General features: G+C 39.6%; 7 protein-coding genes across 7 annotated transcripts; 2 read left to right on the top strand and 5 right to left on the bottom strand.

Moving 5' to 3' along the window:
• Positions 1-39761: 39761 nt before the first annotated feature.
• K441DRAFT_674328 (uncharacterized protein) lies at positions 39762-40433 on the top strand (the record flags this gene model as incomplete). Its single annotated transcript, XM_067650744.1, has 3 exons — positions 39762-39872; positions 39973-39975; positions 40038-40433. The coding sequence occupies 3 exons, from the start codon at positions 39762-39764 to the stop codon at positions 40431-40433; spliced, it is 510 nt and encodes a 169-aa protein (XP_067508288.1).
• A 671-nt stretch (positions 40434-41104) lies between these two features.
• On the bottom strand, positions 41105-42395 carry K441DRAFT_674327 (KR-domain-containing protein; the record flags this gene model as incomplete). Its single annotated transcript, XM_067650743.1, has 4 exons — positions 41105-41287; positions 41338-41579; positions 41690-41779; positions 42029-42395. The coding sequence occupies 4 exons, from the start codon at positions 42393-42395 to the stop codon at positions 41105-41107; spliced, it is 882 nt and encodes a 293-aa protein (XP_067508287.1).
• Positions 42396-45301: 2906 nt separating this feature from the next.
• K441DRAFT_674326 (uncharacterized protein) lies at positions 45302-46160 on the bottom strand (the record flags this gene model as incomplete). The annotated part of the gene is made up of 2 exons (XM_067650742.1): positions 45302-45816; positions 45908-46160. The coding sequence occupies 2 exons, from the start codon at positions 46158-46160 to the stop codon at positions 45302-45304; spliced, it is 768 nt and encodes a 255-aa protein (XP_067508286.1).
• Positions 46161-47310: 1150 nt separating this feature from the next.
• On the bottom strand, positions 47311-49845 carry K441DRAFT_674325 (thiolase-like protein; the record flags this gene model as incomplete). The annotated part of the gene is made up of 8 exons (XM_067650741.1): positions 47311-47612; positions 47783-48355; positions 48581-48639; positions 48714-48776; positions 48907-49020; positions 49077-49371; positions 49476-49541; positions 49755-49845. 8 exons carry the CDS (start codon positions 49843-49845, stop codon positions 47311-47313), a joined length of 1563 nt encoding a protein of 520 aa, XP_067508285.1.
• A 1151-nt stretch (positions 49846-50996) lies between these two features.
• Positions 50997-52319, bottom strand: K441DRAFT_474052 (cystathionine gamma-synthase (O-succinylhomoserine (thiol)-lyase); the record flags this gene model as incomplete). Its single annotated transcript, XM_067641872.1, has 1 exon — positions 50997-52319. A coding segment is annotated over one exon (1323 nt), but the record flags the coding sequence as incomplete, so codon positions are not given.
• A 666-nt stretch (positions 52320-52985) lies between these two features.
• K441DRAFT_654144 (cyclophilin 1 short isoform) lies at positions 52986-53993 on the bottom strand. Its single transcript, XM_067647645.1, has 4 exons — positions 53804-53993; positions 53477-53646; positions 53296-53402; positions 52986-53232 (listed from the first exon to the last, which is right to left on the bottom strand). Exons 1-4 carry the CDS (start codon positions 53895-53897, stop codon positions 53040-53042), a joined length of 564 nt encoding a protein of 187 aa, XP_067508283.1. The 5' UTR covers positions 53898-53993; the 3' UTR covers positions 52986-53039.
• A 733-nt stretch (positions 53994-54726) lies between these two features.
• K441DRAFT_543303 (ENTH-domain-containing protein) lies at positions 54727-56484 on the top strand (the record flags this gene model as incomplete). Its single annotated transcript, XM_067642731.1, has 5 exons — positions 54727-54808; positions 54866-54928; positions 54985-55033; positions 55087-55168; positions 55216-56484. The coding sequence occupies 5 exons, from the start codon at positions 54727-54729 to the stop codon at positions 56482-56484; spliced, it is 1545 nt and encodes a 514-aa protein (XP_067508282.1).
• Positions 56485-72089: the final 15605 nt, after the last annotated feature.

Raw genomic sequence — 72089 nt, 5'->3', positions numbered from 1 at the left:
CCTTAGAAAATTTAACGGAATTCTTGTCTTATATATACTGAATTATAATTTGACCTAAGTTTCTAATTGGTTAAAAATTTGTCTGGTTACCTAACGAGGAATATACTACCCCATTAATTCGCGACCGAGCGACCTTAATACTTATACTTGCGATGCACCCCCTAGTATTACCTATATAAAGTTTCTATTGCGATAGATTTATAAAGCTTGCAAAGCGCTTTAAAATAACACTATTTTCGTCTATATACCTTAAGGCTAAGTAATATTATACTAATGTAAAGTTTTGGAGCTCTAGGGTATACGGAGCTCTATATAGAGCTCTGCAAAAGCTCTATATAAAGCTCTAAAAACTCTATATAATACTCCGTAAAAGCTCTATATAAAGCTCTACTTAAAGCCTATCTAGAGCTCTAAAGCTCTATTAATATACAGCACTAATACTAGGAAATCTTATCTCTATAAATAGCTCTATAACGGCTCTATAACGGCTCTATAATAGCTTTATAACGGCTCTACTATTGCCTATATAGTCGCACTACAATCGTTTATATGGACGGCTCTGTATTATCTCTATGACGGCTCTATATCGTCTCTACCGACGGCCCTATATTATCTCTATAATAGCTCTATATCGTCTCTATAACGGCTTTATATTGTCTCTACAATCGGCCCTATAAATAGCTCCGTATTGTCTCTATAAACGACCCTATAAACGGCTCTATAACGACTTTATATCGTCTCTATAAACGGCCCTATATCGTCTCTACAAATAACTATAAACGGCTCTATAATAGCCCTATAACGGCTTTATAACAGCTCTATAAACGGCTCTACTATGGCCTATATAGTCGCCCATATAATTGTCTATATAAATAGCTCTATATTGTCTAACGAACGGCTCTTTATTATTTAACGAACGGCTTTACAAATGACCCTATAAACGGCTCTATAACGGCTTTATATCGTCTCTGTAACGGCTCTACTATTACCTATATAGTTACTTATATAATTGTCTGTATAAACGGCTCTATATTGTCTCTATAAACGGCCCTATAAATAGCTCTATATTATCTCTATAAATACCTTATAAATAGCTTTACTATCGCTAATATAATTGCCTATGTAATTGTCCGTATAAACGGCTCTCTAATAGCCCGGGGGGAGCTATATATGGAGCTCTGTTTAGAAACTGTTATATATATATATAACTACCGCGTATATAACTACTGCGTACGCAACCCTTATTACTACTACTACTCTACCACTACTCTATAGATCTTCCCCTTAACCGCTTATTTTATAACCGTTATTATTATATTAAGTCTATTTTTAAATACCTCTTTAATTCTAATGGTCTCCATATTACTATATATATTTACTACTAGTATAGGCGGAAGGAAAGAAAGGAGAAGAAGTAGGCCTAATAGCCTCCGTAGTAGCCTCCGTAGTAGTCCCTATAATAGCCTTTATAGTCTCCGCAATAGCCTTTATAATAATCTCTATAATAGCCTCCGTAATAGCCGCAGTAGTCTTTATAGTAGCCTCCGTAATAGTCTCTATATTATTACTCTAGTTATAACTAGCGGCGCTAACTATTCTAATTTAGTTAGTTTAAAACTTATAAGATCTGCTATATAAATAAGAAAGCTTTATACTAAAGGTTTAAGTAAATGCTATAAAATTAGCACCGGCCTTTATTATAGGAGTTAGTATAAATATATTTATAGTAATAGATATAGTAGGCTGGCGAAGAGGAGGTTTATACTACTGTATAAATATTTAAGGGCTAAACACCGCTTAATTAGTTTAAACGGCGGTTATTAACTATTAATAATTACCTTTAGGATATTAAGCTATAGGAGCAGCTATAATAAAAGGAGTAGTATAAATAGTATAAGTAATAATAGGTGCAATAACAGGTATAGCGGTGGCAGCTTTATTAGTAGTAGGTATAAGTACTAGTAGGTATAGGCTATATAGTAGGTGTAGAGGCAGAAATAGTAGTAATAAGAGTAAGAGTAGGGGAAGGGGGAGGAGTAGTAGGATATTAACTACTAGGATAATAGTGGCTAGGATAGTTGCTTATAGTTTAAGTATTAGCTAGAGTATTAGCGGGGGTAGAAAACGGGGCAGTAAGAGTAATGCTAGGATTAGCGGTAGCGGCGGTAGCAGCGGTGGCAGCAGTGGCGGTAGTGGCGGTAGTAGTAGCAGTGGCAGTAGTGGCAGTAGTAGTAGTGGCAGCAGTAGTAGTAGTGGTAGCAGTAGCAGTACTAGCAGCAGTAGGGTAGTAGCAGGGTAGTAGTAGGGCAGACTAAGTTTATAAAGCTAAAAGCCCGCCGTAGGCGCGAGAATTCCGTTAAAAATTTTGTTAAATTTACCTAAGGAACCAAATTGCTGGCTATAAGTTAGTAATTTAGAAATTTTCCTTAGAAAATTTAACGGAATTTTTAATAGAATTCTTGTCTATAGTACTAAAATAATTTTTTTTCTTAGTTAATATTTGTTAGGTTACCTAATATAAGGGATATACTTAGGGACGTGCTTACCCTATTAAAATCGTAACCTTACTACCTTATAACCTTACGACCTTAAATCCTACCCCTTACTACTTAAATACTACCCCCTATTTACCGCCTAAATGCCTTCTAACCGCCTATTTTATACTACCTATAAGTAGTATTACTCTTCCGCTAACTTTGTAATAAACTATTATAGGCTTTTATATAAGACCTATAACTTTTATAGGGTTAATTCTTTGTTTACTCTTTTTAAACTTACTACCTTTTTAACTCTATATATATAGGAGAAAAGAAGTAGATAGTCCTAATAACCTTTAGCAAACCTTCCGCAGCCTATAAACTAAACTATAGCCGCTACTACCTCCGCCACTACTTCTCCCCTTATACCGCCTATATTAATTTAGCCGTAACCACCCGTATTAATCTAGCTATAACTACTAGTATTAATCTAGTCGCGACTTACTACTATCTACCCTATTGTGGAGTAGCTAGATTATAGTCTTATTACTATCCGCCCTATTACGGAGCAGCTAGATTTTAGTTTTATAGACATTACTTATAACTTTTACGCCGCCCTATATTAGATAGATAAACATATTAGTATATTAAAGCCTAGTAATTTATGCTTTAAAGCCTACTATAAGCATAGTAATATAAACCTCCCTCTATTCTAGCCTCCGCTAAACTATCTACGCAACCTTTTAAAGTCCCGTAATACTTTTACTAGGTAGTTTAGGGAGTGGCTCCGCCTATATAATATAGTATTAGCTTTTACATCCGTAAACTATACCGTTACTAACCGTAGTATAGCCCGTAGTGGCCTAAATTGCTTCTAGATATATAGTAAGCTTTACTATCTATAAGGCCCGCTAGAGGCTACTACTAACGTTACTCTATAGTATATGTAGCTATACTTTTATAACCCTAGTTATACCATAGATATCTAGCTATAGGTTAATCTTAACGCCTAGCTAGATGCGGCTATCTTATAGTACCTTACTACTATACTATCTAAGGTATAGAACCCTTTTATTGCCCTTTATTAAACTATAAGGGAATAGCTTTAGGCTTAGCCTATAATAACCCTATTGTGGATTATCTTAAACCTATAAATACGGCTTATCTTAGAGGCTAGTGCTAATTGGCGCTATAAGAACCTCCTAATAAGCAATAAGGTAGCTATTATTATACTAAACAAGTATAGTAATGCTGGCTTTTACGATATTGTGCTTACGGAGCGTTATATACCTAATAAACCCCCATAATATAGCTGTATTAGCTTAGCGTACGCCATATATATACTGCTCCACTACGTACTACTCTAGCTACTTAACTCTAATTAAGTCCGCTAGCGAGACCGTTTAACGTAGTAGGCGTACTTTTAGTTCTACCTACACATCTATAGCAACTCTAGGTTAGTCCCTTTTGCCTACTACTGGCTATTTTAGTAGTATATTATAGATATATAGGCGCTATATAATTAGAATAAGTTTAACTAGATTTACTTTTACTAAACTAACCTTTATATAAAGCTATATAACGGTGTTATAGATACTCTTACCCGCGCTAATCTAGACCCTAAATTATTAGGCCGCTATATAGTCCTTCTATTAAGCTTTCTTAGCGAAGCTCGATTTATTGGGTAGTGCTTTTAGGATTTAATAGCTATTATTCACAAGTACGGCCATTTAAGCCTATTTATTACGTTTATTACTAACCCTAGATAGGACGAAATTACCTATAAGCTACTACCTGGCTAGACCGCTATAAATAGGCCCGATTTAGTTATATACGCCTTCTACCTAAAGCTAAACTACTTTATATATAACCTAAAACGGGTATAAATCTTCGGCTAGTTCCGCGGCTGCGTTTAGACTATTAAGTATTAAAAATAGAGCCTGCCCTATCTATACCTACTACTCTTTCTATATCCGTATAACTGTAATAGGCTACTAAACCTAGCTGTTATTAACCGTTTTATATCCGCTAAGCTTTTATAGCTAAAGGACAATCCTACTAGTTATCTTACTAAGATTGTAAAGTTAATAATAGTTTATAGCCCTTGCGGCTCCTAGAATCCGCAAGCTTCCTATATAGTTATATTAAGGCTAGGCCTTCTACTAACCTACTTAAAGCAGTACCTTAAGCCTTTTAACTTTACTACCGTTATATATATAGATGGCTATCCAGAATACCACCGTTGTAATAATATATAGTTATAGTCTGTCCGCTTATTAGGGCCTATTAAAGTTATATTTAAAATAGATAACCGCTAGGTTATTTTATACTGCCTATATCTAACCGTAAAGTATTATATATATATAAATATTAAGGTCTACGCCTCCGTAAAGTCCGTTAAGTATATTTATAAGTATATATATAAGGGGAACGACCGCACTACTTTACAGCTTATAGACGGCGATAAGGTAAGCTAGTATTTATAGGGCCGTTATATCAGCCTGTCTAAGGCTATTTAGCGGCTATTTAAGTTTCCCGTTTATAAGGAGTACCCCCCTATAATCTAGCTTGCGGTATACCTTCTAGGCAAGTAACCCGTATACTTTTAGCCTAATTAGTCCGCTAATAAAATCTAGTAGCGCCTTAAGCTCTCTTACTTTATACTAATAGCCTTCTTTAAGTATAATACGGAGTATAAGGATAGCCATAATCGCCTATATTAAGACTTCCCTAATGTAACGGGACTAGCCCAGTTATAGTAGGAATGTCTCGGTGAAACACTCGATAGATGAATTCTGACGCTTTGACCAAAATCTGTCAGATTAATTAAATTACCGAAGTCTATTGATAACCGCGTGCGTATATGCGCACGCATTAACCACTAAGCCCCTAACTATTTAATTATATAATTCTCTTGTTATTCCTTTCTCTTCTTTACGTAACGTCTTGTTCTTAGCAAGAGCTATATACCCTTAGATTTAGATAGAATTTATATTATTCCTTTAAATCTTCCCCAAAGTCTCTCCGCGCCCTTATACTATGTTACGTTAATACTAATACCCTTAAAATGGCAAACGAACTTAAATCCGCCATATTAACTATTATAGCCCTAATTAGGGAATAAATGACTATAATGTAACAGTCCTTTATAGATGCCTTAGCCCAGCAACAAACTATACTAGAAGCTTAGTATTAGCAATCGATTAAGGCAATATGTAAAGAACTCTATAACGCTAAAGTACTCGCGCTAGAGACCCTAATAGCAATACCTATAAATGAAATTGAAATAACTATATGCAAACCTAACCCATTAAATACAAACCCTAAACTAGTAATGGTAGCTTAACCCATACCTGTAACGAACCTAGTACCTATTATAAAATCCAAAAAGCTCCCTAACCCTCCAATGTTTAATAGAAATTAAAATAACCTATATCCCTTTATAACTAAGCTCCGTCTTAAACTTTTAATAAACTATAACTAATACCCTACTAAAGCTAGCAAGATTAGCTATAGAATATCCCGTTTAAGCAAAAACGCTGCATAAACTATAGACCCATTCTTCTGTAACGGCACCTTCGTTAATTTTTAAATCTTTATCTCTCTACTAGAATAAACGTACAATAACGCTAGCCGCGAACATATAGCTATTACCAAACTTAAAAACCTATAATAACGGAACTGAGACTTTACTAGCTTCTTTTTAAAAATTTTAGGCCTTATTAGTGAACTAGATTGGAATAAAGCCGCTAAAGTTACTACTCTCCGCCAAGCTATTTCGGATAAAATTAGAGTATAGTTAGTAGGTAGAGAACTACCAAAGGACTTACCTAAATTTACTATAATATATTAATGAATTAATAAGGACCTTTAATATAATAAACAAACTTATTCCCTAAAGCCAACTATACCTTACGTTTAAAACTCTACGAAACCAATATATACCCTAAAGCGCGATCTGTCTTTAAGACCTAAAAGCCTTATATATAACCCTATGAACCTTAACGCCACTTAATCCTATGCACCCTTAGGAATTAATAAATAAAAAATATAAGCCGCAAATAGAGAATGTTTCGGATGTAGAAAAAAAGGGATATATTTAAAGGGATTACCAAACTTACCCTTTTAAAAAAAGTCCGCCGTAGCTCCTCTCGGTCCTTAAGTCGCACTTATTTTATAAATTACACTTATTCTATAAATTATACTTAGATGTTATAAAGCGTCTTACCTTTAGTTAATTTGGAAAACGAATTGTCCTAGGGCCAAGTTGCGCCTTAGGATAAGAAGTGGAAGAGTATAAGTATTTAGGCTCTTCTAGCGCTAATATATAATATAACTCCCTTAATATACTTGGCAAAATTTAAATACTTAAAAAATGGAAGGAAGTATAAATCCTTATAGATAGCGGAGCCACTAGTATAGGCTTTATCGATATAAACTACGCGAAAACTTAACGCTTAAATTTAAAGAAACTTAATAAGCCCTAAGGCTTACGAGGCTTTAATAGTAAGCCTTTAATACACGGCGAACTAACGCACTACGCTCTAGTAAAGATGTAGATAGGCGAATACCTTAAATATATTTCCTTATTTATAACACCCTTAAAGCATTATAAGGTAATACTTAGATATAGATAGCTAAAACAACACAACCCTTTAATTAGCTAGGTTAAAGAAATACTAAAATTCCGTATAACCTACTACTAAAGTTATTGCTTAAAATACTACTTGCCCTATAAATATATATACAACTATTTAAATTTAATATAATATAAATTACCCTTACCACGAACCTTAAACTAATACGGTAAAGTTATAACTGCTAATTGCGGGAAAGAATGCAAAGATAATATATTAAAACCTCTTAAAATTTGTATAATATAAGCCGCACCCTTTTATTTATTAGCAAGAAAACGAGACTATAAGATCTTTACTATAACACTAGAAGATATTAAGAAGGCATTAAAACCGAAGTAATACATTAACCCCCGACTTCTTATACCTAAAGAACATTACGATCTAATTAATACGTTTAAGAAACAATTTATAATCTAACTACCCCCGCATTAAGACGAGCATAATTTTAAGATAGAACTTAAACCTAGTATAACGCCAAAGTTCGGCCTGTTATACGGTATATCGCGAGAAGAGCTACTCGTAATGCAATAATACCTTAAAGAGCACCTAAAGAAAGGATTTATTCGCCCTAGTTAATTGCTATTTATCTTACCTATACTATTCGTTAAGAAACCTAAAGGAGGCTTAAGATTCTATGTTAATTATTAAGCCCTAAATACAATTATGATTTAAAACCGATATCTAATTCCTCTGCTTTAAGAAATACTTAACTGCTTAGTAAAAGCACGATACTTTACAAAGCTTAACGTGGTCGCTGCCTTTAATTAAATCCGTGTTTGCGAAGGAGATAAGAAGTATATGGCTTTCCGTATACAATAAGGACTTTTTAAATACCTAGTAATGCTATTTGGCGTAAAGAACGGTCCTAGTACGTTTTAGTAATACGTTAATAATACGCTTCGCAAATTCCTTAATATATTTGTTACTGCGTATATTAATAATATCTTAATCTATTTATCTTTGCTTTCTAAGCATTAGAAGCACGTTTAAATAGTCCTTAAACGCCTATAAGACGCGGGCTTATAATGCAACATTAAGAAATACAGATTCTATACATCTAAAGTTATGTACTTAGGCCTAATTATATCCCGCAACGGAATTAAAATAGACCCTAAGAAAATCGCTGTGATTATAAACTGGGAAAGTCCTAGTAGTATATAAAATATCTAAGGATTTCTAGGATTTACAAATTTCTACTATTAATTTATTAATTACTTCTTAAAAATTGTTTAGCTATTAGTAAACTTAATAAGGAAGAACGTAAGATTTAAATAGACTACTAAATGCGAATAAGCTTTTAACGACCTAAAATATCGTTTTATAACTGCTTTAGTCCTTACCTACTTTAATCCGGACCTTAAATGCATTATTAAATTAGACTTATCTAATTATATACTAGAAGGAGTGTTATTATAGTATAATAAGAACGGCGAGCTGCGCTTAGTAGCCTTTCTCTCTAGGAAACTTACCCCTACTAAATTAAACTATAAGATATATAATAAGGAACTGCTTATAATTATTAGATGCTTTAAATAATGGCGCCTAGAACTTAAAGGATTGTTATTCCTAATACGCATATTAACGGACCATAAAAACCTATAGTACTTTATAACTATAAAGCAATTAATATAACGCTAAATTTGTTAGGCCGAATACCTTTTATAATTTAACTTTAAGATTATATACTGACCTAGCAAACTTAATTAGAAGCCTAACTTATTAATATAATAATTATAGAACTTACCTATAAACGCCTCTAACGAATAGATTATAAATTAATTATAAATTCTACTGCCCCCTAAACGCTTTAAGAAACTACGCCCTATATTCCTAGACGCGGAGCTTAATAGAAATAAATTGGAAATTAATAAGTGGGATATAGAAATTAATAAATTAATAGAGCACGAATATAAGAACAACCCCTAGATAGTAAATATAATAAAAGCAATTTAAATAAGAAAACGGCAATATAAGGATATTACACTCGCTAAATGCGAAATCCGTAATAATCGGTTATACTATTAATAGAAGATAGTAGTCCTAAACTCTAAACCCTTATAATTTAAGATACTTAAATTCGTACACAATTCCCTAGTAGTAGGGTATCCTAGCTATATAAAGACCTATAAGATTATCCAACGAGTATATTACTAGCCTATAATATACAACTATATATAAAAATACGTTTAAGTATACAGAATGTACGTATGTAGAAAAACCTCTTATATAAAGAAGTAAGGAGTACTTTAACTATTACTAATTCTAATGCAAAGATAGTAAGATATCTTAATTAACTTCGTAGTTAACCTACCTAACAGTAATAGGTTCATAAATGTTATAGTAGTTATTAACCATCTTATGAAAATACAATATATAATTCCTATAGACTTAATTAATACAATATTAGTAGCTAAATGTTTTATTAAGCACGTCTTTAAGCTACACAGACTTCCTAATTTAATAATATCCGACTGTAGAAGCTAGTTCGTTTTAGACTTCTAGCAAGCCCTATATAAATGATTAAGTATATAAATACGACTCTTAACTATATTTTATCTAGAAATAGATAGTTAAACTAAAATTGCGAACGTGATTATAAAACAATACCTATAAATATACTGCTCCTACCTACAAGATAACTAGGAAAAATGGCTACCGTTAGCTAAGTTTACTATAAATAATATAAGAAACAAATTAATAGGCGTAACGCCGTTTTACGCAACCTATAAATAAGACCCTTAACTTAGATTTAAACTATAACCTAAAATTAATATAACAGGACCTATAATTAAGAGGATTTAACTAATTAACGCGTATAACTTTGCTAATTAAATAAAGTAGTTAACGGAACTATTATAAAGTAAATTAGCGTACGCTTAAATAGTATAGGAATAGTATATAAATAAAGGACGAGCTCCCACGTAGAACTTTAAGGAAGGTAATATAGTTTACCTAAATATATAAAACCTAAAGACTTAACAACCTTTAAAGAAACTAGACTAGAAGTTTGCGGGCCTATACTAAGTTAAGAAGAAACTAAGCCCGTACGCTTATAAACTTAAACTACTAACTAAAATAAAAATACATCTAATGTTTTACGTAAACCTGCTATAACCCTTAAAGGGTAAACCTATAACTCGCGAAGTACTACTACTATCTCCTATAATTGTTAACAACGGTAACAGTTCTTACTTTATTAACTTAATTAACAATATATAATAGAAGACATAATCTAAATAATTTAAACTTCTCGTTAAATGGGAAGGATATAAAATATAAACTTAGGAAACCTATAACTAGATTAAGACCGATACGCCTTCCCTAGTAAAAGAATTCCATAAGGACTATCCTTTGCGGCCTACTCTAGCTAAATAGACGCGATATAAAAGCAAATAATTGCCACCTAATATAAATATATAAAACATAATAGCAAGAAGCTCGAAATTAAAAAAGACTTAAAATTAAAAAAGTTTTAAAATACGTTATAATATTTATAATACGATTATATAACACGCGAGATGTTAAGGAACTTTAACCGGCGGTTAAAATTGTCTAATTAGTTAAATCTACCTTGCTAAAACCTACTGCAAAGATATTAGTTTTATTTACCGCCTTAACTAAGCTAATAGCGATTTTCTATCCCGGGGATAGAAAATCCTAATTAGTCTATTCAATGATAAAATTGGTAAAACCCTATACCGCTACCTAACGCGAAAATATAATACGCGATAAGTTATAAGTATAAGTTTTAACTAAAATTAAATTATTTGGACCTTCGGCTAAAAGGGGGGGTACTATAACGGGACTAGCCTAGTTATAGTAGGAATGTCTCGGTGAAATACTTGATAGATAAATTCCGACGCTTTAACCAAAATCTATTAGATTAATTGAATTACTAAAGTCCGTTGATAACCGCGTGCGTATATGCGCACGCATCGACCACTAAGCCCCTAACTATTTAATTATATAATTCTCTTGTTATTCCTTTCTCTTCTTTACGTAATGTCTTGTTCTTAGCGAGAGCTATATACCCTTAGATTTAGATAGAATTTATATCATTCCTTTAAATCTTCCCTAAAGTCTCTCCGCGCCCTTATATCTAAGCAGTATACCTTTCTTTTAAAGTAACGGGAGTGGCGTTTATGCTAGCGAGGCTTTATAATAGGCTATATATATTACTATAGTCCTGTTATAGGCGAGAGGTTTTACTTATAGCTACTACTAACGTCTATTCCTAGCCCTACCTCCTTTAAGAACCTCTATACTATTACTAGTATAATTTATCTAACCTTCTAGGCCGCCTACGTCGCCCTAGTGCTACTAGAGGATAATTATAAGTGGATTAATTACTTAATAGAGGCCGCCGTTTTTACTATTAGCGCCTAGCTACACTCCTTATTTATAACTACTTTAATTTACGGCCCTATTATAGAGCTAGTTACTTTATAGAACTATTTTAAATAGTCTCTCTATAATAACCTACCTCGCTTTCTAGCCCACTAACCTAATACTCCTTCTACTACCGCCGAGGACAATAACGCCTATTTTAATTACAGCCTATACCTTATCTATTAGATACTTATAGATTACTAAAAAACGCTTATAGACTATAGCCTACCCTAGTTTTAGCACTAGTAGGGTGTTATTACGGAGGGAAGTAACCTACTTTTTATAGCGGAGCTACTGCAATATAACCCTATAGAGGAAGGACGCTAGTTTACTAAGCTACGCTAGCAGCTAAATACAGATTAAGTAGCGTGCTTTAATACTATCGTTGCCGCTATAAATACCAATCTATAGATAGCCCACTTCTTTCTCTAGAGCCTTATAAATACTAGTAAAACGTTTCTCTATCACTACCTCTACTACTACTACTGCTTATGTAGTAAGATTGTTCTTTATATAGCTTCTTCTAGTATTACGGCTCTTTTACTACCCGGCGGCCGTACTACCTACTCCTATTTTTAAATACCTATTAATTTATATAAAGAGTCTACTTATAATATCTTTAAAGGCTTAGATCTAGCTAAGCTTCTATACTATACCTCTTTACTTATTTAGAATAAGGTGCTAATATAGTACCGTTACTGCTTTAAAGCCGTATACTATATACTTACGGACGTCCGTTTTAACAACTCTATTTTTAATAAACTCCCTACTATTCTAGGTGGTAACTTTACTTAGATACTACCTATTATATATTAGGGGGGCTAATTTGGCGTAGTTACGACCCGGGTTAATACGAGGTTAGGGCTACCCCTACTAATAACGCGCCCAAACCCTACACGAGGTCGCGCAGCAATTACCCCTAAGTACTTTCGCATGCAATTTTAGGCGAAAAGGTACATAATTTATATTAGATCGGTACTTCTGGACGGTCGCGTAATATTACTCTAAATTTACAATACCTAAACGGGCTCTATTCCTATATTAAGGCGTCTTAGTTACTATAGTACAGTCCTATATTAAGACGTCTCGGTCACTATAGTATAGTCCTATATTAAGGCGTCTTAGTTAATATAGTGCAGTTATATATTAAGGCGTTTTGGTTACTATAGTACAGTTCTATATTAAGGCGTCTTAGTTACTGCAGTATAGTCATATATTAAGGCGTCTTAGTTACTGCAGTGTAGTCCTATATTAAGACGTCTCGGTTACTAGTATAGTCCTATATTAAGGCGTCTTGGTTACTATAGTAAAATAGGTATTATCTACTACTTAAGAGAGAGCCTCCCTTACCCTAGATATTCTTATAAAGCCAATCTAAAGAATGCCGGTCTTGTAGCTGTTCTAGCTAGTTAATAGCCTATCTCTTATCTCTTACCGTACCGTCTTCTACGCGCCGTCTTATATCCTTAATAATCCTACGGCAATGGCTATAGAATATAGCCTCGCCGTTAACCCGCTAGTGTGCCCCCCAGTAATAATTAAGAGCTTTAATTAACGGCCTACCTACTAGCCCTAAAGTCCACTTAATCCAGAGCTGGAAGACTAAATTACCGCCTTAAAGCATTTTATATTTCCTTAGCAGCGCCTATAGGTTAAGGATAAATAGGAGAGATAGTTAAGTATTAGCTTATATCTACGCCAGTAGGGGCAATATAGATATAGTAGACGGCTAAGCGGGCGGTGCGGATATTATAGACGGCTAAGCGGACGGTGCGGATATTATAGACGGCTAAGCGGATAGTGCGGATATTATAGACGGCGGCTAAGTAGGTAGTATGGATATTGTAAACGGCCGAGTAGGCGGCGCGGATATAGTAAACGTTATAGTAGACAGCGTAGGCTTACCTAAAGGTAGATGTATAGACTCTATAGGCCTTATCTAAATACTTAACTTCTCTTACTAGATCTATATAGGTATAAATAATACTAATAACCTTTTTATTTTACTAAGGCGTTCTAAAATTGTCTATACACGTAATTAAACCCCCTTTACCTTAGAGATCGCGGCCTTATATTTTAGCTTAGCTACGGCCTTATAGGTAGGCTAGTATTTCTGTATTATTAGCTTATCTAGCGTAACTATATTAGCTAGCGAGCTTTTTACTAGCGCGATAAACCTCTAGTACTCCTCGCAGCTAAAAAGGGGGTCCTTCTATAGGGGGTAGAGCGGGAACTACTTATATAGGATTACTAAGTCCTATAATAGGATTACCCTAAGCGTATAGAGGAGGTGTAGAAATCCTAAGCCTATAAAGTTAAGCCGTATAACCTTATTATCGGCCCTACCTAGGTAGTAGGCCTCTATGCGTTTTAGCTAGATATTAGTCTTAGGCCATATCTTTAAATAGAGGGCCTCCTCTGGCACCTCCTATATATAGGGAAGAAAGTAGCCCTTTCCTTTCTTTAGGAAGCTGGCGATCGACCGTATAAACGTATAGGGTAGGTAGCTAAGGTAGGCTCCTATTATCGCGTCCATATTTTAGCGTCCGGCCTATCTAATTTAGGTCTCCTTAACGCCACTAAGCTTGGTATATTGGACGCTCTATTTATAGGCGCTATAGGTCTTCTCCTTTAAATAAATTCCTATTCCCTAAAATATCTTTTTATTCTATTTAAACTATATATAATAGCTTAGCGGCCGTTACGGTACTTTAATACTACTAGGGAAGATGTATAGGTTATAGTAGTTCTCTAGCTACTAAAAGAATGGGAAGCTCTTAGCGCCGTCTTTACCTTAGTGGTTAAAGAAGTAGAAGGCTACTATAGAAAAGGGGTAAAGGATAGGGTTAGTGTTCCGCATACAGCCTATATACTTAACCTTACCATACTAATTCTACTTCCCTTATATTATTAATATAATTATATACAGCGCTAACTTATCTAGTTTAGGCCCTTTGTTCTCTAGTTTAATAAAGATAAAGTTAGTAAGTTAAACGTCTCGTCTACTTTTACTATAGGTAATAGTAGTATGGCCTAAGGAACGGGTTAGAAAATAGTAGCTATATAGACTAGATAGGGTATATATAAACCTAATAAATGCTTAGCTGTAGTTTAAAGGTAAGACTTAACTAAACCTAGCATCTTAGAGCCCGTCTCCCAGCACTAAGTAATCGCCTTTTTAAGCCCTTTAACGTTATAGCTGCTAGTAATTATAAATAGGCCTTAATTAATAAAGTTAACGCGTTAAATCCGGTCCTTATTACGGTAGACGCTATCTAGTACTACTAAGAGCTTTGCCCCCTATAGCGGCTGTAAGGTCTTACCTTCTAACTACTATATATAAAGCTTAGTAATAGTAGAGACGTAGCTATTTATAACTAAGTATTAGACTATTTCGTTAAATAGGGCGTCTAAGGCCTCCTTATCCTATATCTCCCCTTCCTCCTTTATAGCTTCCTCCCCTATACCTACGGCTGCCCCTATAGCTACCTCTACGGCTACCTTCCCCCCTAGCTGCCCTACCCGCTTAACTATCTTTTACCTCTTCTTTACCCATTTACTATCTTTCTATATCTCTTTCCGTTTTAACTTCCGTTTTTAATAGCCAGCAGCCTATAATTCTTAGTTAACAACTTACTACTCTAAAAATAGGTAAAGCTTATCTTCTATTACCTAGGCGCCGTCTATATTAGTAGTAGTTCTTTAATTAACGTCTGATACGGATCCTATCTTGGCCTACGCAGACTACTCCGTTATAGGGGGGAAAACTTGTAATTTACATGAAGAAAACCCTGCAGTTGGGGGAGGAAAAACCCTATGAGCAGCCTTAGTAGGATGAAAAACCCCGATTTGCTATATTTGCACGTAGCAGCGGCCCTACGGGCCTACTGCACGTCCTCCTCCTTAGATGTTTTGAACTCCTTGGGAACCACTGCTTTCTTCTCTAGCTTATTAAAGCTAGGGTTTACTACGTCCCAGCTAGGCCTTGCTAATCGATTGCTGTGTCTTATTGTCTCTTTGTGTCCCATATCTTGCCCATCCCCTATATACTATCTCTTATGTAGACCACTGCTATATACGCCTTGCCTCCCCCCCCCTAGAGCCATCAAAGGCGTAAGGGGGATTTATCCATTCTAACCACCGTAATACTAATAAGCGAGCGGGATATTATATTATTTGGGTATCTTTTATGCCTAGGCCCCAGCTAGGCCCTCTCTAAGGGTCACCACTCCATTAAAAGGAGATAGGGAAAACCGTGGGTCGCAATCCAAGCTGCTAGGTAGTATTTGGTAGTTGAAAACGGCGAGTAACTGCATACTCCGCGGGCGACTGCCCTAGGGGTTAGGAGGGGCCGTATATTTGCTTATTCGTTCGTTTGCTCATACGCTCATTCGTCCATCAATATGAGGTTATTAATGCTTTCCATTGGGGGCTAGGGGATGCTTTTAAAAGCTGTTTATCCACGTTGGATTATATAGGTGCTTAGTAGGAGAACTAGTGGCTGTATTGTGAAGGGGTACCGTTAGTAGTGGTTTTCGAGATCTCACCATCNCATGTGAAAACTTTTCACTACGCCCTACGACGTATACAACTACCAGGTCCTACTTGCACGCGCTATACAACGTCTTTGCGTTGGCTCTAGGTCTGAACTTCGAAGACCTAGGTTCGTAGCCGTCACCACGTATAGGTGCAGAATCCGTTTTCGACGGCCGCGCCGTCTATATTACCTTTTAGTCTTATATACTAGTCTTCCTACTCTTTCTACTTTAGCTCGTACGCCCTTATAGTATTCTTTAAGCGCTAAGCCTTATAAATATCATATAGCCGTGCTATCTAGGCCTTAAATTCGCTCTAGAGGCTATAGGGGGAGAAGGCTAGGGGGGCTTCCGTTAACCATAAAGTGGACTATAGGGTAAGGAGATTCTTAAAAGACTCTATATCCGTAAGAGGTAAGGGGGAAACGCGTAAGTGTAGCGTGGGTAAATAAAGCCACCAAATGCATAAATATTAAAGGAGAAGAAGGAGAAGAGGGCTTTATATTATATAATTATAATTATAGTAGGCCTTTCTATATAAAATCAGAAGCCCTATATAAGCTAGCGCGGGCATAAGGATAGAAGAGGGTTGGAAAATAAATTATTAAAGCGACGGTGAGGTTGAAGGCGCGCTAAGGCCCTTTATACTAACCCAGTACTAACCTAGGCCTTAAAAACGCGTCTAAAAAGTAGGGGCCACTACTAAAGGGGGGGGGTAATATTTGGATAATATATCGCGGACCTTAGGGGGTTATGCGTAACCTAAGGTTATACTAAGCCTAACCCGGACCTCTAATACCTATTATCCTATAGGGGAACCGCATTGCTATTATAGGTGCCTACTTATAGCGGTTATTCCTTTAGCCTACCTTCTATATACTATCCCTATGGTTAAATATATATATCCGCTAAGGCGAGGTTAATTAATAGTTTATAGCTTAGGTATAGAGCTTATCCTATAATACGTCCCTATTTAGTAGCGTTACTCTTTTACTTAGTATAGGCTAGTTCCGGTTTTAGAAACCCTTCTATAGGTATATATACCCTCTATAACTACTTATACGGGTATATACTTGTAAGGCAGTATTGCCAGGGTGTACGGTAGGGAGCAGGCAAGCCGAGCATGAGTCACATAGGGAGTCGATGGAAGAGGACGATATGGTAATGAGGGTAGGCAATAGCCTGAGTACAGAGACGAACCGATGGGGGAGGAAGGAGGCTGCAAGCCCGAGGAGCTTATAAGGGGTGGCCAAGGCCTAGCCGAAGGCTAGCCTTGGCAGCCCCTGAGAGCTCCCGGGATGTAGCCGAGTAAGGGACCAAAAGTACCCTTACAATACTACTCTTAATACCTTCTGTAATCGCGCTATCCTAACTATATATAATAATACTATAGCTAAGATTAATAAGGCTATTCTTACGCGGCTCCACAGCTCCCTAAGTACCTTTTATTCTATAGATACTATAAAGTAAAGTAAAGAAAAAGATAATAGCAACGTTATACTACCGCTACTAGAGCTTCTGTAAACACTTAATCCTAATAGCTTACCTCCATTAAAGCTTTCCCTTAAGGTAGGCGCGCCTGTAATTCTTTTACGGAATATTTACCTTAAGGAGGGCTTTTATAACGGCACCTATATAGTTATTACGCGCCTAGGCCGGCGCTATATTAAGATTTAGATCCTTAGCGGTACTTTTTATAGGCAGCTATAGCTAATCCCTTATATTAAGCTTACCTCTACGGAGGAAGAACTACCGTTTATTATTAGTAGAAGGTAGTTTTTAATTCGGCTATACTTTACTATAACCGTAAACAAGTTATAAGGGCAGTCTTTTAACTTTATTGGGGTTAATTTATATATACCAGTCTTTATATATAGGCAGCTATATATTACACTATTAAGAGTAACGGATATAGGTAGGCTTTCGCTATTACTATAGTAGGGAGGCAATACTACTACTACTAATATTATATATCCGGAGGTGTTACTAGCCATTATAGGCTAAGACGTGGGGGGATAGTATAGCAGTAGGGTAGTAGTAGGGTAGTAGGGTAGTAGTAGGGTAGTAGTAGGGTAGTAGTAGGGTAGTAGTGGGGTAGTAGTAAGGTAGTAGTAGGGTTATAGTAGGACAGACTAAGTTTAGAAAGCTAAAAGCCCGCTATAGTATTTATCTAAAGGTTTTACTTTTATAATAAGGTATATTATTTTATTATATAACTACTTCTATAACTACCCTATAGGGCCAGTAAAACTTTTATAAATGCCCTATAGGGCCTAGTAAACCCCCCCTCCCTTACCCCCTCCCTTTTTTTTACTCCCCCTCTCTACTTTTTATCCTCCTCCGCCTTCTCCTTATACAGAACCGCTAAGTTATAGTATAGTTCCGTAATCTACCGGAGCTACGCGGAGCGGGAATAGACGTAGGCGGGTAGGGCCTTTTCCTCTTCCTCTTCCTTCTTCTCCCTCTCCCCTTCCCCCTCTTTCTTCCCCTCCTCCTCCTCCTTATTGTTATTGTTATTATTATTAATAATAGTAGTAGCGGGAGGCGCTAAGGCGCTGGAGGAAGGGCCGCCGCGGTAGACTAGTAGGGTAGTGGCGGTAGTAGCGGTGGCTGTAATTATCTCTATTAGTTATACTTTTATTATTTATATTACTAACTTATAGGCTTAAAAGGAGTAGCGCACCCCTTCGCTACTATAATAGTAGTTAGTATAGCTATCGCGTAGCTAGCCTATAACTAGTACACACTCTATAAATAGGCTACCGCCCTATATATACGACGTATAAACCTATAAGGCTACTATACCCCAGCTTTACGCTAGGGCGGCCTCTATATTTAGGGCCTTAGCCTTTAGGCGGACCCTCTAGTAAACACTAGGAGCTCTACCTAGGCTAGAAACCTACTATAAAGATATACCCTAAATACGGGGTAGGGGATATAGCGCCCGCATTATAGCTATGTTAGCGGCGGCGGCTTTAGCAGCGGCGGCGAGCGTAGTAGGTAGGGGATTTTAAAGAAAAAGGGCAGGGAGGGTAGCGGGCGGCTAATTAATTGCCGTAAAGCTAGCCGGGCTAAGTACTGCAAGAGTAGCACTAGTAGTAGCGGCGGCAGCGGCTAAGGTAGTAGGGAGGGAGGAGGCAGCAGGGAGGGGCCTAGTAGTAGTAGTAGCCGCAGCAGCTATTTATAGGTTAGTATATTCCCACAGTTCTCTTTATAGTACTAATACTTACTAATACGCTTATTTACTAGGACTAAAGTCCTATATAAAGGCGGCGCAGCCCTATATAGGGGGGGTATAGAGGAGTAACAGCGGCCGGGTGCGGATATAGCAGCAGTAGCGGCAGCGGTGGTAGTAATGGTAATAGTAGTAGTAGTAGTAGTAGTAGTAGTGGTAGTGGAGGAGTAGGAGTAGGAGTAGTAGTAGCAGCGGTAGTAGAAGTAGGAGTAGTAGTAGTAGTAATAGCAAGAGTAGGAGCAGATGATACAGCAGTAGTAGTAGCAGTAATAGTAATAGTAGTAATAGTAGTGCTATTACTTAAGGAAAAAGATAACGATAATAACAATAATATAAATAGCTATTATTAATAACGTATTCCACTATCGAGCCGGCAGAACCATCGAGCCGGCAAGTCCATTTCCCCACCAAAAATTATAAAAATCACAATATAATATCTTAACAACCACTTAATAATAAATTCTAATAATTTAGATTTAGACTTTTATATACACTCTACAGCTTCTATTAAAGTTGTATAGTAAATAGGTTAGTAGTTTTTAAGGTATTAAAATTTGGGGGCCAAAATATAGCCAAATTACTATATCTTAAAAACTACTAAACTATTTACTATGCAACTTTAATAGAAGCTGTAGAGTGTATATAAAAGTCTAAATCTAAATTATTAGAATTTATTATTAAGTGGTTGTTAAGATATTATATTGTGATTTTTATAATTTTTGGTGGGGAAATGGACTTGCCGGCTCGATGATTCTGCCGGCTCGATGGTGGAATACGTTATATGTTACATAATTAATTATATAAATCTATATTACGCAATTATTATATAAAGGTAGCTTTATATTACTATAAGGTAGCTATATAAATTCTATAGTAGTATAGTAGTAGTAGGGTAGTAGTAGGGTAGTAGTAGGGTAGTAGCAGGGTAGTAGTAGGGCAGTAGTAGGCAGTAAAGGGCAGTAATAGGCAGTAAAGGGTAGTAATGGGCAGTAAAGGGCAGTTAAAGCTTTAATACTCTAATATATTTATTTTTTTGGTTTTTTATTTCTACTTTATATAAATATATATAAAAGTATTAATACCCTTTATAATAGTCCTTATAGTAAGGTCTTTAGTATATATAATTATCTTATATAATATTTTTAAAAAGAGAATTTAATTTTAAATATAAGGTCCTCTTTATAATAGTAAAAGTAGTACTATATAAAATTAGAATAAAGGTAGGAGTAAAAGTTATAGCTATAGCTAAAATAGTAAAATTAGTAAATTAAAAAAGAAGAAAAAATAGTAATAATACTAAAAATATATAAATAATAATAATAAAAATAGTAGTAATAATAATTATTAAGTAACTAAAGTAGTAGTAGTAAATTAGTAGATAAAGTAATAGTAAAAAAAATAGTATATAAGTAGTAATAAAGATAGTTATAAATTAAAAAAAAAAAGGTATATTAAAAGTAATAAAAAAGAAGTTATTTTAGTAGTTAAAAGGGGAGTAGTAAGGGTAGTAAGGGTAGTAATAAAAATAGTAGAATGGTATTATAGTAGTATTACAGTAGTAGTAGGGCAGTAATAGAGCAGACTAAGTTTAGAAGGACAAAAGCCCGCCATAGGCGCGAGAAATCCGTTAAATTTACCTAAGGAACCAAATTACTGGCTATAAGTCAGTAATTTGGAAATTTTCCTTAGAAAATTTAACGGATTTCTCGTCTATATTATACTAAGTTTAGGTTAAACCTAAGTGTTTAATTGGTTAAAAATTTGTCTAGTCACCTAATATAGGGATGTGCCCTTACGTACTACCCCATTAATTCGACTAATACTTATACTTATAATGCACCCCCTAATACTATATAAATAGACCTGCTATTTATATGGATTTATAGAGCTTATAAAGCGCTTTAAAATAGCACTGCTTTTATCTATATACCTTAAACCTAAGTAATACTATACTAATATAAAGTTTAGAGCTCTATAGAAAGAATTTTATAGGGAGTGCATAAAGCTCTATACGGAGCTCTATAGGCTCTATAGGCTCTATAGGCTCTATAAGCTCTATAAGCTCTATATAAAGCTTTACAAATGCTCTTTATAGCCTCTTTCCTACCCCTTACTGCTTAAATATCTTCTATACTACTACCGCCCTAATTACTACTCTCTACCTACTGCCTAAATGCCTTCCGATTGTATATTTTATACTACTTATAACTAGTATCGCTCTTCTACTAAGTTTATAATAAACCGTTATAGAGCTCTGTATAAGACGTATAACTCTTATAGGGTTAATTCTTTATTTACTCTTTTTTAACTTACTACCTTTCTAACTCTATATATATAGGAGAAAAGAAATAGGCGGTCCTAATAACCTTTAGCGGACCTTCCGCAGCCTATAGCCTAAACTATAGCCGCTACTACTTCCGCTACTACTTTCGCTACAGCCCCTCATCTTATACTGCCCGTATTAATTTAGCTGCGACCCCCCATATTAATCTAGCCGCGGCCCCCTATATTAATTCAGCCGCGACCTACTATAGTCCGCCCTATCGCGGAGCAGCTAGATTATAGCCCTACTATTACTATCCGCCATATTACGGAGCAGCTAAATATTAATCCTATAAATATTATCTATAACTTCTACACCGCCCTATATTAGATTAATAAACGTATTAGTATATTACAGCCTAGTAATCTATACTTTAAAGCCTACTATAAGCATGGTAATATAACCCTCCCTCTATTCTAGCCTCCGCTAGAATATCTATATAATTTTTTAGAGTCCCGTATTACTTTTACTAGGTAGTTTAGAAAAAGGCTTCACATATATAATACAGTATTGGCTTTTATATCCGTAAACTGTACCGTTATTAACTATAGTATAGCCCACGGCGGCCTAAATTGCTTCTAGATATACGGTAAGCTCTACTATCTATAGAACCCGCTAGAGCCTTCTACTAATATTACTCCGCGGTATACGTAGCTATACTTTTATAACCCTAGTTATACTATAAATATCTAGCTATAGGCCTGTTCTAATACCTAGCTAAATGTAGCTATTTTATAGTGCTTTATTACTATACTATCTAAGGTACGGAACCCTTTTATTGCCCTTTATTAAACTATAAGGGAACGGCTTTAGGCTTAGCCTATAATAACCCTATTATAGATTATCTTAAACCTATAAATGCGGCTTACCTTAAAGGCTAGTATTAATCGCCACTATAAAAACCTCCTAATAAGCAATAAGGTAGCCGTTATTATACTAGATAAGTATAGTAATACTACCTTTTGTAATATTATACTTACGGAGCATTATATGCCTAATTAGCAGCCGTAATACTACCGTATTAACTTAACGTATGCCGTATATATGCCGCTCTACTATATACTACTCTTCCCTCGCGGTAATACTGGCTAGTACTAGGGTCTCTAGCTACGCAACTCTAATTAAGCCTGCTAATGAGACCGTTTAACCTAGTAGGCCTACTTTTCATTCTACCTGCACGTCTATATTAACTCTAGGTTAGTCCCTTTTACCTACTACTAGCTATTTTAGCAGTATATTATAAATATATAGGCGCTATCTAATTAGAATAAGCTTAACTAGATTTACTTTAACTAAACTACCCTTTATATAGAGCTATATAACGGCGTTATAAACGCTCTTACCTATGCTAATCTAGACCCTAGATTATTAGGCCGCTATATAGTCCTTCTATTAAGCTTTTTTAGCGGAGCTCGCTTTATCGGCTAGTACTATTAAGATTTAATAGCTATTATCTATAAATACGGCCGTCCTAGTATATTTATTACGTTTACTACTAACCCTAAGTAGGATAAGATTACTTGCGAGCTATTACCTAGTTAAACCGCTATAGATAGGCCTAATTTAGTTATGCGCGTCTTTTATATAAAAGTTACCTACCTTTTATACGACCTAAAACGGAAGTAGATCTTTGGCCGGTACTATGGCTCTATTTAAACTATTAAGTACTAGAAACAGGGCCTGCCTTATTTATACCTACTACTCTTTCTATATCCGTATAACCGCGATAGGCTACTAAACCTAGCCGTTATTAACTATTTTATATCCGCTAAGCTTCTGCAGCTAGAGGACAATCCTACTAGCCGTCTTACTAAGATTATAAAGTTAATAATAGTTCACGGCCCTTACGGCTCCTAAAATCCGCGAGCTCCCTATATAATTACGTTAAGGCTAGGCCTTTTACTAACCTACTTAAAGCGGTACCCTAAGCCTTTTAACCCTACTACCGTTATATATAAGGACGGCTATCTAAAATACCACTATTGTAATAATTTGCGGTTATAGTCTATCCGCTTACTAGGGGGAGCTATATTTAAAATAGATAACCGCTAGATTATTCTATACTCCCTATATCTAACTATAAAGTATTATACCTATATAAATGTTAAGATCTGCGCCTTTATACGGTCCGTTAAGTATATCTATAAGTATATATATAAGGGGAGCGACCGCACTACTTTACGGCTTATGGACGGTAATAAGGTAAGCTAGTATTTATAGGGCTGTTATATTAGCCCCTCTAAGGCTATCTAGCGGCTATTTAAGTTTCCCGTTTATAAGGAGTTCCCTTTTATAATCTAGCTTACGGTATACCTTCTAGGCAAGCAGCCTATATACTTTTAGTTAGATTAGTCTATATAGGAGATCTAGCAGCGCCTTAAGCTCTCCTACTCTACCTTAATAGCCTTTTTTAAGTATAACGTGGAGTATAAGTGTAAGCTTTGCAGTGTGTGGGAATTGAACGAGCAACTTGATTGTAAATCTATGGAAATCGAGTAGACTATATACAAGAAATAGGTGGCAAAAGGGTGTCGGCGAAGCCGACGACGATGTACCATTGCAGCTGAAACGATGTACAATTGCAGCTGAAAACAAGGGTGGTGAGTCATAAGGTAATGCGAGCCTCGGTAGTCGGTTACACACCCCCCCAGATTTGACGGTGTAGTCAAAGCTGTAGAAAACAAATGAAGGTAGAGACTATACTAAGATAGGAAATTTGGATACAATTTGGGAGTAGCAAAAGGATAGGGTAATAGTGTTTGAAAGCTGCTCAATTACATTGACGTGCTTTAGAAGCTGCTCAATCGCATTAACGTGCTTATGGAAGCTGCTCAATTGCATTGACGTGCTTTGGAAGCTGCTCAATTGTATTAACGTGCTTACGGAATTTGAATAGAATTTAACTAGTGCTGAACATGGCAGCATTGTAGGTTAGTGTTGTAGAAGCTGGGGTTGTTTTAGAATTAAAATCAATTATAGATTCTGTGTTCTCTGCTTCTAGTTCTTCTTTTGCGTTTCCTCGGATTTGATTAACCATATCTTTAACCTAAGGTATAGATAAGATCATTTCATTTATTTGCTTTTGAATGTCTAGGTTTGGTTTCCATCCTTGAGGGCGCTTCTGCTCGGCAATGTAGTAGCAGTCGCTGTATCGATGTACGAAGCCGCATATGCATTTCTTATGCGGTTTGGAATTGGAATTGGAATTATAATCTGAATTGCCTTGTAGGGTTGCAAATGCAGAGTGATTGGCAGTAGTGGTAGATGATGCTTGTTGCTGCATGCGGTAGTGTTCTTTGAATTCCTCAATTAGGTCAACGATGGATGGGGCGGCTTTATCCTTCCGTTCTTTGCGAATAAGATTTACTTCTAGTGCTCCTGCGAAGCTAGAAGAGATGGGTTTGATTGCTCGAATAAAATCGTAGTGTGGCCTGTATCCTTGTACGTCTGGTAGCTTTAATTGTTCAGCAAGCTTATAGACATTTCGCCAGTTGTTCAACCATGTGTCAATGCTCTGCGTTGTATTGTAGGCTTTGAGAGCCGTGTATTGATTTAGGACGTCGTGCTTTTGACCTGAGGTGGTAGGGGCAAGTGCATTCTTGAGTGCTTGGAGCCGTTCGTATACCGTATCTAGGCCGTCAATGAGTGGAAGGTAGGCTACCGATGTCGAGCGAACGATGTAGTTGCTGATATTGTTGATAGCCTGTTCTCGCTTCTCGTGTATGCGGAGATCGTCTTTGTATTCGGAATAGAGCTGGTTGTAGGCGGTGAGCTGGTGTGGGTCTAGCTTTGCTATCGATGTAGCCGTAGGTAGTACGTCTTTTGGTGTAGGTCGTTTCGGTGGTTCCAGCTTTGGAAGATCGTCTTTCTTCTTAGATGGGTCGATGTACTCCCATACCTTGTTAGTTTTGGCAGTGTCTTGTATGATAAAGAACCATTGGGTCCAATCAGAAGGCTGGTTGAGGATAAGGTTGACTTTTGATTCGGTAGAGGTCGTCATTTTTGGAATTTGACAGGTCAAGAAGGGTCCAGGTCAGGGTCCAGTTAGCGTCTTGGCGTAACCTTATTTGGACGTTCCGAACTTTTGATTTGATTCGTCAGTTCGTTCGTCGGTCGCGTACGTACGGTCGGGGTCGTACGGTCGGGTTCGGTTCGATCGATGTTCGATGTAATCGATGTTTGATGTGTTCGATGTTCGAAGCGTTCAATGTTCGACTTGATCGATGTTTGATCGTCCGTCCGTTTGGTAAATGAAGAAGCTCAAGACACTTGCAAAGGTGGTAGTAGTGACTTCTTGAATGAGGTAGTAGATTGATGGTGCAACAGGTAGATTGATTGCTCAGCAGGTAGTGCGATCCGGGCTCATAACTGTAAGCTTTGCAGTGTGTGGGAATTGAACGAGCAACTTGATTGTAAATCTATGGAAATCGAGTAGACTATATACAAGAAATAGGTGGCAAAAGGGTGTCGGCGAAGCCGACGACGATGTACCATTGCAGCTGAAACGATGTACAATTGCAGCTGAAAACAAGGGTGGTGAGTCATAAGGTAATGCGAGCCTCGGTAGTCGGTTACAATAAGGATAGCCGTAACTGCCTATATTAAAACTTTCCTAAGCAGTACGTCTTTTATATAAAGTAGTAGGAATAGTATCCTTACCAGCGAAGTACTATAATAGGCCGTATATATTACTACAGCCCTATTATAGAGAAGAGGTTTTACTTACGGCTACTACTAATATCCGTTCCTAGCCCTACCTCCTTTAAGAACCTCTATACTATTGCTAGTATAATATATCTAACCTTTTAGACTGCCTACGTAGCCCTAGGGCTCCTAGAGGATAATTATAAGTAAATTAATTACTTTATAAAGGCCGCTGTTTTTGCTGTTAGTACCTAGCTACGCTCCTTATTTATAACTACTTTACTTTACGGCCCTATTACGGAGCCAGTTACCTTATAAGACCGCTTTAAATAGTTTATTTATAATAATCTACCTCACTTTCTAGCCCGCCAACCTAATATTCCTCCTATAGTTAGTTAGAACAATAACACCTATCTTAATTATAGCCTATATCTTATCCATTAGATACTTACTAATTACTAAAAGACGCTTACGGACTATAGCCTACCCTAGTTTTAGCACTAGTAGGGTATTATTATAAAGAGAAGTAACCTGCTTTTTATAGCCGAGCTATAGTAATATAACCCTCTAGAGGAAGAACGCTAGTTTACTAAGCTATACTAGTAGCTAAATACGAACCAAGCAGCGTGCTTTAATACTATTATTGCCGCTATAGATACCAATCCGCAAATAGCCCGCTTCTTCCTCTAGGGCCCTATAGGCACCAGTAAAATATTTCTCTATTACTACCTCTACTACTACTACCGCTTGCGCGGTAAGATTATTCTTTATATAGCTTCTTTTAGTATTACGGCCCTCCTACTACCTAGCGGCCGTATAGCCTACTCCCGTTTTTAGATACCTATTAATCTATATAAAGAGTCTACTTATAATATCTCTAAAAACTTAAATCTGGCTAAGCTTCTACGCTATACCTCTCTACTTATTTGGGATAAGGTACTAATATAGTACTACTACTACTTTAAAGCCGTATATTATATACTTACGAACGTCTATTTTAACGACTCTACCTTTAGCGGGCTCCCTACTATCTTAGGTGGTAACTTTACTTAAATACTACCTATCGTCCTATAGGGGAACCGTGTAGCTATTATAGGTACTTACCTATAGTAGTTATTCCTCTAGCCTACCTTTTATATCCTCTCTCTATGGTTAAATATATATATTTACTAGGGCGAAACAAACTAGCAGTTTACCGCTTAGGTGTAAAGCTTATCCTATAATATATCCCTAGCTAGTAGGGTTAATATTTTACCTAGTATAGCCCAGTTCTAGTCCTAGGAATCCTTCTATAAGTATATATACCCTCTATATCTACTTACGCGGGTATACTATAACCTAGATACCTTCTATAATCGCACTATCCTAACTATTTGCAATAATACTATAGCTAAGATTAACGAGGCTATCCTTATACGGCTCTATGGCTCCCTAAGCACCTTTTATTTTATAGACTCTATAGAGCAAAATAGAGAAAAAGATTATATAGAACTGCTACCAGTAGAGCTTCTATAGATATTTAACCCTAGTAGCCTACCTCTGTTAAAGCTTTCCCTAAAGGTAAGCGCGCCTGTTATTCTTTTATGGAACCTCTACCCTAAGGAAGGGCTTTATAACGGTACCTATATAGTTATTACGCGCCTAGGCTAGCGCTATATTAAAGCTTAGATACTTAGTAGCAGCTTTTATAGGCAGCTATAGCTAATCCCTTATATTAAGCTTACCTCTATAAAGGGAGAACTACTATTTATTATTAGTAGAAGGCAGTTTCTAATTCGGCTATACTTTACTATAACTATAAATAAGTCGCAAGGGCAGTCTTTTAACTTTATTAGGGTTAATTTGCGTATACTAGTCTTTATATATAGGCAGCTATATATTATATTATTAAGAGTAACGGATATATACGGGCTTTTGCTATTACTACTAAAGAACGGGGATAGTATAACTGCTAATATTATATATCTAAAGGTATTACTAGCTATTATAGGCTAAGACGCGGGGGGATAATATAGCAGTGGTGGTAGTAATAGGGTAGTAGTAGGGTAGTAGTAGGGCAGACTAAGTTTAGAAGGCTAAAAGCCCGCTATAGTATCTATTTAGAGGTTTTACTTTTATAATAAGGTATATTATTTTATTATATAACTATTTCTATAACTACCCTATAGGGCTAGTAAAACTTTTATAAATGCCCTATAGGGCCTAGTAAACCCCCCTCCCCCCCTTTACCCCCCCTTTACCCCTCCTCCCCTACTCCTTATCCTTATCCTTTAATAACTCCTCCTTAAGTATAGCTACTAAATGGTAGAGCAGCCCTATAACCTACCTATATTGCCTAAGATAAAGGCAGATACGGGTAGGTAGGGCCTCTTCCTCCTCCTTATTATCGTTATTATTATTATTATTGTTATTATTATTAGTAATAGCAGTAGTAGCGGGAGGTATATAGGTGTAGGAGTAGAAGTAGAAGCGGGAGTAGGCTATAGTAGGGGAGGCGGAGGTAGTAGTAGACGCTATTATCTTTATTAGTTATACTTTTTACGGCTTATATTACTAACTTACAGACTTAAAAGGAGTAGCGCGCCCCTTTACTACTATAATAGCAGTTAGTATAGCTGCTATATAGCTAGCTAGCAACTAGTATATACTCCGTAAATAGGCTACCGCCCTATACGCATAATGTATAAGCCTATTGTAAGGCAGTATTGCCAGGGTGTACGGTAGGGAGTAGGTAAGCCGAGCATAAGTCATATAGGGAGTCGATGGAAGAGGACGATATGGTAAAGAGTAGGCAATAGCCTTGTACTGAGACGAACCGATAGGGGAGGAAGGAGGCTGCAAGCCCGAGGTGCTTATAAGGAGGTGCCAAGGGCTAGCCGAAGGCTAGCCTTGGCGACCCCTAAGAGCCCCTAGGTGATGCAGCCGAGTAAGGGACCAAAAGTACCCTTACACCTATGGGGCTATTATACCCTAGCTTTATACTAGGGTGGCCTCCATATTTAGGGGCCTAGCCTTTAGGCGGACCCCCTAGTAGACCCTAAGAGCTTTACCTAGGCTAGAAGCCTACCGTAGAGATACACCCTAAACGTGCGGTAGGGGATATAGCGCCCGCATTATAGCTATATTAGCAGCGGCGGCTTTAGCAGCAATAGCAAGCATAGTAGGTAAGGGATTTTAGGGCAAAAGGGCGGCGGGCTAATTTACGGCCATAAAGCTAGCTAGGGGGGGAGTAGCGGTAGCGGGGGTAGTAGGAGCGGCAGCGGTAGCAGGAGTAGAAGCGGCGGTAGCGGTAGTAGTAGGAGTAGAGAGGGGTCTAGCGGTAGCAGTAGCTACAATAGCTATTTATATATTAGTATCTTCTTAAATTCTTAAATTTTTTTATAGTACTAATACTTACCAGCACGCTTATCTACTAGGACTAAAGTCCTGCGTATAGGCACCTTAGCCTAAAACGGTAGCGGTAAGGGTAAGAAATAGCAGCTAGGCGTGGATATAGCAGCGGCAGCGGCGGTAGTAGTAACGGTAGTAGTAGTGGTGGTAGCAGTAGCGGTAGCAGTAGCAGTAGAAATAAGAGTAGAAGAAGTAGGAGCAGAAGTAGAAAACGCAGTAGCAGCAGTAGCAGCAGTGGTAATAGTAGTAGTGGTAGTAGTACTATTACTTAAGGAAGAAGATAACAACGATAATAATAATATAAATAGCTATTATTAATATATATCACGTAATTAATTATATAAATCTATATTACGCAATTATTATATAAAGGTAGTTTTATATTACTATAAGGTAGCTATATAAATTCTATAATAGTAAGGTAGTAGTGCGGTAGTAATAGGGTAGTAATAGGGTAATAGTAGGGTAGTAATAGGCAGTAGAGGGCAGTAATAGGTAGTAGAGGGTAGTAATAGGCAGTAAAGGGCAGTTAAAGCTTTAATACTCTATTTTTTTTTTCTACTCTTATCTTATATAAATATATATAAAAATATTAATAGTCTTTATAATAGTCCTTATAGTAGGGTCTTTAGTATATATAATTATCTTATATAACATTTTTAAAGGAAGAATTTAATTTTAAATATAAAATGTTTTCTAAAATATAAAGTACTCTTTATAGTGGTAAAAGTAGTACTATATAAAATTAGATTAAAGGTAAAAATAAAAGTTATAGCTATAGTTAAAGTAGTAAAGTTAGTAAATTAAAAAAGAATTAATATAGTATATAAAAAGGAATAAAAATAGTAATAGTAATAGTAATAGTAATAATAATAATAATAATAATAATAATAATAATAATAATAATAATAATAATAATAATAATTCATTGCTTAACGTCCGATTTAGATCCCTACTGGGCCTACGCGGACTACTCCTTATTTACATATGGGGAGAAAACTCTATTTAAGAAAAATGAGAAAACCCCGTAATCCATCTCCCTACCTTTTAGGACTCGCCTACTTAGCGCCTACAAGTCGCCTATAGTGCTCTACTACCTTACTGTTTAACCTCCTTAGGAACCACTGCTGCCGTAATAAGCCTACGGACGCGCTAGTATTATAAACTTTTACTCTACTACTATAGAGTTACTAGGGGGCACCTGCTGCTTGCCCCCTTGCCTTTTATTACCATTTCCCTTACAACCTAGAACTGATTTAGTACATTTTAACTAATAAGCCACTAGGTAACCGCCTTGAGGCCTTTTTATATTAAGAGCAGTGTATTATAATTCTCTATGCCAGCTGCTAAGAGCATTATTTCTTAATTAGTGCGTAGGGGGCATAGCAGTATTACGTGTTTTAGTGTCTGTCTTAGCTAGCTACATTCGCATCTTAGGCTACCTACTAGGACACCCACCTAGTAAAGCCAATCTTTTAGTCCTATTATTCCTGTTCTTAAGAGTGTTGCTATTATATTTTCTGCCTTTATTAGGCCTTCTCGGAGCCCTTAGGTATTTACCCCCCATAGCGTTAATTATGCTATAGCTTAGGTTCGTCTTACCTAAGTCAGCCTCTATACCTTCGACTCCTATTTATCTCTCTAGCGTTAGTCCAACCAGTATTGTATTGCGGTAGATGGTTTCCCAACGTTTTTATATGTTCTACTTTGGCTCCTTTCTCTATCTTACTGTTATCTTTGCTGACCTCTTACGCGTCTCCCTTCCTTCTCTATATAGGCCTAGGCCCTAAAGCGGCACTATTCTTCTTTTACTTTCTTTACCTGTTTCTCTAATATCTCTTCCCTACTTTGGGGCTATTGGTTTATTCTCCTACGGGGCACCCTAGGGTCCCTCTATAGTTTACTTAGGCGTGTCTTAATATACTTTATAATATTAGAGTTACGTTTATTTTACGTTCTTTATATTGCAGCGGCTTTAATATATAACTATAGGGGGGGAATATTAGATTCCTTCTTAAGTAGTGCTATGGCCGTTCGCTTGTACCTACCTGTGATACTCTAAAGGCAAGCTATTTGGACCTTTTAAAGTGGTTTAAGGAGTAATTTTAGGGGGCCCTTTTTAGTTTCTCTAATGGCCCAGATACTGGATCTATATGTCATGGTTGGCCGGACGACTGCTGTATATAGTAGGCGTAACCTCTGGAAGCATAGACCCTATATAGAATTAACAATCCTAGATAAAGCGATGAACTGTGCTTGGCCTTTACGGGCCGCTTGCGCCGTATATACGCTCTACCGGAGCTTGCTGTCTACCTATACTCCTAATACCCTTAGGCCCTAAACTGGTTAACCCCTAAAGCCTTAAATGCGAATTATATACTAGAGATCTGCAAATTAGTTGCGTTTTCTTATGAAATGGATTAGCTAGTATTTCTCTGGTAAGAATTAGACTTTATAACGTTTTGCCCACTCTATATAAGTATTATAGGCTTTCTCTAGTATTCTACAGTTCTCTGCGGCTATTGGCCCGTATATAATTAGGTTTATGTTATTAATAAAGCCTATCCCCTAGGTCGCCCCTTCCTTAAAGAAGTCAAGTAGGTTGCTTATAAAGAAAAGGAAGAGTATAGGTAAGAGGGGTAATCCTTGTGGTATTCCTGTTATAACTGCGATAGGGGGGCTCTGGTATTCGCTAAAGACTAGTAATGTTTCTTTCTGGCCTGTAAACCCTTAGATAAATTGTATAATCTATTCTGGGAAGCCCTTTGCCCTAAGGATATACAGGAGACGCTTGTGGGGTATATTATCGTAGGTACTACTAATATCTAGGCTAAGCATTAATACTACAAAGTCCTTTCGCATCGCCTATGCAGATTTAATGGTGGCAGCAAGTAGCGTAAGTGCTAATAGTGTTAAGCGGTTCTTTCTTGCCCCTATTTAGCTTTGTGGTAATAGGGCGTATTCCTCTACCGTATCTGCCATGTGTTCCGCTATTACCCTTTCTAAGATCTTACTAAGGGTGTTTTTTAAGGCAATAGGGCGGTAGCTTCCTAGGATTAAGTAATTTGCTTTACCTTCTTTTTATAGGACAACCGTCGTTATAGATCTTCTAAGTTATGGGTAGTAGCCTATAGCAAAGCATGCTCTGGCTATATCTGCAAGCTAAGGTGCTATAAGTGGCCCACAGGTTTTTAGGGCCTTATTTAGAATCTTATCTGGTCCTAGTACTATATTATTTAAAAGGCGGCTAATAGTTCTAGCCATTTCCTCTATTATTATGTCGCTGTTAACCCGCAGGCGAGTCACCGGTGTTTCGCCTATAATATTACTAAGGTCTACTAGAGCTGGTTAAGGGAAGAACCTTTCTATAAGGATCTTTGCCTTCTTATTGTTGTTATTTATGGCCTGTGATTCTCCTACTCTTCGTAGGGGTAGTAGATATAGGTCTTCTGCTAGGCGCCCTGCCTTTTTCTTTACCTATTTTGCTATATCCTAAAGGCCCTTATTATAGGGGAGGCTTGGGTTAGAAGTATGCTTGTTTATAAACCGTCTCCAGTTATTCCTTACTTCTTTTTTTAGGGTATTTTTTAGCTGGTTTCTTGTGTCTTTATATTGTCTCTTGTCTTTAGGGTTATAGCTACTTATATATTTCCTTCTTGCTTGTTATTAGCTGGCAACTAGAACTGCGCATTATATAGACTATACGTGTCGCGTATAGGGGCCCGGTTTTAAGATCGGGCAGTACTCTTCTAGCCTATTTTTAATTACTACCTGGATCCTTTCTAGTCTTCGGTTGATTTCCTTGGGGGTAGTTAATAGGCCTCGCTTGTTTAGTATTGGGTGGATTTCTTCTAGGTCTTAAAGTTATTATTTAACTGCATTAAGGAAACTGTCTATCTTAAGCTTCCTTATTACGTATCTTTTTCTATTTAGTTGCGCTTTAGTATCTAGGTCTAGCTATATCTGGATAGGGATATGGTCTAGGGTAAGTGCCTATTCTTTTTTGGGGTTGTACCTTTCGAGTCTCTGGTATAGGCCTTTGTCTATAAATATAAGGTCAATTATACTTCTGGCGGTGCCTTATTGCCATATAATTGCTCCTAGGGGGGTGGCTAGCTTAAGGCCCCAGATATCCATAGCTCTTAGTAGGCACTCTAACTATTAGTCTATAGCAATATAAATACCCCCCTACCACGGGTGGTGGAGGTTTATATCTCCTAATAGGATAGACTCTATACCTTCAGTTTTTAGTAAGCTTATTACCAATATAATATTCTCTATTTGTGGGACCCCTTTAACCCTAGGGTTATATACATTAATAATTTGTACCGGTCCCCTATATATTTAAATTGTTATAACTACAATATCTAGGTTAACTGCCTGCTATAACTATAAGGACAGGCTAATAGCCTTACTAATTATAAAGCATATATATGTGGCTGCTTTTAGTTTGTATAGGAGCTGGAATCCTTAGGGGCAGTATGTTAATTATATAAAGGTATTGTAATACGGCTCTTATATAGTAAGGATATAGTATTTCTCTGGGTCTAGACTGTCTAGTAGGGGCCTTACGAGGCGGTGGTTTGTGTTGCCGCAGTTATACTATATAATAGATAGGTGGCGGACCCCTAGCGAGGGTCCTTTAACTCTCCTTTATTCCTTACTTCTTCTATTTTTACTTTCTCTAGGATATTTAGAGCTTCTATCTCTTGTGTCTATACCCTAGTTACTACTTATTTTATATAATAATAATTCATTACTTAACGTCCGATTTGGATCCCTATTGGGCCCACGCGGACTACTCCTTATTTATATATAGGGAGAAAACTCTATTTAAGAAAAATGAGAAAACTCCGTGATCCATCTCCCCGCCTTTTAGGACTCGCCTACTTAGCGCCTATAAGTTGCCTATAGTGCTCTACTACCTTACTGTTTAACCTCCTTAGGAACTACTATTGCCGTAACAAGCCTACGGACGCGCTAGTATCACAAACTATTACTCTACTACTGTAGAGTTACTAGGGGGCACCTGCTGCTCGCCCCCTTACCTTCTATTACCATTTCCCTTATAACCCGGAACTGATTTAGCATATTTTAACTAATAAGCCACTAGGTAACCGCCTTGAGGCCTTTTTATATTAAGAGCAGTGTATTATAGTTCTCTATGCTAGCTGCTAAGAGCATTATTTCTCGATTGGTGCGTAGGGGGCATAGCAGTATTACGTGTTTTGGTGTCTGTCTTGGCCAGCCACATTTGCATCTCGGGCTACCTACTAGGCAGGTAGTTATATATTAGCTAGTAATATAGTAGAGTTTAACATGCCTATTTATCTAGGCCTCTACCCCAGTTTTCTAGTGCTTTAGTCCCAAACTATAAGTAGTTAGCTGCCACCACCAATTGCGGGGAATTTCACCAGTTCTTTTAGATATCTTATAACGGTATTACCCGAGTACCAGTCTACCCCCTAGTAGTTTATATAAGAGTTTCCTCCTAGAGTTAGTACGCTTTTGCACGGCTTAGGAGCCTTCTATAGCCTCTAGTTTCACACCTTCTTTATTATTTCCGCTGGCGTGGGCATAAGCTGCCGTTTCCAGGGGTCGCAACTTTTATCTTTGCGCCTACTAACGTAATCCTATAGAGGCGTCGTAGCTGCATCCTGTAATATAGTTGGGTATACCTTCTACGGACGAGGCTGAGCCACTGCCTCTCCCGCCTAAGTAACTCCTATTTACTCCTTAAGCATATCTTACCGGTAAGCCACCCTAGAGGCGAACGGTTCCGTCTGTTAATATACTAACACGCGCATCCGTTCTCTTAAGCCACGTAGTAGTTTCTCTGGCTAGGGTGTAATTTTACCTACCTACTAGGTGCACTAAAGGTTAGAGCCTAGTTAAGGGATAAGGTCCTTAGAGCCAGCAGTAGCTACTATATACTACGCCCTATAGGAAGCCAGTAGTAATATAGGGGCGCAACACCCTATATACTACTAGTTCCCGTTTTATATTGCCTGTAAGAGTCTCCTTATAACAGGCCGACCGTGTCTTATAGGAGGGGGGCCGTAGAGACCAGGTCCTGTACCAGGTAACCTGCTCTCCCCCCTCTTACTAACTAAGCTTGTGTCCCCCCTTTTTATAAGCTGGCCTATATCTCTAACTGTTAAGTCCTCGTCCGACTGGCCTGTGTTTCCCCTACAGCCTCCCCCATATATATGCATTAGGTTACGTGCACTACGCCTATTAAGACCCTCCTATAAGTCGCCTTATGCATATGCGCATTAGGTTGCGTGCACCACGCCTATTAAGACCCTCCTATAAGTCGCCTGTAAGTCGACCATGAGTTAACCGTGAGTTAACTGTAAGTCGAACGCCATGGGGCCGTTAAAGCTGGCCTGTGTTTCCGCTGCCTAGAGCTTTGCCCGTGTTTCCACCTCGTTGAGCCATCTGGTCGCCGTCCGGTCGCCGTCGCGTTGCCATCGCGTTGCTGGCGCGTCGCCGTCGTCCAGGTCGCGCGCACCACGCCTATTAAGACCCTCTTCTGAGTCACCTGGGTGTACCGGATACCAGATAGGCCCTTATGGAGGGCAGGTAGTTATATATTAGCTAGTAATATAGTAGAGTTTAACATGCCTGCTTATCTAGGCCTCTACCCCAGTTTTCTAGTGCTTTGGTCCCAAACTATAAGTAGTTGGCTGCCACCACCAATTGCGGGGAATTTCACCAGTTCTTTTGGATATCTTATAACGGTATTACTTATTTTATATAGAGCTTTCTATTCCCGTATTTTATATTCCTATTAGCGCTTCTATGTCTAAATCTATTATTATTACCGGTTCTTCCCCTATTCTTACTGGTCGGCTATATACCCTTTATAGGTCGGCTGCAAATATTATATTTACCGCATTAAGTTTAATTCTTAATTGTCCTAGTCTTAAGCCTACTATTGCTGTCTATAGGGGTCTTCCTACGGGGCATCCTCTCCCTTATATCCTTTGTGACCCTTATATCCCTAATTGGTCTAGTAATGTCGCGCGGCATTGCTTCTGGCCCGTTAAGGCTTAGGATAGCTGGCCTAGCCCTCTAGTATTAAAGGTAGGAAACGCTAGGAAGGCACCTGCGTCCCCCTAGCTTATCGCCTGTTATTTCTATTTATATAACCTAGCGTACAGTTACTCCTGCAGCTGTTAAGCCCTTGCCTTTTATTTCCTATATTTAATATAATCTTCTCTCTTCTACGCCTTATATATGCTTTAGTAACAGTTTACGCATTTTATTTAGTCTTAATTTAAGCAATATCTTGTATTGTGGGGGCCTATATAGTGGCCGCAGCACACCTATACTGCGCATATAGATTAGGTGTATCCCCATTATATATAGCGATAGCATTATTCTAGGCGTAGTCTGTGGTTATAGAGCCTTATGTTATATATAAGGCCATTTATAATTATTCCTTTTTGGATAAGGAGTTTTTGCATTCCTAGTATATATATGCTAATAATAAGGGAGCTATACGTTTATCTGGCGTCTCCCTAGCGAGTCTCTGGCGACCCTTATATCCTCTTATTATTCTCATTATATGCTTAGTTTGCATTTTCCTATTAAAGCTATTAGATTTGGGTGATTTCAAGTCCTGGTATAAGGCGTTCCGTTTATCTTACTATCTTCTATATAATTGCTATATTGTCCGCCTAGCGTCCCTTTTCTACCCTAAGGCTTATAGGAACTGCTAGGACTTTAACTGGGTAATCCTTGTGGAGTACTTTTATGCTAATACATTCTCCTAGCCTATCCCCTACCCTTACGGCTCGTTCCTTTACCTATTAGTCCTTTAGGGTGACTTTAATATCTCCACTCTTAAGGTATTGGATTATAACAGCGTTATAAACCTCTTTGTATATCTTTATAAGGACTTCTATTTCTAATTATCCCCTAAGCCCCTCTACTTGTTCTATATTTGGTTATATTATAATTATATACCCAGTTATTAACTTAAGGGGGGTAGGTTCCCTATGCTGTAAAAGCGCAGCTATAGTAGCCTAGGTGCGGTTCGCTAGTAAAAGGGGGTTATACTTATTTTTAATTTTGCTTAGCCGTTAGAGGATTTAATTAAGGGTTTGCTGGAGGGGTGCCTAAGGTTTACTAAACTAGCGGAGCTATTCTACTAGCTATATTAGTTCATTATAGCTAACGGTTACTCCCCCGCAATTCTAGATACTAGACGCGTCTAATAGGCTTTATATTTTGTTAGATGCCTTCTTAATAGAGGTATTTCCGCTTTATGGTGTGGTATTCGCCCGTCTTTGTTATGGAGGGCTATTGCTAGGCGTAGTTCTAGCGGTCGCGCGCGAGTGCGAGCCACCGTCGTTCGACGTGTGCCTCCCCTGCGATGCATGCATCTTAGGGGGATTCTCTGGGTGTTTTTCAGGGTTCTTTTAGTTGGTTTTGGTCTTTTTGGGCCAGGTGTAGCAAGAGCTCTAGTTTTTAAAGTTCTTATGTGGTTATTATATAGTAATTTAGCAAGGTAGGTTTAATAATAATAATAATAATAGTAATAGTACTAAAATATAAATAATAATAATAATAATAATAATAATAATAATAATAATAATAATAATAATAATAATAAAGGTAGAAATAGTAGTAATAATAAATAGTAATAAAAGTAAGAATAATAATTAAGTAACTAAAGTAGTAGTGGGAAATTAGTAGATAAAGTAATAGTAAAAGAATAGTATATAAATAGTAATAAATATAGCTATAAATTAGAAAGTAAAGATATATTAAAAGTAATAGAAAAGAAGTTATTTTGGTAGTTAAAAGGGGAGTAATAACAATAGTAGAATAGTAAAATAGTATAACGGTAGTAGTAAGTAGTAGTAGATAGTAGCAGGACAGTAATAGGGCAGTAGTAGTAGATAGTAGGTAGTAGAGGGCAGTAATAGGCAATAGAGGGTAGTAGTAGGGTAGTAGTAGGGTAGACTAAGTTTAGAAGGATAAAAGCTTGCTGTAGGCGTAAGAATTCCGTTAAATTTCCCTAAGGAACCAAATTGCTGGCTATAAGTCAGCAATTTGGAAATTTTCCTTAGAAAATTTAACGGAATTCTCGTCTACATTATACTAAGTTTGGGCTAAACCTAAGTGTCTAATTAGTTGAAAATTTGTCTGGTCACCTAATATAGGGACATGCCCTCACGTGCTACCCTATTAATTCGACCAATACTTACACTTGCAATGCACCCCCTAATAGTAGGTAAATAAATTTAAAATTTATATAGATTTATAGAACTTATAAAGCGCTTTAAAATAACACTACTTTTGTCTATATATCTTAAGGCTAAGTAATACTATACTAATATAAAGGTTTAGAGCTCTACGGAGAAAATTTTAGGGGGCGTGCACGGAGCTCTGCGAGTCTGAGTAAAGCTTGATTGGCCTTGGCAGAAGCTTGACACCGTAGGCTGTTTCGGAATGCTCATTCCGTTCCCGTCCACATCATCTACTTCATACGCCTCATACACCTCATACATACTACACACCTCATACACGCCATCCACAAAAGAGCCTAAACCAAGTGGAACTTCAGCTACGCGTCACACTGATAAATGCTCCAATGGGCGATCTACCACATGGTTCCACCAACTCAGTATTGCATCCCTTTACTCAGCCGTTGCAGTGTTGCAACGCGGTAGCCAAGGGGCCAGACCCATCAGCGACTAAGCTTCTCTGAACATATAAAAGGCTCGGATTGCCATGTGCTGCGAAAGCTATTCCCAGTGATGGCAATAATCAGTTACGCATGGGCCACCTCAAAATTTCAAAGACGAAAACAATAGCAATAATCTTCTGCTCTGTATTTCTTAGTTATAGCAATCGTATAACTCCTAGATAAATATACATAACCGGGTATATAATTGCCTAAAACCGCACGGGAATGGCCATAATCGGGTTGATTATATAATCATAATCGCCCAATTTGGGGTGATTATATAGTTATTGCCATCACTGGCTATTCCTACCAGCATCGATAATCCCTCCGCACCACTCGCTGCACTCAGACCAACTCTCCTTCGTTGCATATTCATCTATTCAATTCATCCGTGCTGCAGGGCAGCAACTATTCTCACTACTCTCAAAATGCGCATCAACTCTCTCGCTCAGTTCCTTGTGGTTACCCTCTTGGCTAGCATCCCAGTCGCTGCTAGCCATGAAGACGTCGCTACAGGTAGCCTTGATAGGCGCTATGTTGTAAGTCCTCGCCCCCGCACCCATTCAAGTCTTGGTGTGGAAACTCATTCTGCAATTTAGGGCGGACTAGCCAGTGCCGCCTCTAGCTATGCCTCCGCAGTGCGTAAGTGAGCGCCAGAAGCCGATGCGCTTGAAATTCTTGACCTGGACGCTCGTGAACCGGAGCCAAAGAAGGGGAAGAAGGGGAAGAAAGGTGGAAAGAAAGGCGCCCGCGACTTGGAAACGCGCGAGCCAGAGGTTGATGATGCTCTCGAGTTGGAGATTCGCGAGCCGGAACCTAAGAAGGGCAAAAAGAAGGGCAAAAAAGGGGGCAAAAAAGGAGCTCGAGACTTGAACGCACGCAAGCCCGACACCTATAATACTCCTGACTTGGAAACCCGCGAACCGGAACCAAAGAAAGACAAAAAGAAGGGCAAGAAGGGAGGCAAGAAGGGAGCACGTAGCTTAGACACACGTGAGCCTAAGATCGATGATGCTCTTGGGTTGGAAACCCGTGAGCCGGAGCCTAAGAAAGGCAAGAAGGGTGGCAAGAAAGGCAGCAAGAAGGGTGGAAAGGAGTAAAATCAAATGTGTAAAACCTTATAGGAATAGGGACGCCGCTCAACAATATTATGTTATGGCTGCCGCAATATCAAGCACAGCATGTCCAAATATGATTAGACTATTGGAAACTGAGCTCACAATACTGACACACAGCTGCCGCATATCAGGAAGTCAACTATTAGAATGCATCGGTAAGATTATCATGCAGTTTGCGCCCCATTATCCAACAGTCTCCACATCACAGATGTTACCTGATCTAGAATACTCTGAGCTTTTGGCGAGCATTTTGTTACTGACCTCTCTTGACTCGGTCCTAATTGCACCGCCTTAGTGACATCGCACACTAAGCGATTCATTATCTAAAGTACTAAGTGTTAAAGAGCTATGGATGCCCCACATTCATGATACATACCAGCTCTTGGCTAAATGTTGTGTAGTTCCTTTCAGCACGTATTTTCTACGCCTCGTGTCGGGACTGGCGGAGTCAAGAACACCAATGCCCAGAATTTAGCCGTTGTTCTGGCCTCTAAATTCCTTGGTTGTTCATACTACGTAGCTCTATCTTACCCTTACGGAGTAGAAGAGCTTCGATCTCTGGGTTGTCGTGAAGATAGTCAACCTCGGAGATCATACCGAACCCGACCGACGTTGCTGGCAGGCCTAGTGACCATCTGTAGCGGGCGAAAACATCAAGGAAGTAGTTCGCTGCGCAATAGTTCGACTCCGTCGCTAGAGATGGAGCTGGACATTAGGAAGAAGTCGAGCTCGGAGTCTTTGCCCTTGATAGCGTTGTGAATGTTCCAGGTGTCCTGCACCTTGGGATCAATACCTGTGTGCCAGTATTCGTTCGACATGCTTGTGAATAGTGATTCCTGGTTGACGTTAACTTATTACTCGTCTCAGCGGCTAAGAGTAGACTTACGTTAAGACCCATAGCAGCTTGTATAACACCTCCGATGGATGTTTCTGCGGAATCCACCACTTTCTGAATGTCCGCCATGGAGCAAACGTCTCCACGAACAACTGTACAACGAGTGCCGTTGCTCTCCAAATCCTCTATGAGACGCCGCGCAGGAGCCTTATCGAGCCCGGAGCGGCCCAGGAAGATAAATTTGCGTGCTCCTCTAGACATCATCCATTTTGACATGCTACGGCCGAAACCACCTAAGCAGCCAATCATAATATAGCTTTTTCGGGATGGAAGACGGTCTTATGCTTAAGAAGCTGAACGCGGAGGAGCGACTCCGGCTTTTCCATGTTGATAGCGACCTTACCCATGGGGTTCCTAGAAGAGAAGCGACGGAGAGCATCGGTGATATCAGCGACATTGAAGACCTCCAGAGGGAACTCCATTATCTTTTTCTCTGTACAACTTCAAGACATCGCTGAGAAGGCGCGTCCAGATTTGGTGGTGTGCATCATTGGGCGAGCTGCATAGGTTGCCCATGTCGAAAGTCGTAAAAGTTGCATTCTTCAGAATTGGTCCGTTTCAAGTCGACTAGCATCGGTAAGATCCCGTTTTCCAATCTCGACGAAGCGGCTGAATGAAGCGAAGCACCGCCAACTGGCATGCAGGAGGTCGCCAGTAAGTGAATTCAAGACCATGTCCACACCGCGGCTATTGGTAGCCTGTAGAAGTCCGTCAATGAACGAAGTATCTCGAGAGCTGAAGATATTCTCCCCTTTAACGCCAAGCTTTTTCACGAGCCACTCCTTCTTTTCATCGGTGGGCACAGTGGTGTAAACTTCGGCGCAAGCATATTGCGCAAGTTGAATTGCTACAATACCAACTCCTCCAGTACCGAAGTGGATGAGAACGCTTTCACCCGGCTGGATGTTGGCCTTTGTATGCAGCGCGTACAAGGCGGTTGCAGAAATAACGGGAAGAGTGCAGACCACGTTGAGGTCTTCTTCATCTTGAAGCTTGTGGCACGCCAATTCTGGAACGATCTCAGACGTCTTGAAGTAGCTGGGTGCCATTACGACTACCCGGTCTCCAGGTGTGACGCCAGAGACGTTAGGTCCGGCTCTTTCGGCAGTACCGCTGTATTCAAGGGTACAAGAGGCTTCCTTCGTGTCGACCTTACCACCCAATGCGTAGAAGTCCTTAGCATTAAGACCTATGGCTTTGACTTCAATTTGTACTTCGCAGGTCCTAAGAGTCTCGGGAGGCTTGATCTGTTTGAAATAGATTGTGTCGAATTGGCCTGGGTTCTTGATCGAAATTTGAGCAGGCTTTGCGACACTAATTGGAAGCTCGGCTAACTCAGCACCTTGCTTCTGGCGGAAGAAGTCGTTTAGTTGATCATCTGGCACAAAGCGGCTGGTATGGACAACACCATCGCGCTCAATGTATTCGTAGTCGAGAAGGCCACCAGCCGAACGCTTCAGCACTGAGACAGTGTTCTCAGCCAGTGTGTCCAAGAGTTAGCTACGCTGTCAGCTTCGCTGCCAAGAGGCTGATAACGTAAGCAGTCAGCGAGCTTATAGAGTTGTGACAGTCAGTCAGCTATAAAACTGCAGCTAGCTGGCAGCTCGCTGTCTTGGCGGTAAGATTTGGTAGTAAGCTAAAGCTTTTATTAGAAGTTAAGGATATTTAGACCTTTAGCTAAGATCTAGTTAAGCTTACTAGTAAATATAAATACTAAGTTGTTAATAAGCGGTTACTATTAGGTAAAGCTCCTATATTACTAATATAAAAGTATAAAGTAATCCTTTTTTAATACGGTCTTTTAGGAAGAAAGAGGCTCTAGTTTAAAGACTACGCGTTTTACTTATAATTAATAGTAGTAATAATTATATTAATAAGTATATAAAATTAAAGTATAACCTTATTATTAACTCTAAAAGTTATAGTAGTTATAAACGCTAGCCGTTTTAGACAGCTAACTATATTTATATCTATATTAATTAAATAATTCTATAAGATATTACCTTCCGTTAAGCTATAAGTCCTTTTATACACGCTCTACTAATATCTAACAGTCTTTAGATCTAGGACTATATTATAAAGGCGCCTATATTACTAAGCAATTAGATTAAAACTATATTTAAATAGCAACGTATTAATAATAAAGACCTCCTTCTTACTATACTTAGTAAAATTAATCTTATCTATTATATCTAGATATCTATAAATAGAATATTACTACTTAGTATTGTAGCTCTTATTTTATTAATAAAGGTAAAGGCTTTAATTAGTACTTTTATACCTTTTATAACTATAAGGATTCTACTTTTACTAAAAATATATTAACGGCCCTAGTACTAATATTTAAAGTATTAATTAATCATAAGCTTGCCTCTTAATAGCTAATAATACTAGTAATAATAATAAGCACTATAACTACCCTTTATAAAGCCTCTTAGTAGCTAAAAAGGGGGTAGCTTAAGTGCGTTAGCTATATTTATTACCCTTAAGCTTAAAGAAAGTCCATTAATATTAGCTATAATCTATTATAGAACGCGTTTACTTTTACTAAGTAGAAATAGTAACCCTAGTAATAGAAGTACGCCAAGCGGTATATAGAGACTCTATTTAATAGCTATTATTAATAAGTAAGTAAATAAGGAAGATAAGAACTAGTTAAGCAATAATGTAAAAAGGCTCCTTATAATATATAATATTTAAATAATAAATATAGTTCTTAGATATAGGTAGGAGTTTTTCTTCCTTAAAGTATAATTAAAAGCGTATTAAGCTTACTAATAAGCTTAACGCTACTATAATGTAGGCTTTAAGTCTATTAAGATTAATTCTAATAATAGTAATAAGCGAATATTATTATTTCTAATCCTCTTAACTAGTAGCTTAAAATTAGTTAAATTCTTTATCTAATACTTACTAAAATTACTCTTAATATATTCTCTATACTAGTAATAAACTCTTTATATATAACCAAGCCTTTAATTAAGATAAAAGAATTATTATTAATAAGTATAGTAGATTATTAGGCCGATATAATTAAAGTATATTAATATTAGAAGTAGCAGTTAATTAAAGGCCTTATTAAGTAGTTTAATTAACTATATTAACTCTAGTAGGGCTTAACTATACCTTAGTAATAAGTTTAATATTAATCTTATTAACTATAAGCTAACTATAGAGGTAAAAAGGCTAGCTTAGTAAAATATATTTAATAGAGCTTTATATTTAATTAAATTTAATATAAAATAGAGCCTTTAGAGCCTTTACTACTAACTATTTTACCTATTTTTTTTTAGCTTTTATAGGGTATATAAGATCAATTTAGCTATATTTAAATACTGTATTAGGTAAATTAGGGTCGAATTTTAATTAAGTAATATTTTATATTTTATATATAGAGAGGGTACTGCTAAAATCCGCAATAAATACTATAAAGTCTATACTACTTTCCTAATTGGGACAGCTAGCTGGCAGCTTCACAGTCAGCGTACGTTATCCGACAGCTAGCGGACAGCGAGCGATCCAATTGACGCAGTCAGTCAGCTATTTTTCTCAAGATCGCAGCTAAGCTGACTGTTGGACACACTGTTCTCAGCAGTACGATCAGTCCGACGCTGGATGTTGTCTACATCGAAAGTAAGAAATCTCAGAGATGGTTGTTCCATCATCAATGCTCGAGAGAGCCCTTGTACAAGGGCAAAATTGGGAGACTTGCCGCCAAGGAGATCTCCTGCCGTGACCCAAAGAATAATAGACGCGTTGTCGGTCATGATTTTAACCCGATCCATTTGTTCGTCGTTCGTGACGGCTAGAAGAGGATCTTCTGGTTTGACAGGCGATAGCACGATGGTGTCCGAAGGAACTGAATCTTTCGAAACCCCGGAGAATGGAACCCTCCTGACTTTTCCCCGATTGTTTTAGGAATAAGTCGCAAAAGTGTTTCGCTCAAAACATTCCGCTAGTGGTCGACAATGACGATTGGTGTCTTGTGAACGAACTTGTCAACCTGATCGTCTTCTAAATTATAGCACATCACGATTGAAGCTCCAGCATTACTCAGTCTAGATTCAACAGGAACCAAAGATGACTTCTCAAACGCGGATTGGTTGACTGAGGGAGTCACAACAGCTCCGATTAAATTACCATCTTCGCTAATAGATCCTGTTGTATAGGATAAAAGTCTCTTGAATGGCGTGAGCGCTAGTAGAAAACTTAGAGCACCCTGAGTAATCTCAGGAACGTCATTCCCTAGCTCAAGGATCCGGGGAGCGGGGCTCTTGCGACTGAGTAGATTTAGGCTGGCACCGAGTTTGATTATACCCTCATCATTGAACTCCGAGTGAGCCTCCGCAAGGAATGCGTCGGGGTACTTGGTGAAATCGAGAGCACGAAGTAATCCGCCAGTAACGTCGGGCTTCCAGAGAACCCTGAGCATTGGATGACGCTGAGCGGAGCCGTCATCAAGCTGAGGTGCTGCCCCATATGGAGCAAGTCTAACATTTTCAATTCTGTGCCTTGACCTTCCCGTCTGAGTCGAAGAGTTCAGCGTTGATTTCTGGCGCACCAAATCCAATGACGCTGGTGTTAGCATTGACTATCCAAAACGTCTTGATAGGGGCATGCGAAAGACCGAAAATCACAGAACCAATCCTTGTCGGCACTTTTACTCGGAGATCAGAAGTGTTACCGGATGTCGTTGCAATGATCGCAGTTTGCAGCATTGCATCAATGGTGATTGGATGGATATGATGATCTTCGTTATCTGTGCTCTCAACGGGACTTTGTGCAATGTTTCCGTGACCTCTGACGTGGAACATGGAATTCCGTGATAGACTGGAATTGAGAACCAAAGTTAAGGCCTTCCTTGATCAACTTATCATACCACTCTAGCTGCGGTGGGTTTAAGTTCGCTGCTGAGCATCTGATATTTGAGCGACATGCATCGAGACTGGGAACTTATGCTCAGAGTTCCGGTAGCATGTGCAGTCGAAACGTCATTTGAAAAGGAAATAGCGGTGAACTCCCACCACTTATTTGAGTTAGATGCATATGTTATAGGTGTGGGCCGTAGAGTACTGGAAAGCTCAATCTGCGCAGTAGACTCCTTCGAGAGTGCCAAAACAGGGAGAATGTTGAAATTCTGTACAGCTACTTTAGGTTTGTCAGGAGAAAAGCCACTAGTAGCTTGAAGAAGAGCCTCGATGGCCATGGCAACGTATCCTGCCCCGGAGAAGACGACTGTTTCCTCTAGCTGATGGTCTTGCAGCCATGAGACATCTTCAACTCGGAGTATATTTCTCTAAGACAGCTCCAAGCCGTTACCAGCGGGCACCCTAGAGCCTAGCAATTCATGGCGGTGGTGTGAGCGAAGGCGAAATTCCGAGCTGGCGCGGCATTCATTTCAGAGTGGAGAATCTTCATAGCTCCACCGGTACGTGGGCAAGTTGTAAAGTACTTTATAGTTATACTTTGTTAGACTACCTTTATTCATTGACAATTCGTTGATCTTCTCGAAGCGGCACTGTTTCCGTGCTAGGCCCAAGATACTCTCCACGGAGTCTTTGCTGCGAATGATTGCAACCGAGTATGGCATATCGTCTTCACTGATGCCCAATTTGGTGCAAGATTGCTTCACAGGAAGCTCCAACGCAGAATGAGGACCAAGCTCAATGAGGTGATACTTGTCCGTCTCACCGAGGCGTTGCAACGCGTCTGAGAAGAGGGCCCGGTTCTCTAAGTTGCTTTGCCAATAGAAGGGACCAACTTCGTGGGAGGCGATGGGTTCGCCAGTCACCGAAGATACAAATAGTGCCCCGGTAGGCATTTGAGCTGAGGGACCCAAACCTCGCCAGGCAAGCTCTAGGAGAAGCTAGTATTCTTCGCCGAGGATCTTCATGTGGTGAGAGTGATAAGCTCGTCCCCTGTCTTGAGCTTTTCTTACGAAAAAGCCCTGGGGTTTCAGCGCCTCTAAAAGAATGTCAATTGCGGGAGCATCTCCAGATATTGTAACACTTTCCGGAGAGTTGACACAAGCAACCCTGATTTGCCAGAGACACCAGCAACAACAATAGCTTCCTCGGCTGCTTCACGGGACATACCCGCAGCCATCATAGCACCATCCATGATGTGTTTACCGACAACATAGCCTTGATAATATGCAGCTATTATGGCCTCTGCAGATGATATGTATCCAGCAGCAAATGCCGCGGCAATATCTCCTGATGAGTGACCAGTCACTGTGGATGGTTGCACGCCCCGGATGCTAGAAGCTGCACCATTGCAGCTTGGATAACAGTGCAGGTAGGCTGGGAGTATGTGACTTCGTTGATCCGGCTGGTGGGTTCTGGCTCAAGAAGGGCTTCGCGGAGACTCCGGCGAGGGGGGTGCGGCAGTGATTGAAGGACCGAATCCATCTCGGCAACGCTGTCGCGGAACACACGGAATTCGGCAAAAAGCTCTTTGCACATTCCAGCCCATTGGGCGCCTTGCCCGGTAAATACGTATGCCAATTTAGACGGAGAATTGTTAATGGCTTTGGGAAGTGTTCGGAGGTGTTCCAGGGTAAGCCTGTCACGAAGACCGTTCCGAGATGCAACGGTGAAGCCCCATCTTCCGGGGTGAGACCGGCGAAGGCCAAGTGTGTAGGCAAGGTCGACTATAGAGGCATCCTCAAGGTCGTAGTTTGGGAGATCATTGACTCGTGCTTCAAGCGAGTCCTGGGTGCTTGCGGAGAAAGGCAGCAGAAATGTCTTCCGTGTCCCTAGTATCTCGGCAGCTCTTCCAGTTCTTCCATTGTTGGATGGAACGTGTGCCGAAGCATTGTCGATGATGGCATGAGCATTAGTACCACCATAGCCGAAAGAATTGACATCAGCCCGGCGAACGACTGGAGCAGATTGGAAAGGCTTCGCTGTTGGCCATGCTCCCGGCTGAGCAATGATATTAACACCCCATTCCTCGCATTTATTTTTGGATTGATGGATCCGATTCCGATAGTAGCCGGGATGTAGGACTTTTCCAAGGCAAGCGTTGCTTTAATGACGCTGGAGATTCCACTAGCAGCTCCACTGTGGCCGAGATTTGTCTTCACCGAGCCGACCAGAAAGGGATTTTTGCTGGAACGGTTGAAGACGCGCGAGACAGCTTCTACTTCGGTTAGGTCTCCGACTGGGGTGCCTGTGCCGTGGCACTCGACGTAAGCAGTATCTTTTAAGACCTGCCTTTTCATAGGCCTTACGGATGACAGTACTCTGGCCGTCTGCGTTTGGCAGGGCAATGCCTTGTGTTTTCCATTTGCTGTTTGTATGTTAGCCATATATCCTCATTTGTCTTCATATGTCTCGATATGCGAGTACACTGAGTTGACTTACGCATTGATGGTGGTGCCTCTAATCTGAGCAGATGGGATCACCATCCCGAATCGCGTCGCTAGGCTTCTTCAAGTATAGCGCGCCAATGCCGTCCGCACGACCGTAACCATCGGCAGACGCGTCAAAAGTGTGACAGGTAGACATTCCAGAAAGCACTCCAACCTTCATAATTCCCAAATGCTACTCTGCTGACCGGATAAGATTTGCTCCAGCAACAATCGCGGTCTCGCATTCGCCGGCTTCCAACGCGGCTACGGCCACATGGAGGCAATAGAGCAACGAAGAACAGGCAGTATCGAGCACCAAACTACATTAAAACTGTCAATAAAAACATCCTTTCACCTCCAAAACCGGCTAACGTACCTAAAGCCTATCGAGTTGAAAGCGTGGCTGACGCGATTGCCCAAGATCGTTGTACCCATACCTGTCGCGCTGTAACGATGCAGATACTCAGGGTCTCTTGTCTGCATAACTTGAAAGTCGACAGCGAAGTTTCCGACATAGCATCCTGTGCTGGATCCAGAAACTTTCTCTAGGGGAACGCCTGCACTTTCGAACCACTCGAAGGCGACCTCAAGGAGTTTCCGTTGCTGCGGATCCATGTATGTAGCTTCGAGGTTGTTGATACCAAAGAAGTCATTTTCGAAAGCGCAAATATCTTCTCAGAAAGTAACCTCCCTTTGTGTCCATACTTCCTGGACGATCGACGCCACTTGGGTAGTAAAAGCCGTCAATACTAAAGCGCGAAGATGGCACACACACTACCTGGATCATCCATTGACAAGGAGATCCCACAGCTTGGATCCCGAGGAAGCTTCACCTGGCAGTCTACAAGCTATTGTAGTGTTGTCAGAACCAGAACTGTTTACTATTAAGCAAACCACTTTGTGGACTGTCACTGGAATTGCAGGTGTATGATGTGTGAGGACTCCATAAGGTAGACCGTCTCGAAGAACGAGAATATATACAAACGAAGCTATCACGTGATCTCAGGAAGCTCCTGTGGATGTTTACGCACCCCCCCTACCAACAGGGACTTACCTAAACCCACAATCGCGATGGGCTCCGCTTTGTTTTGGGGAGACTCATTCACCAAAGGCTTTGAGGATTCCCACAACGGGAAACCATTCATTCTTGGCCTTGGCTCGGTCTCTGAAGGAGGCGACGAGGAATTGCATGAGGGGCCATATCGTCAAAAGTCGCTGTGTAGCCTTTAATGATTTGGAAATGCAAATAAAATGAATGGCTAGAAGTCTATTTCGTCGAGAGTTGGGAGTATCTAACCTCAAGGCTGGAGGGGTGGTTTGTTCTTCGTGATTTGCGCGTCAATACGGCAGGGTCTAAGTCCTACTTATATGGAATTTACACTTCCTTCCATAACAATTAGTCTCTTACCTCTGGTACGTGCATCTAGAATTCGTTCGCATGTTTGAGCTGCTTACGTTAGGCTACTCTGTGGGCGCTCCCAGCGGAACCGCTTTGATACAGACTATCTCATTCCTTTGCAGCTGAGTTGCGTCCAGGCATGACAGTCAATGCCAATGAACGCCCGTCAGAGCCATATCCGCAATTTCCACGCGCGTCAGTATAATGCAGTCCCTAAGGTAGTGCGGCTAAAATGAGTCGAAGTTATGTTAACCTGCAACTGTTCTTCTAGGTTGTCTCCCGAACACGGAGTGTCCACTGCGCAGAGTAGTGGGTTCCAGGAACGATGCATCCAAAAAGCCTCTCCCGGATCCTGACAGTACCATGACAGTACCATGACAGTACCCCGTTTGCATAACCAAGCACCTGACAACGCTTCCCCGAGCCCTGCCCGAAACGCTTACATACCCCGTATAGCCAAGCGTCTGACAATGCCTCTGCCAGGACCTGGCGATCGGCTCAATATCAAAGATGTAGCTAAATTGCTCGTCTTTCTTTAGTGATCGGACAGCATGNTGAAGGGATTCTAGAAGAGAGAGATGCCTTACATGGTCTGGAGCGGCGGCCGGGACAGAAAAAACCATCGGAGGGCGTCGAGTCAATGAGAATTGAGGGGCATTGCCTAAGGGAGTAACAGCCAAAGCGGAGGCAGATTCACCCACTCTAATATAACTGGAGGAATATCTGTCGTCGCTCATAAAAAGACGCTTGGGTTGTGAGATATCAGTATTAGGATTTTCGCGATGATTAATTATACTGCCTGCCTCCCCAGCTCACTTTTCTCTCTATATCAGCCCTAAGCAAGCGCAATGCTCTGCAATTTCTATCCCAATCACTTCCTCTACCTCACGCCGCGCTTCCATTCTCCCTAACCTGCACCTCCTTGCTCTCTCCACCCAGCAATCCCTCCTCGACCAACGCCCTCAGCCCGGCCGCCAAATCCGCCTTCAGGTCCCTCCAGTCCTCCACACCAACACTAACCCTCAACAACCTCTCGTCGACATCGTGATCGCTCATCCTCCGCCACTCAATCAAGCTCTCCACACCCCCCAAGCTCGTCGCATGATGGAACAGCTTCAGCTTACTCGGCAGCACACGCGCAGCCGCCGGGTCACGCATCCAGATGGCGAAGACGGGGCCAAAACCGTTCGGCATCTGCTGCTTCAACCACCCCATATCCTCGCGCTGCAGCGATGCATGCTGGACCCTATCCACACAGCGCCTGACCACCTCCGCCTCTGCCTCTGCCTGCGCGTCCTGATCCGCCGCCCGACCCCCATTCACACACCCATCCAACCACCTCACCAGCTCCCCCGCACTCTGACTCTGCCTCCCAACCCTCAACTCCAGCGTCCTCAAGCTCCTAACCCCCAACCACCCCTCCAACCCCCCCATCACACTCCCCAAAAACACCCTATCCGCCCTCAACCCCACCGCCAACCTTCCCCCCACCTCCCCCACGGCCGTCGTCGCCAGAACCCCACACAGCAAATCCGAATGCCCGCCAATATACTTCGTCCCACTATGCATCACCACGTCCGCGCCCCAGGCAAACGGGTCCTGCAAGCCCGGCGGGCCGAACGTCGCGTCGACGGACAGCAGGGCGCCGCGGGCGTGGGCGCGGGCAGCGAAGGCAGCGATGCAGGACGCCTCGCCAGTCGGGTTGAGCGGGGTTTCGAGATGGACCAGGTCGCCGGGGCCGAGGCCGGCGGCGTCCCAGGCGGCGTCGGAGGCGTGCAGGTCCACGGTGCGCAGGCCGTGCAGGCGCGCGTGCAGCGAGACCACGCCGTGGATGCCGTGGTAGCCGCCGCTGAGGGCGACGACGCGCGGGGCGAGGCGCACGAGCAGCGCGTGGAAGGCTGCGAGGCCGCTGGCGTAGGTTATGACGTGGACGGCGAGGCGGGATAGGGCGGCGGGGTCGGCGGCGTGGGCGGGGAAGAGGAGCGGCGCGAGGAGGGTTTCGAGGCGGTTGAGGTTCGAGGCGGCGACGCGGGAGTAGATGAGGGGCGCGGTGGGGGAGAGGAGCGCCGCGGCGGAGGGGTCGGTGTCGGCGGGGACGGGGGCGAGGGCAGAGGGGCTGGATGGGTAGCGGTAGGTGGTTGAGAGGTGGATTGGGGGAGCGACGTCGGTGGTTTGGTTCAGGTGGTCGTCGGCGTGGATGGCGAGGGTGGAAGGCGCGTAGGGGGTGGGTGTCGTGGAGGGGGGCATTGTAGCTTTTGGTCTTTCTTTGGAGAGGGGAAGGGTCACAGTGGGGAGAAGGTGGAAGAAGAAGTTATAGTGGCTCAAGACAAAGGGATTAAAATGCAATTGTAAGTACTAGGCATGTACATAGGTTAATTGAAAGGTGATAGGCGAGTGTTGAGCGTTGAAGAAATGGAACTGGAGTCATTATGAGTAACTTTTGTTTTGCGACGCCCTGCGAGATCGGAACGCTCCTTGAATAGAACATGGAAATGGCATGTCATTACCGCTGCACTAATAGCGATTAGAGGTTCCCTTAAAGGCTGGGGTTCTAGAGGCGGAAGTGGATAGGTGGATAGGTGGATAGATGTGGCAGGGTGACGATAGATTTGCCCGATGAGGCCACCTGCGGTAATGCGGGGTCGAACATTTCTGAAGGTGGGGCAGAGGGCGCAACATGGCGAAATTTTGTTATTCATCGCTCGACAGGACAACAGCACATGAGCTTGATGAATTGGCGTGCAACTAATCGAATGTTGTCACGATGAATAAACACAGCATATTCGGTATACGGTAATCAGTAATCAGTAATCATATTAGATTGTCTAGATGATTGCCAATTTTATCAACAACTCTTCCGACAAATCACCATCACATGAAATGATGTCCGGATCTCCTTTCACATCGTAGCTCAATATTTATTCCCCCTCTGAAAACAACCTAAGCTTGGCCGGCGTTGACGATGGTGGGTGACTTCTTGTACTTGATGGCACCTGAGCCGGAACCGCATGACTCAATCGCCCTGACTACCTTCATCGAAGCGGTGTCACCATCAGGAACCTGACCGAAGACGACGTGCTTTGTGTCGAGCCAGCTTGTGACGACAGTGGTGATGAAGAATTGTGATCCGTTGCTGTTGGGGAACTCGTCAGTATGGGCTGGATGCTACGAGTGAGATGAGGTAGCTAGAGCTTACGTGTTAGGTCCAGCGTTAGCCATGGAGAGCAGGAAGGGCTTGCTGTGCTTCAACTTGAAGTTCTCATCGGCAAACTTCTCGCCGTAGATGGACTTGCCGCCAGTGCCCTGTTTTGTGATGTTGTTAGTAATTGAGGGATTTTCGACTGAGGCGCAGCAGCTGAGCGAGGGGTAACACTCACGTTGCCACGGGTGAAGTCACCACCCTGAAGCATGAATTGCGGGATGACACGGTGGAATTTGGATTCCTTGTATCCAAAGCCCTTCTCGCCAGTGCAGAGAGCACGGAAGTTCTCAGCTGTCTTGGGGACGACGTCGTCGAAGAGCTCGAAGTTGATGCGACCGTGCTGGTCTGTAGAGCAGGCAAACGTCAGCAATTGCTTGTGAGAATTGGAGGAGGTGCGAAGATGGGTATGATAATGGCTCCTCGATGAAGTGCAGCAGGAGCCGGGGGGGGGGTTTTGGGGAAGGGATTTTAGGGAAGGGATTTGAGGTCAATGGCAGCTTACCTTTCACTTCGCCGGTCTTGGTGACGTTGCCCTTGGAGTCGATCTCGACCTCGGGGCCAGACCAGGTGCAGTCAAAAAAGCATCTGATGACCATGTTTGTGTTTGTCGGATGGAAATATCTTATGGATGAGGGGTTTTTGAGATAGGTGCGCGTTGCAAGACGAGACTGGGTAAGAAGAGATTGCGAGGTGAGGGGCATGATGGCGGGGTGGGCTGGGCTGTTTGCTGTGAATGTCTTAGCGTCGGATTTGAAGCTCCAAGCCGCCGTCAGCAGGGCCAGCCAAAGGAGACGACAGGAGAGTATCATATGCACAATCCATCCCAAGTGGGTGCTGTGGGGCTCGGTCGTGGGCGATGGGCTCTCACCGATTCTTTCGTCTGGTACTGTACAACCCGGCTGCCAATTGCCTGAGGTGGTGATGGAAATGAAGCTGGAAGGGACCGGGAAGCTGCTCCTGGAGGAATGCCTGGGGAACAGAGATGCTACAATTACAATGGCCGCCAATGCTCTAACTATAGTACAAGGGACGATGCAATTAGAGGTACCGCTTCTAGAGGATGAAGGGAAAAAAAGGGGAATATGCAATAGCAAGAACATTGGCTGCCGATTTTCGTCCCGGGAGAATGCCGAGTCAGGCTCCAGCACACCGCGATCTCCCAAGCAAATCCCGTGACTTACAACAGACGCCCGTTGTCGCGGGCGCATACAGGGAGACTATTGCTGTCAACTAAGTTTACCAGTGGTAGTTGATGCTAATCCTTCTGACTTCAACTAAGAGAAGCTTACACTGTTCTTACTGCTCACGTGACTTCCATATTAGCAGCGCTTCATAAATGCAACTCATCAAAGCGGCTCAATAATAAGCTGCCACCTCAACCCCTCCAACACCTCCCAAACTTCGCCTCCAAAATTCTCCGCCATCATGGATTTCTCCAGCTTAAAGGAGCAAGTGAGCAATCTCACCCTCTACGATCTCAAAGCCGGCGTGCGGAAAGTTCAAAATGGTAGGTTGACCCTCGAAGTTGACCCGTTTGGGCGCCAATGCTAACCTGTCCTTCCAGCCGTCATGAATTATACCGAGATGGAGGCAAAGGTTAGAGAGGCCACCAATAACGAGCCTTGGGGTATGTTGCGCCCGGTTTCCGCTCTAGTATCCTAGCTCAGAATCTTCGGTGTCTAGGTGCATCGTCGACGTTGATGCAAGAAATTGCAAATGGAACATACAACTAGTCAGCGCGCTTCCAGGCTCCCATTATTCCTACGCAGATTCTGACTTCTTTAGCCAACTGCTTAACGAAATCATGCCCATGATCTACAAGAGATTTACCGAGAAAGCCGCAGAGGAGTGGAGGCAGATTTATAAAGTGGGTCGCTGAAGATAGACCACAGCTGCCATGCTAACTTGGAAAAGGCACTCCAATTGCTCGAATTTCTCATCAAGAATGGCTCGGAACGGGTTATCGACGATGCGCGCTCTCACATTTCCCTCCTTAAAATGCTAAGGCAATTCCACTTCATCGATCAAAACGGCAAGGATCAGGGGGTCAATGTCCGCAATCGGTCAAAGGAATTGGCGGAACTTCTCAGCGACGTTGACCGTATTCGAGCGGAGAGGAAGAAGGCTCGAGCTACACGAAACAAGTATGGCGGTGCAGAAGGCGGCATGGGTATGGGAGGAGGCATGTCAGGAAGCGGAAGCAGATATGGCGGCTTCGGCAGCGAAGAAGCAGATGGCGGTTATGGAGGCTTCAGCGGAGGCGTGTATGGCGACGGAGGTGGGTTCGGAGGCAATACTGGAGGATTTTCGGACACACAGAGTCGTCGAGACCGATTTGAAGAGTATGACGAGTATGATGAGGGCGCTGTCGCCGCACCAGGCCGGAGGAAAGCAGACGCAGCGCCAGCCTCAACCAGTGTTAAACGTGAGACCCAGAAGGCAGATCCTCCAAAACCAAAGGAGCCTGAGGTAGACCTATTTTCCTTCGGTGATGAAGAACCCGCAACCACATCTTCCTCGAACGGCAAACAAAAAGCTGGCGCTCCTGACTTCGGTCCCGATGACGATGAGTTTGACGACTTCCAGGCTGCTCCTCCGCCAGCAGCACAGCCAACACCACAACCTTCACTAGCAAGTATCGCACCTCCTGCATCAACATCGACAACTACATCTTCTACTCAATTCGCTGCACCACAACCCCGCTCTGGCACTCAAGGCGCAAATATAAACGACCTCTTCGCATCCATCTCTCCTGCTCCAAGCAACAAAACCGCCTCTCCAGCCACTACTTCCACCTTCTCTCCCCCTCCCATCCCGCAACAAGCGCAACAGTATCGCCCTGCAGGCTTCCAGGCCTCTCAGCCAAATTACTACACCTCCGTCCCACTCGCCGCCAACCCGGCTCCACCATCCGCGACTAACACGCCTGGCGTTCCCTCTCCCTCCATCGGCAAACCCACCTCCGCACCTAAATCCTCATCCGGCGGTGACGCTTTCAGCTCACTACTGGCCGGCACTACTATCAAGAAGACATCGACACCCACGCAGAAGATCACCATGGCCGACATGGCCAAGCAAAAGGCGAGCGCGGGCATCTGGGGCGCGCCGACATCGTCCACGCCGGGGAGCCAGTCCGGCGCAGCGCCCAAGACTAGCAGCGCGTTTGATGACTTGCTGGGTTAGATTCCGCGGAGACTTTGTGGTGGGGTTGAGGGTGGTTAATGCTTTTATGTTCACGCTTGTGCGGGGCGCTGCGGGAGGGTAAATGTTTTATGGCTGACGGGTGATTTCCTCAAGGGAGATGGGTGGGTTTGGTGTAGGTAAAAAACAGCCGGGTGAGGAATATCAGAGTGATGGTTACTTCCATTCTTGCCGCGATGATTTTTCCTGAACGTAAGCAAAAATTTGAGGTGCACGTCTAGACCCCAAACTCTAATCTCTCGAGCCGATTGGCCAGTCCTTGCTTTGGAAAGTTGAGCCTCGTGCTTGTCAGATACTACCGGCAGGCATTCTCATAAGTCTATTTCGAGTCGACCAAGATACTAATATCTACCACTCTCTAACCTCACGACTTGGGGTAAGTATTTGTAATGTCTGTCCATTCTTGGGCAACAATGCTAAATCTTTGCCACAATTGCAGACGCGTCTTTTGAGGCTGCTGTGCACCGCGAGGGCTTCCTCATCTAATATGTTGCTAAGGGGGGAGGTGCTTATCTCAGTTGACTCAGACCCTCGGAGAGAAAATCCACCTCACCTCCTGCAAACTCCTGGGCCAATCAGCGGCTGGCACCGCCACACCTCTGTAACCCCTATGATTCCTATAAACTCCTGAGCCAATTAGCGGCCGGCGCCGCAGCCTAATGTACGCCACAAGCGTTAGCGCTTATGCTAGCTTTAGCAGCCAATTATAGAGCGCCAAGGTGGATTCCTCTCTAAGGGTCTAAGGGATTATGGGCGCCTTTTATAAGGGCTGTACAGCCTTACTAATAGATAACAGTTCGATCGCCTTTAACGTTATATATTAACCCCTAATATAGCGCTGCTTAGCTCGCCAATACCTCTATTTAAAAGCTTATCTCTTACTTTATATATTGCATCTGTAATAGAGCCCGACCGTACCCCTAATAGGCGTCCATCCGAGCAGGATACTTAGAGTCCTCTATCTAGCTACTCTAGCCAGTTTAGTCTTTCTAGCCCGCTAGAATACTTCATTAATATGTCTAAGGATTCCTCTAATAGCGACGACTAGATAGATAACAACAGCTGACCCGATACTAGTAAGCCTAAACCTCCCTTATTAAACTAAAGCATAAGACAGCGGAGGCGCGCAAAGAAGTTATAAGCTGTGGTTAATACCCTAAAACGAGAGGGTTGGACCTTTGCATTATTCCTATCTACCTAGGTTAGAGCAGACGATACAGATAATGGGGGGGTTATAATTAGGCACTGTTGGTACGGTCGCGTTAAAAGACAATGGCGAGTATTATTAGATACAGTTGCGAAAAATCCGTAACTTAGCTATATTCGAGGGGCAGTTATACTAGTAGGGTCTTTTACTATAGAGCTAGACCGCCTTATTTAGGAGCTATACTTTAATACGTTTAATAGGACGTTAAATATAGAGGACCTAGACTTTAAAGTCGCCTTCCGCACTATGTAAGATATTGCCCTAATATAGTATATAACTTTGCTATAGCTTCTTAGTAACCAGCGCGCCTATAAAGCAAGTTATTAGGCGGGAGGTTAGAAGATAAAAGGTTAGAAGGCGGGAGGTTAGAAAGCGGGAGGTTAGAAAGTAAAAGATTAGAAGGCGAAGAGTTAAGACACTTTAGTTAGGCGGGCGTATGCTATTACTAGTATAATCTATTCTTCTAGAGCTAAGAAGTGGTTAAATTTCTTTACTTTGCTTATAGATATCTATCTTATAGGCTCTAGGGTAAAAAGGAGGGTGTTTAAAACGCTATCTGGCTTTAGGCTATATTATAGCTACTATTTAGTAAATTGTATTATAAATAGTATTGCTAAGGAGGCAGAGGTATATTAATTATTTTGTATCTATCTCCTACAAACTTCTATAAACTCCTAGGCTAATTAGAAGAGCTCCTATAAACTTCTATAAACTCCTAGGTTAATTAAAAGGGCTTCTACGGACTCCTTTAGGGGCTAATATTTATAGAGGCATCTTAAGACCCTAGCGTATAACCCATAAACAGTGGTTATATATAATAATGTAAACTTTAAGGATATAAAACACGATGAATTGCTTAGTTATACGTCTATTATGCGTTCGCTAACAACCGCTGCTATTATATTCTATCCAGAATTACCTTTATCTAGGCTACGCCAATTAATATATAATTTAATAAAACCGCTGTAACTTAATAATATCTTTCGATTACCTAGCTTTATTAGAGACGAGTTAATAGTAAAGATTAGCTATTACCTTATTACTAACGTAATAAAGGGGGTTTATCTATATAGGGTGGAGCGCGTCTTTGCTAAAAGTGATCTTTTCCCTTAAATGCTAAGTATACACTATATTAACACCAGGAAGACTAAGTTTTAGTAGTTTAGTGCTATAATAGAAGATAAGGGTACTATCTAGGGTATATATAGCGTCTATAAAAATATCTTCCTTAACTAGCTTAGACTTTAGGCTCCGGATAACCCCTATAGCTCTATATATAACGACTTTACTAATCGGCTTTAGCTTGCCTATAGTGACCAGCTTACTGCGTATTATATTAGGTCGGTAAAATAGGAATAGGCCTACGCGGGTTGTCCTTTTAACTATTAGGACTGGCTCCTTAGTATACCTTCGTGGTTCTATATTAAGATAAACCTATATAACACTATTATACGCACGCATTTAGCGCCTAAGGACTATTAAGAGGAGGCGTACTATTATCTAAGATTTAACATTACTCTATAAAATCGTGTACTATTTATACAGGAGAACGCTAAGTACTATTAAGTGGTACTAATTGTTAAGTAGGGCTTTATAGCGCGTATAATAGCCCTCTTCTATACGGCTATATAGCGCCAAGGTCTTTTTACTATAATACCTAAACTGTCCGACCTATCTAATCCGTTATTGTTGGAATGTATAGAGAATGTCACTTAGGCGATCGGTTGCCTTATACCAGAGCGGTTCCTAGAAATAGTTAAGGATATTTAGTTTATTACTTTTACTATTAAAGTATAGAGCGGCGTAGACTTAAGTAGGCACGTGTATGGCGATATTAAGTTTTAGATAATGTGTCGCCTACTTTAAGAAGCCGAGCTACTTCTTATTATTCGGCATGCCGTTAAATATGCCGATATAGGTATACTACAACGGCTTATTAACCCCCTTATTATCTACTTCTTTGGCGCGTTATAGCATAATTACGGCCGCGAGATGCTGTTCTATTGGTGGAATCTTACTTCGGTAAATTTGCCTAAACTCTAGTATGTAATACTAGCTTTAGGGGTTATAAACTAGCTTAGGTCTCTTAATATATATAAGGCTATTAATTTTAGACTAGAGCACCTAAACAGCAGCTATAAAATTAAGATAAAGTGTTATAAGAACTCTACCTATAATACTAATATTATATTTAACTAAGTATGTCTATTAAACGCGACGGTTAGGATAGTGTATAGTAAGATAGAGCATATATTTAGTAAGGAGATATTAGGTGCTTATACGCGGGCTTTTACGGAACTCGATATGTTCCTGCTTACTTATACAATCTATTTAAGTAATCTAGCTATACCATAAGGCCCTAGGCAGCTAGCAGGCTTATAGCTATTTAACTCTTATAATATTCTCCGTACCGGTATAGACGTTTTAGTGGAGAGGATTAAGTAGTTTAACTAGCTCTATATATGGGACCCGCATTCGGCTACTACTTCCTATCCTCTTTTAGATACTAATAACCTAACTAGCTTTACGGATATATAAGAGTTTACCAATATTATCGGCGATGGGTTAGATAAGGTAGATCTTACCTCTAACTAAAATATAGGCTAGGAGCTAGATGTCTCTTAAGCTCCTTACTTAGATATTACCTAAACTGCTATAAACTCCTAGGCCAATTAGAGCGCGCGCTAAGCCCCTTACTACCGTTATTCCCTAAGGTCTCCTAGTAAACTGCTGCAAACTCCTAGGCCAATTAGAACGCGCGCTAAGTTCCCTACTATTATTATTATTCCCTAAGGTCTCCTAGCAAACTACTGCAAACTCCTAGGCTAATTAGAACGCGCGCTAAGTTCCCTACTATTATTATTATTCCCTAAGGTCTCCTAGCAAACTGCTGTAAACTTCTAAACTAATTAGAGCGCGCGCCAGGCTATAAGCTTATGCACTTTAAGGGAGTAGGAATAGTTATAGTATATTTAAGCGGCAGAATAAAAATAACCTCTATTTTAATACTACTACTCTAGAGCAAAGGCCCACTATACTTACTCTCTCTATCCACCTATACTAGAGCAGAGGCCCGCTATACTTACTCTCTTTACCTATCTATACTAGAGTAGAGGCCCGCTATACTTACTTTATTTATTTATTTATACTAGATACCCCTCTAACCTAAACCTAAATAGGAAGTAGAATAAGGGCTTTTATAACGCCTTGCAGTTACCTATAAAGGATAACTTACGGTTAGGCCCGCCTAGGATACTAGCTTCTTTACCTATATAGAATCTAAACTAACCGGAATAAGGTTAAAGCTTACCTATAAAAAGATACCAGTCTTTGCTATAGCCGTTAATTCTATACTATACCTTCTTACGCTGTTATACCTAAACCCCTAGCTCCCGGAGGAGGCGGCGGCGGCTATTACAGACGCTTTAAGTACGATGTTACGACTACTAGGAGAGGAGTCGGAAGAAGCTAGTTAGTTAATTTAGGTATGGTCTAGGATGGAACCGGTAGAACTATGTGACGAGGAATGGTAACCGAGGTCACGTAGGGTGATTTATATAATCTGCGTGATCTGCGTAATCCGTAACAGAGTAGACAAAGCACACGTATATTATATACAAGAAGGATTTTATAGGAGTACGGTTGTGTATTTAAGGACCCTTAGTCCCTACCTAGATAGTTCCTTCCTTATAGTAATTCTTAGAATATAATTAGAGTTAATCTATTAGGCAACCACTCCACTAGTTATTATTTCGTTGTTGACTTTTATACTTATATTTCCTATATACCTAGCCTAATAACGAGCCCATCGTAGTCCTTACTATAAGGTTCCGTTACACAATCACTACCTAGTTATAGTATTAATACAAGAAGTCGAATAATATGCCACTAAAAGCAGCCACCACAACGCCATCGACGGCAGCAACTACTTTAAGATTAGGTAACGACACTAGTATAGCAGACACTAACTTACAGCAACCTATAACGGTCGGATAATTATAAGAGATAGTTAACTAGTTAACAGAAAATAATATAATGTTAGAAAATAGGATTAACGGGATAGGCGCAGTAAAGGTTAAGTTACTATCAATTAAAAGATACTTAGGAGAGAGATCGAAGCTTAAAGGATTCCTTATATAAATGCACTTTAAGGTAGTACAGGAAGGAGTAAAGCTGGCAATACCTATAGATTAAATAGCCTATGTAGGACTATTCTTAATAGGAAGAGCACTTAAATAGTTTAAGTTTTACCTTATAGAGATATAAGTAAACGGTATAACGACCACTAACTAAGAGGTACGGTTTATGTTCTTAAGCTGGAATAGATTTATAGAACGACTTATATAAATATTTGGAGACCTAGAGGCAGTAACCACGGCAGAAAGAAAACTCTAAGATATTACGTAATAAACCTTAGCAATTAAGTATATAACGTAGTTCCAGATATTAGCGATATAAGTAGAGTGGAATAATAGGGCGCTTATGGCATAGTATAAACAGGGACTTAAGGCTAAAGTTTAGGATGTAATTATCCTAATGGAAGATGCGGACACCCTAAGGGAACTAATAGATTAGGCGATTAAGATTAATAATTAGATCTACTAGAGGGAATAGGCTAAGAGAGGCTAGGATAGAGTTCTATAGTTGTATAAGGCGTAGAGTACGTAACAATAGAAGCTAAGTTAGAAACTATAGTATAGCGCAGAGCTAATAGACCTAAGTGGTACTAAAGAAGCCTATAAGAGATAGAGTAAGACATTATAGAAACCTAGAGGATAAGAATTAAGTAATTAGAGGTCTAAGGAGCAGAGGCCAAATTAGGGATTTTAATAGTAGAAGACATTTAGGCGGACTCCATAACAAGAAAAATGGTTTAAAAAAGGAGCTTATATAAATTGCGGAAAATAGGGTTATTATATTAGAGACTATAGAAGTGGGTAAAGTTACTATATAGTAAAAGGTATAAGACTAGTAGACGATATACACGTATAGAGGGACGATAATGTACTGCAAGGAACAAAAGAATGTTTAATTAAAAGTTTTGCGTTTTGTTATAATAACGTATGCTAAATTTATAAGGACGCTAAGTATAGCGTAAGCTATTAGCTATAGGAGCTAGCACCTATAGAATGCAGAGGAACTAATAAACTAGCTTATAGATCGGATATTAAGGATGATGATTTTAATATAGGCGAAGCATTTCGTAACAATAAGGTAATAAAGGTGGTCTACTAGGGACACGTAGCTATTAGAGATATTATAATAGAGGCAAAGGATAATTCCACTATAGAATAGGGAACATTAGTGGGGATTAAGACACTACTAAATACGATGTCTATCGCTTCGCAAGACGCAAGAGAAGTAGGATAGTAAACTACTTTGGCACTTAATAAAGGCAAAAGGCCACAAGCTTAAGATTCTTATAGTAAGATACGAGACGACCAAGATTCTTAAGATAAGATAAGGTAAGCTTAAGGACCTATAATAGACGATAACTAATGGAGCAGAGTAATAGCTTAGTTCAGTAATATATAAATAAGCTTAGGACGAAGTTTCCTAAAGGCATAAGACTCTTAAGATAAGATAAAAACACTAAGTAAGCCTAGTTAAACTAAGGTTAGAGTAAAGCTTAAGATAGAAGCAAGCTTAGGATCAAAAATCTAAAGGGGTTAAGAATTTGGAGAACGAATAAGGACACCTATAAGTAAGAGGTAAGGAGCTTCTTTATAGATTAGAGAATCTGCGGCATAAATAGTAATTAGACTAGGAGACGAATATATAGACCTAGAAGACTTACTAGTAGAATATATTATTCGGACTAAAGATTAAAAAGTTAATACCAAGATTAAGAAGTAAGAGAACTTTAAGAATCTAAGCGCGAGACATAAACCAAAAGAAACCATAGAAGAGTTTAGGCAAAGAATTATCGCATAGTAAGAACAGAAACTAGATAAGAGATCTAGCATATTAGGACGTATAAAGGATAAAGCACTAGTATAAAGAATTACTAATAGGCCTAGGGCAGGCATACTAAGAGCTAAGTAGCTTACTAAACTGGAAAACAAAGAGGATCTAGGGATCTTAACTAGGTTTAAAGAACAATATATAAAGGGCTGTCATAACGCAGTAATAAGAAGATACTTCCTTACAGATAAGCCGTATATACTCTAGCAGCTGTACTAAAAGTGGTATAGGTAAAGGCATAATAACGAGTGGGAAGATTTCTATATGTGGTTAGATAAAAAAGTTATCTAAAACCACCTAATTATAGAGAAGGCTATAACGCATATTAAAGGAGCCTTAATAATAACGTTAAAGGATCTAGAGGAATAATTAGAGGACTAGAGAAGCAAGAGACGTATCTTAGTACCTGCGAACAAAGTTATAACGTTTAGATTAGTACAACAGAGGTTTAAACTTAAAGATAAAAACGAGTTAAGAGTTAACCTAAAGCACCTAGCACACCACACGTTATTATAGATTGTGTGCGTAGACGATATATATAAGATGTATAAGAATCCAAAGGAAAAGAATTAGAAATACCCTATAAGGATATATTGGATAATGGACGAGCAATAATATAGGAATGCTAAATATATATATAGATGGCATCTAGCAGAGGTCTAAGAGGAAGAAAGCTTAGTACTTTAATTAGGAAAATTTCTTATAGAAGAATGCTTAGACGGATAATAGTAGTGGGAATACCTAGAAAACACGTATTTATAGTATATTAAAGATAAGAAGCGAACTAGGTATTGGCTAAAGAGTAAGCCAAGTATATAAGGATTAAGCAGCTAATAGTTAGGAAAAGTAGAGGCCTATAGGACTAGAGGGAGCCAGTAATAGAGCCTTAGACCCTTAAAGAAATTTAAGGACAACACCTAAATCTATAAGTTAAATAGTAAGATTAGCAGTTTAAAGCGCTAATAGATAGTAGAGTAATAAGAAACTATATTTTACTAGCAGCAGTTAAAAGAATAGGGCTACCGCATAGACAGAAGGAGTAATTTTACCTATTAATTACAATTTTAGGAGATCTAATAGCCTATAGAGGAAGTATTATTAATCTTAAAACAGGACCTATTTAGATAACTATTAAAGGGAGATAAATTAAGATATCTTTTAATATCCTACTATTAGGACGGGACAAAGCAGTATTAAGCATGCCTTAGTTATAGGAATACAATCTAAGGATCGATTAAATTATAGGTTAAGTCAATATTAGGGATACTTAACGCCGCAAGATGCGATAATAAGCTAAGTTGGTATAGTACTAAGTAGGAGCAACCTATAAAGAAACAGAAAAAGGACTAAGTTACGTACTAAAGAGATACTATAAGTACGGCAAAAAACTATAGTTACCGAAAAGTAAAAAGCTGTTAAAGTATATAGTATAGGACTATAAAATAGAATTAGAACTAGAGATAAGTCTAAAGTTCTTTCTAATCTATAAGCTTACCGAAGAGGAAGGTAGAGTACTAAAAGAGTTTGTCTAGGAAAATCTATAAAAGGGATATATTAGACTATCGCAGTTATTAGCGGGTTATCTAGTACTGTTTGTACTAAAGAAGAATAGCAAACTAAGGCTGTATATTAACTATAGGCAGTTAGACAGCATTACTAGAAAGGATAAGTATCCTTTACCCTTAATTAGCAAAATCTAAAATAGAATAGGCAACGCGCAAATCTTTATAAAGATAGATCTAAGATAGGCGTACTATTAGATTAGGATTAAGGAAGGCAAAAATAAAAGGCAGCCTTTAGGTTAAAGGAAGGACTATATAAACCATTAGTTATACAATTCAGGCTTATAAACGCACTAGTAACGTTCTAAAAGCGTATTAACAATATATTAGGAGAACACTTAGATAAATTTATTATAGTATATCTTAACGATATTATTATCTACTTAATAACTAAGGAAGAATACGGGGAATATATTAAATAGGTCTTAAGGAGACTATAAAAAAAATAGATGCTAGTAGTAATTAAGAAATATAAGTTCTTTACCAGGAAGACCAATTTTATTAAATTTATTATTAAACTAGGCCAACTTAGTATAGATCTAAAGAAGATTAAGGCTATAGTGAATTGGCAAGAACTAGAGAATATTATGTAGTTAAGATCGTTTCTAGGGTTTTATAATTACTATAGAAGGTTTATAGCGTAATAGTTAAAGAATATTAAGCCGTTTACATAATTAATAAAGAAAGAAGAACTATAGGCATAGGGAGAGGAATAAAGAGAACTCTTTAAGAAAGTTAAGGAGTTGTTTACCCAGGAGCTAGTTCTTAAAATCTATTAACCAGGTCTAGAGACGGTTATAGAAATAGATATATTAGACTATATACTAGGGGCATGCTTTATATAGAAATATTAAAATAGATAGCACCTAGTGGTATACTATAGTTAGAAGATAATACTACTAGAGTTAAACTATAACATTTACAACAAGGAGTTATTAGGTATAGTTACAGTACTAAAGAAATAAAGAGCATTCTTATAAGGTATAGAAAAACTATTTATAATTAAGATAAATTATAAGAACCTAATAGGATTTCTAACGACAAAGGAACTTAACTAAAGATAGGTTAGATAGGCAGAGATACTTATAGAATACTATTTTAAGATTTAGTATATTAAGGGTACAGATAATATAAGGGCAGATGCTCTAAGTTATAAGGCTAAACTATAGAACAATAAAAAGCCATTAGGGGCTTTACTGCGAAAAGACACAGACGGATTAATTAGGTATAATTATCTAAAGATCGCAGCAACTTAAGAAGAACTAGATAGGGTTTACAAGACACTAGAAAGCTTTTGGGTATAAAGAATTCTAAAAGTACAACTAGAAGATTTATAAATAGATATATACAAAAATCAAAAAGTAAAGTATATCCTAAGAAGCATAGCGGAGCAATTTATAGAAGAATTCCATAAAGAATTAACTTAAGGGCATAATAGAGCTATAGGCTTAGTGTTAAGACTCTAAAAGGAGTATATTATTAACAAAATCTAAAAGATAGCTAGAAGGGTCACTAAAGAGTGTCTAAATTACTAAAGGAATAAACTAATAAGGCATAAGCTATATAGAGGGCTACAACCTATTAAAATACTAGAGAGACTATAGGAGGTTATATTATAGGACTTTATTATTAAGTTACTAAAATTAAGAGATCCTATTACCGGATAAGATTATAACGCAATTTTAGTAATAATAGACAAGCTTATAAAGTAGGGATACTTTATAACATATACGGAAGAAATCTTAGCGGAAGATATCGCTAGAATCTATATTAAGGAAGTATTTATAAGATATAAAGTACTAAGTAAGATTATATTAGATAGAGATTTAAGATTTATAGCAGCATTCTAAGAGGTATTTTTAGCGGAATAAGGAGTTCGAGCAGCAACTTTTACTGCGTATTATCTATAGACAAACAGTTAAACAGAAAGATTAAATTAAACACTAGAGCAGTATCTAAGATATTATATTAATTATACACAGAATAATTAGGTATCGCTATTACTAATTACACAGTTTATATATAATATAACACCTTAAGAAGGAATAGGCATATTACTATTTAAGGCAAATTATAGATATAAGCTAAGAATATTGTTATTACTACGGCAAGTAAAGAAAACGAGTAGCACAGCTAAAGAAAGAATAAAGATATTAATAAATCTTTATATAGACCTTATAGAATTAGTAAAGAAAGTATAAAAGAGAATAAAAAGGTACTATAATGCTAGGAGATCTAAGGGACTAGATCTTAAGGAGGGAGATAAAGTATAGCTACTATATAAAAATTTTAAGAGTTAACGACTAAGTAAGAAGTTAGACCATATTAGACTAGGACCTTTTAAAATTACGTAAAGGATTTTACTAATTATATTTAAGTTAAACTTACTAGCTAAGATAAAGATCTACCCTATATAGTATATTACAATACTAGAGCTAGCACACGGAAATATTAAGCCACTAGTTTATAAAGTAGACACATATAAAGGACAAAAAGAAGATAAATAGTAAGTTTTAAAGATCGTTAGTTATAAGGGCGTTAACGATAAAATATAATACGAGGTTAAGTAAATAGGCTACACTAAGACTACTTAGGAGCTACTAGAAAATTTAAAGAATGCTATAAGAAAGGTATAGGAGTATCAGAAGAAATTAGGTTAGGAAGCATTAAAAAATAAGTCACCTAAAGGGGACCTAAAAGGAGTAGTTGCCAAACTACTCAGATCTATTTCCTTCTCTATTAAAAAAGAATCTATTCTTTTATTACTAAGTTCCTATAAACCTTATTCTATAAGTTTCCACTCCTTAAAACGCACCTTTTTACGCACCTTTTTAAGATGGATTAACCAAGCGGACGCCATAAGATAAGACTTAAGAGCCCGTTGCTAAGTATCGGCAGCCTCCTATTCTACATTATAAGAACGGCGCAGTTCCGCCAAAGTAATAGATAGTTTATTATCTAGCTATATAGCAGCAGATTAAATATAAGACCCTAAGATAAATTAATTAGGGAACTAGACGACTATTAAGAGTAATAGGTTATATATATTTAGCATTAGAGATGGAGTAAATATTATAAGACGAACAAATATTCGCTTTAGTGCACTTTAAGCAAGAGAACGGTTATCACAAAGATAGGTTCGCCAGCGCAATATAAACTAACCCCTCTTTCGAACAGCGAGAACATAGAGATAGTATAATCTCACTAAGAGATAATATTGTAGTAATAGTGCGAACACGACGAGCGGTCGAAGAAGAAGAAATTACTTTAAGTATAATAAGTAATAATATTAACTAAATTAATTAGATAAATATTACACCTCTAGTAAACAACTTAGAGATATTTTAAATCTTTAAGGACAAAGATAAAGAGGAGGGAGATAGTATTACGGACGCTTTAAGTACGATATTATAACTACTAGAAGAGGAGTTAAAAGAAGCTAGTTAGTTAATTTAGGTATAGTCTAGGATGGAACTAGTAGAACTATATAACGAGGAATAGTAACTAAGGTCACATAGGGTGATCTATATAATCTGCGTAATCTACGTAATCCATAATAGAGTAGATAGAGTATACGTATATTATATATAAGAAGGATTTTATAGGAGTACGGTTGTGTATTTAAGGACCCTTAATCCCTACCTAGATAGTTCCTTTTTTATAGTAATTCTTAGAATATAATTAGAGTTAATCTATTAGGCAACCACTCCACTAGTTATTATTTCGTTGTTGACTTTTATACCTGCATTTCCTACACACCTAGCCCAATAACGAGCCCATCGTAGTCCTTACTATAAGGTTCCGTTACAGCGGCCCCTTTAGAAAAAGAAACTAAGGGGGAGGAGGCGGCGACCGTAAGCCTCTCTAAGACTTACGCCACTTTAATAGACTGCACTCGCTAGAGTGGGCTGCTATATAATAGTAAGCACAGGCGTTACTAGGCCTACTTACCTACTAGGAACCCTTTCTAGAGTAGGCCTAGCACTCCTTATCCCTTACTTAGCAAGCTAAGCACTAATCCTTTTTTATAAGCTGCTTACCTAGCTCCGTCTCTAGAATCCTCCTAATATAAGAGGTATTCTTGGCGCCTACTAACGCCAGAAGGTCTAACCACTATTTACCCGTAACTATAGGCATGTAGTTAATAGTAGCCTTTCTATAGAGGGCCCAGTTCTATAAGAGCCGCTATTAGTCTACTTACTAGGTGGCCGCGAAGCCAGCCTAAGCAAGGGGTAGCGGCGGGGCCGCGGGCAGCAGTGGTGGTGGTGGTAGTGGTAGTAGTAGTAGTAGTGGTAGAGGAGGAGGTAAAGGTAATAGTGATGGTGATCTATATACCATATTAGCTAACGTTTAAGACATAAGGCATTGCAAAATGTATGGTAGATTAGGCCACTAGCTAACACCGTTATTATTATTATTATTATTATCGCTGCTAAGAGGTAGTATAGGAGAGGGATAGGGGATAGGGACGGGGATAGGGGGAGCGCGAGCGCGGTAAGGGCAAGGAGGGCTATAGAATTGGTTAGTAAATAGCCTCTCTAAGTAGGGAAGTAGTTAGAAGCTTAGGTTTAATTTACTAAAGCTTTAATTAACTACTTAGTAAGGAAAATACCTATAGAGGACGCCAGATATAACCTAAATGTAGGGCTCCGGGATGGAGCGTGGAGGTAGCGGCGAGAATAGCTTTCTTACTAATTGGAAAGTTTACTGGGTGCGAAAGTACCTAGGCCGCAGGGGGAGTTATTATTAGTGTTGGTGTTATAAAGAGAAATAGGGGGCGTAGATAATTGTAAGTACTAGCTTATCTACTTTACCTTTATAAATATTCACCGCAATCTAACACTTATTTACCTTATATTATTAATTAAGTTACTAGCGCAAAACTTCTAAAGACTTCTGTAAACTCCTAAACTAATTAAAAGACTCCTATAAATTCCTAGGCTAATTAAAACACGTTATAATATTTTAAGTAAAGGTTATAGGTTAATAGGTAAGATTCTATATAAAATCTACTACGTAAACTTCTACTAACTCCTACTAACTCCTGCCAACTCCTACTAACTCCTGCCAACTCCTACTAACTCCTGCCAACTCCTACTAACTCCTGCTAACTCCTAGACTAATTAAAACGCGCCATTATATAAAACCCTAAGCTATCTCTATCTACAATTCTATAAGGAAATTCTCTTTACCTCTTAGTATTGCTTTTCTAATACGCCTAGATTTAGTTTTTGGAGTAAATATAAGTACTATATCTATATTTATATCCCTCTTCTATATAACTATCTAACGTTTAGCAGGCGAGTCCCTTTAGTTACTAGCTTATCTTTTCCGGCTAGGCGTTAAAACCACCTGTAACTAGGATATAGCTAGAACGGTAGGCTAAGAATTAAGAATAGCGATAACTTAAGAATTAAGACTGGCCGTATTCTGGGAGTTAAGAACTATAGCATCCTAAGCGTTAGGAGCAGCGACATTTTAAGAGCCTATAGTGGACGTACTATGCGTTATAGGCGTAGAGATTAGTCTCTAAACATCCTTAAGTACCTACGCCGCGCGTTTAATACCCTCTAGTATAGCTAGAAGTAAAGTACTAGGTAAAGAGCCCGGCGCGCTAATCCTACTAGTAACCTAACTTCTAAGTAGCGAAGCTGGCAAGTCTACTACGCTCCGTACTGCCTCCCGTATAGCAACCTAGACGGCAAGGCTATCATCCCGTCGCCAAATATGCGTAGTATACTCCGCCAGTATAGACGGCTGCTCTAGCAACTCGCGCACTACTAAGGCCCTACCCTAAGCATCTTTTGCCCGTCTTTGCGCCAGATTATTCTTATAGGTACTCCTAACTGCCTTAACTATACTCTTTAGTTGCTTAATTAACTAATCGCTATAGGTATCGCGATATCGCTATAAGATAAGTAGAGGAGCTATACTTTCTAGGGAATCTATTATAAGTGTCTCCTAGAAGGTATTAGGCGTTTTCCTATTATATAGATGCGTAAGCTACTAGTAATACTTCTCTTCTATAAATGCAGACGATAGTATAAGGAAGCGTCGATATTTACTAGCGTATATTAACTCTGCCTGCTTAACAGCCCAATTATTAATAAATCCCAATGCAATATTAGGCTGGGTGCTAGCCCTTAGCTAATAAAGTAGTGCTAGTACTTTAGGGGCCGACGTAAACTTAGGAAATAGTAAAGGGTTGTATTAATTACAGCACTAATTAGCTAGCGCGTGAACAACATGGTTTAAGACTACTAGTAGTAACCTATCCTCTCCTAGAAAGGTAAGGAAGGCCTTTTAATAATATTTACCGTTTACTATATCCTTCTATTTAGCCAATAGCTTCTTATAACTAGCTATCTTAGCCTTTATCTAAAATAAAAGGTTACCATTAGCCGCAGGTGCAGAATTGTGACTTACGGCTAATTTCTCTAAGGTAATACTCTCTGCATCGCTAATATTGCTAGGTGTAGTACTCTAAATAAGTTTACTCCGTCTATATCTGGCAGGTAAGCTATTATATCCTCTCTAAGGCGCCTAGGTTGGCGGCTCTATATATAACGGTAGTAGTAGTTTCCGTTCTAGCTTATCTACCCCCTCTATATTAAATGCCCAGTACGGTAGGAAGATATAACCTATACTAGTACGATTCTTCCCTTATCCGCCTTAACTAATTTACTACCATATATCGCCTAAGCTATTTATAATTAGAAACCTTTAAATAATTATACGCTTAATATTTATAACATTTACGCCTATACCAAGTAAGGTTATAGCTATTATAATTCGGATAATAAAGAAGGGCTTCTTAAACTCTGTATACTGCTAGTTATAATTATACTCTTATA

This window comes from Cenococcum geophilum (assembly GCF_001692895.1).
Source record: "Cenococcum geophilum 1.58 unplaced genomic scaffold K441scaffold_6, whole genome shotgun sequence".
NCBI lineage: Eukaryota > Fungi > Ascomycota > Dothideomycetes > Gloniales > Gloniaceae > Cenococcum > Cenococcum geophilum.
Note: the sequence above shows the minus strand (reverse complement) of the source record. Positions and strands in the feature narration are given on the sequence as shown.

What these genes read in the sequence shown, in the direction of transcription:
- K441DRAFT_654144 (XM_067647645.1), bottom strand. Translation starts at nt 53,897, where the DNA reads ATGGTCATCAGATGCTTTTTTGACTGCACCTGGTCTGGCCCCGAGGTC. An exon ending in CAAGACCGGCGAAGTGAAAG is followed by an intron (nt 53,647 to 53,803) that starts GTAAGCTGCCAT and finishes CCTGCTCTACAG; the next exon opens with ACCAGCACGGTCGCATCAAC. An exon ending in GCTAACGCTGGACCTAACAC is followed by an intron (nt 53,233 to 53,295) that starts GTAAGCTCTAGC and finishes GTTCCCCAACAG; the next exon opens with CAACGGATCACAATTCTTCA.